This window comes from Lathyrus oleraceus, chromosome 2 (assembly GCF_024323335.1).
Source record: "Lathyrus oleraceus cultivar Zhongwan6 chromosome 2, CAAS_Psat_ZW6_1.0, whole genome shotgun sequence".
Lineage (NCBI taxonomy): Eukaryota > Viridiplantae > Streptophyta > Magnoliopsida > Fabales > Fabaceae > Lathyrus > Lathyrus oleraceus.
Window position 1 is genome coordinate 476,281,037 of NC_066580.1, and position 66,683 is coordinate 476,347,719.

Sequence of the window (66,683 nt, forward strand, 5' to 3'; positions counted from 1 at the left end):
CTACTCGAGGACACCATCAGTCTCGCAGTTCTGAGATCCTCATTGGACAATCTGTTACCCCACACCGAGAATAGAAAGGTGGGTAGGATTGAGTTTCGTGCCCCATGGATTGATACTGAAGGAACTGTGAAATACAACAACATTGAGTTGAAGACTGATAAAGATTTTGTTAGTGCGTGAAACACTTATAGTGAGGAAGCAAGTTAATTTGATGAATATACCACAAGTTAAAATTTGAACCAAAATTAGTTTTGAAAAAGTTTATAGCGCGGAAGCAAGTTTCAAAAATTTCTCAAATAAAAAATCGTCTAAGAACCTACTATCAAAAAAACTCAGATATGCGTAGAAATGTCAATGTAATGATAATAATCCCCAAGTCAATAAACAACAACTAATCATAATTAGTTGAATACAATAGAATATGAAAAGTATATCTCCAATGATCAAAGCACACAAAAACTTAAGTCAAGATATTTGTCAAACATTTAGTGTACGATCAACAGTGTTTGGAACGTTATGTAGTGTTTATTGTTCTTAGAAATCTTATCACAACCAAATGGTTTGTGATCTACACAACAACACAACTTTCAAAACACGTTCAAAATTAGTGCGTGAAACACTTTTAGTGAGGAGAGAAAGAATGAGAATAAAGATTAATATTATTGAATTATGATTGTGTTACAAAACTGAATTACAAAGTATCTATATACATACAACGACTTGACTACTAAGTAACAAATATAAAATACCTTAAACCCTAACTATCTTTGGGCTTAGGTCACACACAACTTGGCTTATATCACAAGAGATTTAAAGGTATGCAGAGAACATATCATTATAGGCAAATAAAGAGGCCGGTCGAATTTGATGCGACAATTAGATTTGTCGTCGATATAATCAAGACATTGAAACGTCCATAATCATCTAATAATGTCTAAGTTTTATTGTTTATTATTGTTTTGTTAAGTTATATAATTGTCTATGTTAAGTTATGTTAATTGTCATGTGTCAAGTTATGTTTAAAACTGTTAAATAGGTCGGCCCGACCCAACCCATCCCGATGGGCCAAAACGTAAAGTAGACCAAAGTGGGTCGACCCAATGACTTAACGGGCTACCAAAAATGAGCTCGACCCAATTTTTAATGAGCCATACGACTCGATGGGGCAGCCCGATCCATATTTCAATATTAAAAATTTAATTTTATAAAAAGGGATGTAATTGACAAAAGCTATATAACATAAGTATAGAGTAATCATAAACTTAGTTAAGTGGTGTTTAAAATATTTATCAAATCAACATTCATATATATATATATATATATATATATATATATATATATATATATATATATATATATATGTGTGTGTGTGTGTGTGAATACCACAAAAATATATATGTAAAAGTAGAGAGTAACTAAATATTATCTCCACTTATCAAATTTTCTCTTTATCTCACAATCATTTCTTGCTCAATCTAGTTTCCCCAAATTCAACTAAAATTATTTTATGATTTTTTAATGGGGCGGCCTAAAATCCACTTGGTCGGCTTGACCTGACACAAGAAAAATATAGGTCCGGTGGGATGGCCCAAAAATACATGGTCATGTTTTTTAAGGTTTTTTTACGACCAGACCTATGCTAAAATATAGGACTTGTGGGCCGGTCTGATGGGTCAGACCCATTTTGACAGCTCTGGTTATGTTAATTGTCAAGTGTTAAGTTATGTTAATCACATAATAATAAAATCGATAAAGTATTATCTAATAAATTGTATGATGTAAATGTCTGAGTCATAATAATAATAATAATATACACAACTCCCACACAGACTATGTGTGCTGCATGTGATGCCAAAGTATAAATCTCACAATCTGATTTTATCAAACCCATGAGGTCATCCATAACGGTTGTTATCATCTGTAGACGATGTCGGTCAGCTACACTAAGTGAAGGTAGTGACACGTGATCAGAAGACCTCTTATCATCTGCATGTTCATCACACCCTACCATTACCACTACACTCCAACAACACATGTAATTAAATAATTTAATTTTAAAGGCACACCAACACCAAATAATTGAATAAAATTCTACATAATTAAATTAAATTAATTAATTGAATTTGGGATGTTACATCGAGCATTAGGCAAGTAACGATTACCGACATATCCTTAACGATCTTACGAGTGACCATTTCCTCATCAGTATAAGTAGAGGTTGCAATCGGGATTGGGGTTTCAAGAGCATCCTCTCGACCTTCGGATCTAATAACAATTCTTAGATTCCTTTCCCAATCAAGGAAGTTATTGTCATTCAACTTATCATTCTCAAGGATTATGCGCAAGTTAAATAGTGAATTATTGTTATTGTTACCAGACATGATATCTACAATAGAAGATATGTAACATTATTACATTTATCAAAACAACTTTTAACAAATTTTAAACGATTTAAAATTAAAAAATCACACACTCAATCCAATTTTAAATTTGTCCATTTTGAACAACTTGTCCATTTTGAACAACTGATTCTAAGACCCTAACAAATATGTTTCTAAGTGGCCTTTGGCCGCTCCTCAAAAACAAGTTGAAATGTAAGCAAACTCCTTTACTAATTACTACTCTTGTAATTCTTGATTAATGAGTGATAACCTTTACTAATCGAATGTTATGATCAAAACTAAAATATAGAATTAAACATCATATTAAAAACCATCATAATTCTAGATCAATTACAAATTTATCATGAGACCAGATTAATTATAAAAAAAATATCTTTAATATGCCTTATTTGAATACTTGATTTTTTTCAATTTTCTTGTATTTTCAATTCAATTAATTTCAATACAAGAATTTTAAATATTTTTCACAAAACATTTTTATACATAAATTCATCAAATTTAACATAAATTATTGAATTTTACAATAAATAAAATCAAATATTTTAAGTGTTGTTTTAAATTGATGATCTTATACGTATAATAAGCATAAAATAAAAACATACACACAAATTCAAGCAACAAAGTTTCATACATATATCTTTAAAATTTTATAATTAACAATTAATCAAAAGTTTTTTTAATACAATATAACAATCATATATATATATATATATATATATATATATATATATATATATATATATAAGAGAGAGAGAGAGAGAGAGAGAGAGAGAGAGAGAGAGAGAGAGAGAGAGAGAGAGAGAGAGAGAGAGAGAGAGAGAGAGAGAGAGAGAGAGAGAGAGAGAGAGAGAGAGAGAGAGAGAGAGAGAGAGAGAGAGAGAGAGAGAGAGAGAGTCGGGATCAAATGACACAAAGATGTCAAACTTAATAACAAGACACATGTGATAACTCTTTACCGCATATTCATATAACAAAATCCACTGTTGGATTGAAATCTATTAACATATAGATCATGTTTAAAAAATTTAATATCAATCGGAAATCATTTCATATATCAACAAGATACATAAAAACTAACGTCTAACAGAACTTCATGAAAATCGTTAACTTTTATCATTCTCTTTAAAATAAGATGATAACTTTAAATCTAATTGTGGATTTTGTTATATAAACTTAAGATGAAGAGTTATCAGATGCATTATGTTACTAAGTTTGACATTTTGGTGACATTTGATCTCGACCCATATATATATATATATATATATATATATATATATATATATATATATATATATATATATATATAACTCTGGTTAATTAAAATCATCATTTTAATCATGCATACTAATTCAAGAATATATTTCTTATTGAATAAAATTATGAACAATTTAGCATCTTATAAATCATATTAACATATATGTAAGAGGCTCTGCTACCGAAATTTCAAGAATCTACTCATTCTTTACATCTAACTCCAAGATTATTATGCATATATCAATATGAACCATATAAAATATAAGAATATATACCTTGATGCTTGAATCCACGAAGGTGTTAGCTTTCAATGGAGATATTTGAGAACGTCAGGCGTCATTCCTCTAGTGTTGGTCCATAAGTAACAACCAGATCACCACGTATGCTACGGAAGAAGGGAACAAGTCTATCTCCTTACTTTTGTGACTAGGGAGAATCGAAAGATAGGAAGAACAAAATGAGGAGACATTCTTCAAAATTAGAATTTATCTTTTCGAATAATGATAATAGAATCGATAATATTTTTGATGTAACCTCTATTTTATATATGGTTAAATAGAGAAGGATTGATTAAGCTCATAATGTTGTATATTATGTGACTTAATCATCAATTTCAAGATCACTTCTTTTTCAATCCATAACATTCAAACCTCCCAATTTCTCTTTCAATCCATAACCTCTAAAGTATTTGGTCTAATATCTTTGTTCAATAAAACATAATTGACTTCTAGCCGAACATTATGATCACCTAATATTATTGAATATTTTATCTTCATAAATTATCTCATTTTTATTTAGATTAACACACCAAATTGAAAGACAAAATCATACCGTTCTTGTCCCTCGTATATGACTCGAGTCGTCTTTGTAAACACTATTAAATTGATTAGTTCCGAAAGGGGTGTGCCAGCTCTGTTAAGGAGAGTACTTCTTAAATGTGAAGTCTATCTTCAAAGAGATATTTACGCAGTGTTGAGGAGAGTACTTCTTAAATATGAAATCTATCTTCAAAGATATTTATGCAATATGCACGAAACTCATAATAAGTTAGTTGTGGATGAGAGATGACACTAACGTGACGTGACTTGTTTACTATTAACGAGCGACTTTTCAAATTCAATTTATTATTCGGAGAAATTCAACATAATTATTTTATATATTTCTTTTTAAATATTATTTTAAAAAAATTATTTCTTTTTAAATGTCATTTCAAAATTTACTTATTTTATCAAAATTATCTCTAATTATTTATCAAAATTATCTTTAATTATTTATTATAGAGAAAAAATAATAATTAAGCGTAAAATAAAAAAAGATAATTATTATTTAAAAAATAAAAACAATTTTTAATTTTTAATTTTTTATAATAATAAAAAAATAACATTTAAAAAGAAAGGCAAAGGAATATATAATTTTTTATATTTTTATTATATTTATTTCTTTAATATTGATTTATCTATAACACATGGCCCCTTAATGTCCAATTTGGACCATACCTTGTCTGTATTAATATTCGTCAGCAAAAATTTATTAAATGATTGTTTGTGTAGAACACTCTATCTTCTGTTTCCTCTTTTCAAATACTTGAACAATCTCGAATCTGCTATGTGCTGTGAGAGACCCATTTATTCGTGATTATAAAACTCAATATCATTTAATAAAAGCTTAGAACCAACAAAATAAAATGATAAAGTATTAAAATTAACTTCTTATGCATAGCAGTTCTATTTTACATCCTTTACTCTCAAATTTTACAAAATCTATGAAAAATACAGATCAATAAAAACTGAAAACATTTTTTTCCAATTTCATTTAAAATATCCTCAACAGTATTTTATTTATAATTTAATGCTATGATATTGACACTGATATTTTTGACAAATTATTGATTGATTGATTCTTAAAAATAAGAATACGTGTCTGTTTCCCACTTCAAAATTTTATATTCATCCAATATTCCACAATGTTCCTCCTCCTGCAGCTTGTAGGCCACAATAGCAGCTAATTAAAGATTTAAAATCTACTAAAACACTCTTTAATCTCGCACAAAAACCGAAAAATAAACCCAAGAAAAAAAATTATGTTCGTATCAAGTTTTTTCATTTTTAAACTTTGATACACATTACATAACCAAATAATAAAAAAAACTCATAACATATATAAAACAAAACAAAACAAAAAAGGGTCAATTTCATAGAGAGGATCCCACAAGCAGAAAACCTCCGAAACCATATTTTACCATATACATAGCTTCCTGCCCAAAAATCACTTTTTTCAGAATCACTTCTCTCTTTGTTCATAACCCTTCTCCGTGGTAAAAGGAAACTAAACTTCAAAGTTAGAACTTAACTTCCACTTTTTTTTTTTTGCAGAACACAGTTCAACTTTTTTTCTTCCTTTTATATAACCCTAATTTCCCTTTTTTAACCCTATTTTGAAATTTGAAACTATAACTTCCAGTTTCAATTTCAATTCAACTTCTAATTATATTAAGCAGCAGCAACCGTCCCTGTGCGAAACGAGTAATCTTGCGCCTTGTTTGGTGAAACCGATTTTCTCTGTTCTTTATTTCTCAACGCCATTGAAGAAGAAAAGTTCCGATTCTTCTCTTTCGCTTCATCTATCTCAATTTGTTCATGTCTACACTCTTCACTACAAAAAGGTGTGTCCCCTCTGCAATCACAAAAAAAACAGATCTAATCAAAATCTAAACAGAAAATCAATTAATCTATTCAATTAGGGTTTCAAATTTACTAATTAGGAAAATTAATCAATTAATTGATAAATTAATTACCTGTACATGAAGATATCTTTGTTGTTTCCGAGAGGCTTCTTGCAAAGGAAACAAGCTTCCAGAAAGTGAGGTTGATGATCTTCGAATCTCGCATCGTAAAATCTACCAGATCTAGGTGAATAAACGTTGTTTCTTAGATCTCTGTTATTATAGAAAGTGGCGTAACCTGAAGTTCTGGAAACGTAACCGTGTTGGTAAGCAGAATGATTATGGTTATGATTATGACCGGAATATCCCGGTTCGATGTCGGCGATTGAAGCCAAGCCATCGTCGTTTTCTTCCAAGAAACAGTGTCGTTGAGAAGAACCAGCCATGGATGGAATTTGCGTTGGGGAAAGAGAAAAAGAAGAGAATAATGTGTTTGGTTTGATGGGAGAGAAAATAGAGAGAAATGGAAATGGAGAGGAAAAAAGAAAGAAGGAATGGGTTTATATAAAGTGGTAGGTGAAAGCTTAATGTATGTGGAATTGAGAGAGAGGCTATAAACAGCGGCAAGTTACAACTTATAAGAATCCGTCCTAGTGAATCCATTGGCTTAAAATTAATTTTTTTAATATTTATTTTTTTAGTTTGTGACTTTTATAGAATTTTATGTATAATTGAAGGGCCACCCACTAAAACTAAATAATTGTGCCACTGGAGATGGAGGAAATTACGCAATTACCATTAATCATTGAAAGTAAACTAAACTAAACTAAACTAAATATTATTGTAGTAGTAATTAATTACGTAAATAAATTACGCAATTACCATTAATCATAAAAATTAATTATTATTTTTAAACTGTGTAAAACTAAACTAAACTAAATATTATTGTAGTAGTAATTAATTACTTTAGTTTAGTTTAGTTTAGTTTTACACAGTTTAAAAATAATAATTAATTTTATTTATTAACTTCAGTTGTAGTAATTGATAGAATAGTTAGAAGAATTAAATTATAATGAATGAAGGTATATTAAATATTATTTTAATATTTTAGAAAGATAAATAATTTAAAACAAAGAAAATGAATGATTTGATAAAAACAATAAGATAAATAACTTAAAACAAAGAAAATCAATGATTAGATAAAAAATAAGATAAATAATTGAAATATAGGGATAACAAATTTTATCTATAAATAAAATAGCAATAATTTTTTAAAAATAGTTTAAAGATTAAATTCAAATTTTGAGATTTACAGATAAAAGATTTAAAAACTTATTTATATCAATTGTGTTTTTCTTTATAAGATAACTTTACAATTAAAAAGTGAAATTAAAAATAAAATAAAAATTAAAAGAGAAATAAAGAGAAAAAGCTAATAATAAAAATTAATACGATGAGTCTTTATGAGTGTTAAAATATTTAATATATTTAAAAGGCAGTGTTAAATGCATTTTAATCTGATATTTAAAAAAGAAAGTTCAAATATTCTTAAAGTTAAGCATTTAATTTTTTTAAAATTCTCAATATTTGAAAAAAAATTAACATGTAATTTTAAAATATATGTATGATAGGATAAATTTGAATGTTAAATGCAAATAATTAAATTTACTTACTTGTTATTATGTTTTGACTTTTGCGATATTGAGTATTAAATTTTATTGTTATTTTTCTTGTTTTTAAAAATTATTTTAAATTATTTTTAATTAAATTTTTTAAATAAAGTTTAAAATTTTATAAAAATAACCTACTCATTAAAATCAATCAAATTAGCTCATTTCTAAGAAATTTAATTTAATTTGGATTTTGTGAATAAAATTATATAAATAGAACAGAAAATTAATTGACTATTTTTTATTAATCGTATTTTCTCTGTATAAACAAATATTATTTTTTAATATGGATAAAATTAATTAATATAAAGTATTTTAGTGAAGTTTAAAGAAAAAATGTATGCTAATTGGAATTGGAAGGGTATGGCATTTTTGTGGTTTGAAGAGAATAAAAAGGACATAAATGGGAAAAAAGGGAGAGATCTGTGAGTTGAACTTTATGAAGTGGTAGGGTCCAGTTTGGAGGAAACAACACATGTTGTTCTCTCTTCCTTGTCCTCTCCACGTCAAAATTGAGTTCGAAACAGAAGCAGTGCGCGTAAGAGTAACGGTAGCACCGCCCATGTCCTACACTACACTTCTAATTCTCAGGAGCTAGTTAATGGGTCCACAGCTACCTGCCCCCACATTCATCAAATCTATGCGCAACTAACCACACCTATCTTACTAAATTAATTTAATCTTTACAATCACCTTTTTACTTCTTTAACTTTGTTTAGGTTAATAAAATTATTATTAAAGATTGTATAAAAAAATAAAAATCTTAGATAAAAAATTCAGTGGGGGATAAAACCAAGAATGAAAAAAAAAATGAGATTTATAAATGTGTATTTATAGGTTGTTAGTGATGTTTATGATATTCTGACTAGGGTTAATTCTGTGTTCGAATAAGTTTTATCTACTATTTATTTGAAAGAAGTTGGAGATCCTCTCTAATTCTAAAAATCAAATATAGACAAAAGTTCATCGGGTTTGAGTTAGAGAGCCAGAAAGTGATTCACCTTAACTTCATAACCTAAAAATGTGACTAAAAGAAAACTTAGTCTCTCTAGAATCGTGGAGGAAACTCATTTCTTTCATGGACTCTCATTAGTCGTTTATGTATGGTCACACGTCATCACCCACTATTGGGCAAGTGAAGGCTACTTCGGGCGGCCCGAACCCAATAGGACGGTCTATCACCTAATTCATACAACTAATGGTCTCGTTGTGAAGCTCGCCCCTCGCTAGCGTGTACAATTTTTACACGTGTGATTTTCATAAGAAAAAAATCAATATCATACAAAACACCACTTATTCATCTTCATTAACCTCCAATTCACCACTAACAACTTAAATCCATCATTATTATCAACAATCTACAATTTAACACAAACTTTCAAACCAATTCAATCACCATTAAACCAACAACAATTCACTACTAGCCTAGTCAAAATTCTGCAACAAATCCATCTTCAAAGTTCAAGTTTCTTCATCTCGAAGAAACTTTGAATTTGAGCAAAAACCTTCCCAACTTGATTCAATATTCGTCTATTTCCTTTGAACCATTGCACAACATCATCACCAACATAATCCCTACCAAAAACCACACACAAAACTCGAATTTGTGCAAATCCATCTTGAGCTTGATTTTGAAAAAGTTGTCGAAAATGTGAAATAATGCTAAATTGAGGAAAATGAAGTTACAAAGAGTCTGAATCTGTAAAATTCTTTGGAAAGTGAGTCTTGTTGGAGCTTGATCAAAATCCAGGCTTATTTGTCGAAAAACTCATTGGTGTTCTTCGTATTCTTGAGATTTTTTCGCGTCGGTAAGCTTTGATTCTTGCTTTTTACTTGTTTTATTTGCATTAACTAACTTATGCACTTGATATGTTTCATATCCATCAATCAATTCAACAAAATTACTTGAAATTTGAATTTTCGAAAAATTGAGTGATGAATGTTCATGAGTGTTCTTGAATACTCAAGAACACAAACTCAGATTTCGCAAATCAACTATGTTTCAAGCAAATAAATACTCTAATTGATTCACAAGATCATTCTAAACATGATTCCATAATTATTTTTTATCTAAAACAAAGTTATGGCCAGATCTATCCACCCAAATGTCATTTTAGAATTCACCTTAATTCAAATTTCAAAAAAAAAAGTTGCCAATTGATGCGTTTTGATTATGGAATCATGTTCGTGACGATTTATAGATCGATTTTGCATTTTTATTTGTCCAAATCCAGGAACATTTTCATTTTTTACATTTTGCCAAAGTTGGTATTATTGCTTTTTTACGTTGTTGGATTTCTCTTATCCTACGTGTGGCCGTAAGGAAGATGAGTAGGCATGGGGCCCACGCGAGTTCCAGCTGCTTCGTGCAACCCGTGATTGCTCACAACACCCTCATTTATTTTCCTTTTGTTTCTTTTTTATTATATTTAGGACCCTAGGCCCATTTGTTTTCTTTTTTTTGTTCCACACCTCATTTTATGCTTGGACCTCCTTTATTGTTATTTTTTTTTTACTATTTTCTCGCATAGTGGGCCTTAAGCTCATTTAAGGTTTTTACTCTCACTCCCCCATTGTATTGATAGTGCATCCTCATTCTTTTCATCATATGCTTTTATTTTTATTGGTTATTTGTTTAGGTGATAATTGTTTTAAAAAAAGAACTTGAAAATAAAATAAAATCAATCACCATTAAAATCAATCTTTTTTAATAAAATCAAACACTTGATCAACATCAAGTGTATTTTCAAAACAAAAAGCATTGCATCACTCCTTCATCAAATTCAAAACCACTTTACCATCAAATCAAAAACTTTTCAAATCAATTTCAAACAAATACAAATCAAACACTTGATATACATCAAGTTTCTCTTCAAGTTTAATCAAAACATTTTAAGACCTTTAATAAAATTTGGATTAAAAAAGGAATGGGAGAATGTACATTCGTTTGTTTCTCGAGTATCAGAGGCTTAGTGTACATTTTGTTTGAGCCGACTACTCGTCTTCCACCTAAAATCAAACACAACCAATCACACTCATTTGTTTTCCCATGTGCAATCAAATCTCAAATCTTTTTACAAATGAGTATTGCTTTACTCATTCGATGCAAAACAAACAAAAACTTCAGCCTCCAAGCGCGAGCAATAAGCAATGTTTAACCGCTCAATGCGATCTAAGCATCACTCTCTAAAAACAATCAACCCACAACCATTTTCTACCTAGAACTACATAGCTTTGAATTCCTCGTCACACCAGAGGATACATAGGAGCAAGGTTCAACATCTTGACAAACACCCTAATAAAAAATCTAATTCCCCCCCCCCCCCCCCCCCCCCCTCATTTATCTTTGTAAATAACACGCAATAATCATAAGAAATGCAAAAGGAAAACTTTAACACTAACACATTTATTCATAAAACTAAATAAATGGTTCCCGTTGAATACAACAGATGTGATAGGTACTAATACCTTTCCCTTGCATAATCGATCCCCGAACCTGAATTTGGTTATGATAACCATGTTTTTGTTCTATAAGGGTTTTATCGATGTTTCCCTTTAAAAATAAAATTTTGGTGGCGACTCTTGTTGATTTTGAGCATTTATATGCTCGTGTATTTTTTACGCCGCGACAAATAATTACTCTTTTTGCACGCATCAGAGGCATTGAGGTTAATTAACACCCTTTGCCTACACGTGTAGGAATGATCATTTCCTACTTGTCCTAGGCTTAACAATTTAGAACTATAGACATTAGACTATTTTTCCTTTACATTGCTTCCAAGTTCTTTACTTCTCAAAACAAATATTCTTCAAACTTTTTCATATTTTCTCATTCAGTTCGATTGTTCCCATCTACATGCATAACCTTCTCTTTTCATTTTCCTTTCCTAAGAATGACTATCATTAGGAATTTAAATGAGTGTGGTAATGTGATAGAGCCCTCGAATAGTAGAGAGTGGGTAGAAATGTACTTGTGTTGCATGAAGATCTTTGAGCGGAAGGATATATCAATTGACTATAGGCTTTTAGAAATAGGTGTTTTGGGAGTTACGAGGGCACTAGTAGTTCTGATAGTGTGTGTGATGGTGATAATGACTTCCTTTTCCTTTATGTTTTCTCATACACTACGAAGCTAATGATGGTGCCTAAATCATTCAAGAAGTGTGAAGTTGAGGACTATAGCATTTTGTATCCTAAGCAAAAGGAAGGTGGGTGCTTTATGTGAAAGCGTGAAATTATCTAGATTTAGGGATGAAGATGGCATTATCCTATAGACTTGCTCCCAAGGTGGGAGGATTCATATGGCGCACCCTGAAGGATCATATGGAAAAAATTTCTACAAGGTGTTTTAGAACCGGGCTCAGACTGACCGGACTAGAATATAAAGGGTAGAGTGGTCTGGTAAGGTCATAAAATCGTAGTTGCAATAAACCTAGTGAAAACCAGTGTGACCCAGTCGGTTCGCTGAATGGTTGATCTTTTTATGTTTATTTTTTAACTCGTCAAAATGGCGTCGTTTTGGGTGAGGAAACAAAAAAATATAAAAAATGAAAGAAAGAAGAAAAAAAGTGTTTCCCCTCCCCCATATTCAAAAATATTTTGAAACCTATTATATTGTATTGTTATAACTTATTGAATTTGTGATATTGTTGACTAACTTTAGAATTTACTTTATTTTACATTTTGATTTCCAAAATATTTAGAATTTGTTATTGTTCTGGACCGACAAAAAGATCTAATTGACCAAGGTCAAATCCATCTCAAATCCACTTTATCGGCCCAATATATAAACATAATTCACATGCTATGAAAAGGTACACAATATATGATCTTCAATTTACTATACTTATCTTGAATCTTGAGCTGACTTAGGCGTTGGAGTACTAACCTTACAGGTCCATCCCCATGCCACTATAAAGAAGATCGAATCCACCTTTCAAGATTAACTATTATCCAACTTTATTCATTTATGGTTCCTTCGTGAAGTTAGAACATCCATTTTTGGCTCCCAAATGGAAAGGTGGCGCCGTCTGTAGGATTGACTTTTGATTTTTATGATTTCCATGATTTCAAATCCAGTTTCTGATTTACCAAGTCATGGCCTCCTTAAACTACCGAATCAAAAACACATTCAGCCTTCGATTATAACAATTTCGGAAAATTTACGTATGCTTTTCAGTATCGTCACTCAAATATCTTTCAGATCTCAAAATCGAGAGCATTCATTAGTAAGCACAAAGATCTATCGCAGTCGACTCGGTCAATCGCCATTTTCACCTCAATTCCTCGCTGTCAAGGTCTCTGATTTCCTCAAGAAATCCATATAATAGTGGAAGAAAGGATTACAAATCCAGATCTAGAGTTACGCATGGGTCTTAAGACAAATTCCATCAAGGTCGGGCCGAAGCCTCATAATCCATCATCGAACATGGCTACACCCACACTTTGCATCGCTGCCCAGATGATTACGGTGTCGACACCAAAAGGATACAACAAGTTCATAGTTAATGGCGCCCGAATACCGTTAGTTCATAGTTAACCTCAGCCTCAGGTGTCGATCAAACATTGGGTCTCATCATAGGGATACCACATATTCACCAAATAAGCACCCAGAATCTACTTGAGGTAGATACATGCATTGATGCATGAAGGAAGTCTGGAAATCTTGACCCAGTCGATCAGGAAGCAACCCGTTGAAGAATTGGATAGAGCATTCTGAAGAGCCCAAAAATCAATGGTCGACATCAAATTATACTCCCCTAAGTAGTTGACCACACAACATATATCAGTCATCAAGTACAAGGAGAGACACCTAGGACATCGTCCGACCAACAAAGACGCATCAAATAACAAAGTACAGTTAACCTAGAGCCTCAATAAAGGGAAACAATTGAAGACCCAAAACATTGTTCTGCCATTTAGAGGTCACCGTCGAGGGTTATCCACCTTAGCGGTTATTTATTTATTTGTAACGAATTCAATTCATTATATATATATATATATATATATATATATATATATATATATATATATATATATATATATATATCCTTTGTTGTGTGCTTCTTTGTCTCTTTCTATTAGAAAGCCTGAAATAGGAGAACAAAGATAAAGCGTATGAATACATTTTCGATACAGACTTAACACACTTCTGCAATTCTGATATGACTATATATATATATATATATATCCTTTGTTGTGTGCTTCTTTGTCTCTTTCTATTAGAAAGCCTGAAATAGGAGAACAAAGATAAAGCGTGTGAATACATTTTCGATACAGACTTAACACACTTCTGCAATTCTGATATGACTTACGCGTATTCCTGCCTATTGAGTCTCCGATACAGGCTTAATGCATCTATGTGATTCTGATACGGCTTATAACATACTGTCAGCATGAATATATATATCTGATACATACTTAATGCATTTATGTAATTCTGATACGGCTTAAGCATATTCCATGCCCAAATGCATATTCGATATAGAATTAACGGATTTATGCAATTATGATACAACTCAAATTCACACCTCGCTTTTGAGGCTTATTAAACACACTTTTAGTGCATACCTCGGATATAGCCAATCCAACGACGTAGGTGGTAGAGCTCAGAGATGTCTTCCTCGATCCGATCCAAGCCTCAAGTTTAATTATTTGATTTAATCGAATTTTTTAAGGTTTTATTCGAATTGTTGGCATGTTAAATTGTGTATGATGTAGTTGTGGGGTAAGTGTCCTTGAAATAGAGGTATATGGAGAGTATGAGTTAGGCCTTGGTGTTTAGAATTATTTAGAGTTTTAATGAATTTTAGAATAATATTGATCTTTATTTTATAATTAAAATAATGAGGAAAATTAGATGTGTTGAAAAAGTGGGGGAAAGGTTGGGAATGAGGAAGGTATGGAGGATAGAATGGGGATTACAATGGTAAGTTTGAGGGTATTATAGGAAGAGTCTATTTTGGAAGAAAAAAGTTATTGGAATAAAATAGAGATTTGATAACCTAAAGAGTCAGAACATGTTTTTTGGGAGTTGGATCAAAAGAGACAAAAAGGAAATAAGAAATGCTTAAGGTTGAAGAACTTTGTGAAATTAAAGGGGTTTTTGGCTAGAAATCAGGTAAGGGGAGATATGTGCTTCTTTAATGGGTGTTAGAACACGTGGGGTAGAAGGAGGGACCCTTAACCTCCTTAGGATTGGGTATTGTAGATCTAAATTCTGATGATGTGTTATCGCTTTTTATTGTATGATGAACTTGGGTGAAATGTATGTATTATATGTGTGTATATGTTGTTAATCATGATATGCTATTGATTGAGGTTTTGAAGGCTTTTAACCTTGATTGTGTTCTTGATGATTTAAAGACGATGATGTGTTGTAACATGATGTTGGCTCTTGAAAACTTTTAGTAAGATAATTAATTTGGAAGCTATAACCATAAAAAAATGAGTTTTATTGATGGGTTTTCGTGGTATGAGTTTTAGGTGCATCTGGGAGTGTTTAGATGGTCAAAAAGCTGATTTTTGGAAATTTTCGCAGTATGTATCGACCTATAAAGGTCATGTGTCAACCTATGAAGGTCATATGTCGACCTATAAATGTCATGTGTCGACCTATGAAGGTCATGAGTCGACACATGCAAGCGACACATGTGTCAGAATGTACAGGCTTTAAAAACGCAATACATGTGCATACCTATAATCGTATGTGTCGATACATGGGCAAAAAAAATCTTCTATGTGTCGACCTATGGATCTTATGTGTCGACACATAGATTACTTTTTCGCTTAGAAAACTTAATTTTTTAGCACGGAACCTTTTCTAACGTATTTCAAAAGGGCTTATAGGATTCCTAAGGCTAAGTTACACTCACAGTAGTCAATTGTCAATCATAGAGAGGTTTACGACTTTGGTTATTTAGTGAACCATTATGATTAATGTGATGATGTACTGTTATTCGTGGGTAACATCATATGAATGAATGCCATGTAATAATGTATGATGAGTTGTTATTGTTTGTTGATATTAATAACATTATAACATGAATTGACAATTGCAGGAAGAATGATGTGATACTTGAATGATGATATGGGTGTAAGGGAATCCTTTATGGTGAAACTTGATGTGTTAATTCCATGTTACTTGAGAGTCATGCATTATGGTGTACGAACATCGGTCCAGTTTTGATGAGCCTCGATCCTATGGCGATGGGTTAAATACGGTAGCTAATTCCTATTATAGGGAATTAATGAAGCGATACCTAGGGTGATGGTAGAGATTTTTGGTGTGCTCCGGTTCTAAGAGGGAATCGATTCTATGGTGGGGATCATGGAGTGAGATGAACTTGAGTGTTCATATTTGGAGCCACATGCATGTTGAGTCGGTGTTGAGTGCATTGCATAAGTGTTGCATTGTGTTACATTGTTGATGATGTCTTATTGGATGAGAATACTTGGTGTGTTAGTGTTGATTGAGCATTGTGTATGTTGATATTGCATAATAATTTACTTTCACTTGTTTTTCACTGTTGATTATTAAAGTGTATTCTCATCCCTTTTGTTTGAATGTTGCCTTTACATGGGCTTCATGAACTACTCAGAAGTGGTTTTGCTACATAAGTGAAAGGTAGCTCTTGGAGTGGATTCCCATAGTTGTTGTTTCTTTTAGTAGTGTATTGCTCTTGTCAATGTAACAATGGGCTGGGAACTATTTGTTTTAACTTCTTTTGCCATTTTTTTCGGCGAGGTTTAAAGTTATTGCATTATGAAGTTTGAAGTTATGAGATTTTATACCTTGAAATGCAATTATAAATTGTTTAATTGATTATGTTGCAATGATACCCTAAGTGAAGGTGAGCAGGCGATGATAGGTTTTGTGTGATGAGTTTTGTAACCCGTGTTACGGAGCATGATTGATTTTGATGTGTGTGACACCCCAGTAGTCGTATTTTTAATTAAATTATGTGTTAAAGTGACGTGCAGGGTTTAGGATGTTACATTAGTGGTATTAGAGTAGGCCGGTATGTCCGCCCAGGTTTTATGATGTAGTCAAGTCTCTTGTATGCCACATGTGTGTTTACATTATCGATGCATTGTTTCTTCTAATGCTTATCTGATGATATGCAGAATGGCTGGAAGAAATAATCGCGATATTCATGATGCTTTAAAGTTAGTCGCTCAGGCACTACATGGCCAACAGAATCAGGCAGGTGATGAGTTATGCGGTTTGGGAAAATTCCAGAGGAATAATCCATTGACATTCAAGGGCATATGTGATCTGAAGGGTGCTCAGGTGTGGCTCAAAGATATCGAGAAGATCTCCCGAGTAATGGCTTGTACTGAAGAACAGAAAGTTGTGTTCGATACTCACATGTTGTCTGAGGAAGCTGAAGACTGGTGGGATAACACTCACAAGACACTAGAAGTTGTTGGTGTTGAGATCACTTGGGCTATGTTTATGGTGTAATTCCTGGAGATGTACTTTCCTGAAGATGTGCATAGCAAGAGGGAGATTGAATTTCTTGAGCTTAAGCAATGGAACATGACGATTGTTGAGTATGCCGCCATGTCTATGGAAACATCACCCATGCAGATAGAGGATCGAGAAGTGAAGCAGTTGCATGATAAGGAAATTGCCTTGGTGAAGGTAGTGAAGGGAGGACTGGCTGGTGGGAACAATACTTAAGATCAGGAGAGTCAAATGAGAGAGTAGCATCTGATTCTATTTCCTTCAGGTAATTTTTTAGGGCGAAAATTATTCTAAGTGAGGGAGAGTTGTAACACCTTGAGTTCAATTATTTTATTTAATCGAATTATTTAAGATTTTATTCAAATTGTTGACATGTTAAATTGTGTATGATATAGTTGTGGGGTAAGTGCCCTTGAAATAGAGGTATATGGAGAGTATGAGTTGGGACTTTATGTTTAGAATCATTAAGAGTTTTAATAAATTTTGGAATAATATTTATCTTTATTTTATAATTAAAGTAATGAGGAAAATTAGATGTGTAGAAGAAGTAGGGTCAAGGTTAGGAAGGTTAGGAATAAGGAAGGTATGGAGAATAGAATGGGGATTACAATGTTAAGATGGGGGTATTATAGGAAGAGTCTATTTTGGAAGGAAAGAAGTCTTGGAACAAAATAGTGATTTGAGAACCTAGAGAGTCAGAAAATGTTTTTTTTGGAAGTTGGATCAAAAGAGGCAAAGAGGAAGAACAAAGGCTTAAGATTTAAAAACTCTATGAAATCAAAGGGGCTTTTGGCTGTAAATCAATTAAGGGGGAGATGTGCTTCTTTAATGGATGTTAGAACATGTGGGGTAGATGGAGGAACCCTTAACCTCCTTAGGATTGGGTATTGTAGATCTAAATTATGATGTTATGTTACCACTTTTGATTGTAAGATGAATTAGGATGAAATTTGTGTATTATATGTGTGAATATATTGTTTTGATGTTGTTAATCATTATATGCTATTGATTGAGGTTTTGAAGGTTTTTAACCTTGATTGTGTTCTTGATGATTTAAAGATGATGATGTTTGATGATGTGTTGTAACATGATGTTGGCTCTTAAAATCTATAAGTAAGATGATGAATTAGGAAGTTATAACCATAAAAAATGAGTTTTTTAAGGATTTTTGTGGTATGACTTTTTGGTACATTTGGGAGTGTTTAGATGGTCAAAAAGCTGATTTTTTGGAAAATTTTGCAGTATGTGTCGACCTATGAAGGTCATGTGTCATCCTATGAAGGTCATGTGTCGATCTATAAATTTCACTTGTCGGCCTATAAATGTCATGTGTTGACCTATGAAGTTCATGAGTCGACACATGCAAGCGACATATGAGTCAGAATGTACAGGCTTTAAAAATGCAGCACATGTTGTGACCTGTAATCATATGTGTCGACACATAGGCAAAAAAAATCTTCTATGTGTCGACCAATGGATCATATGTGTCAACACATAAACTAGTTTTTTACTTAAAAACTTACTTTTACAGCACGAAACCTTTCTAGCGTATTTCAGAAGGGCTTATAGGCTTCCTAAGGCTAAGTTACACTCATAGTAGTCAATTATCAACCGTAGAAAGCTTTACGATGATTTGTCTAGTTATTTAGTGAATCATTATAATGAATATGATGATGTACTGTTATTCATGGGTAACGTGATAAAAATGAATGTCATGTAATAATCTGTGATGAGTTGCTATTGTTTGTTGATGTTAATAACATTACGACATGGATTGATGATTGCATGAAGAATGATGTGATACTTGAATGATGAGATGGGTGTAAGGGAATCCTTTATGGTGAAACTTGATGTGTTAGTTTCATGTTATTTGAGAGTCATGCATCATGGTGTACGGACCTCGATCCAGTTTTGGTGAGCCTCGATCCTATGGTAATGGATCGAGTGTGAGTAGCTAATTCCTATTATGGGGAATTAGTGAATCGTTACCTAGGGTGATGGTAGCGGTTTTTGGTGTGCTCCAGTTCCAAAAGGGAATAGATCCTATGGTGGGAATCATGGAGTAAGATCAACCTGAGTGTTCATATTTGGTACCACATGCATGTCGAGTCGGTGTTGAGTGTATTATAAAAGTGTTGCATTGTGTTGATTGTTGATGATGTGTTATTGGATGAGAATACTTTATGTGTTGGTGTTGATTGAGCATTGTGTATGTTGGTATTATGCAATAACTTACTTTCACTTGTTTTTCACTGTTGATTATTTAAGTGTATCCTCACCCCCTTCTGTTTGAATGTTGCCTTTAGATGAGCATCGTGCAGATACTCAGGAGTAGCTTTGTTGCATAAGTTGAAGGTAAATCTCAGAGTGGCTTCATGTATTTTTTGTTTCTTTTAGTATGGTCTTACTTTGGTCAATGTAACATCGGGTTGTGAATGTTTTGTTTTAACTTCTTTTGTCATTGTGTTTTCAATGAGGTTTAAGTCATGATGATGTGAACACCATGATATTTGTTATTGCATTATGAAGTTTGAAGGTATGAGATTTTATACCTTGCATTGCAATTATGCATTGTTTGATTGATTCTGGTGCAGTGATACCCTAAGTGAAGGTGAGCAGATGATGACATGTGTTGTGTGATGAGTTTTGTAACCCGTGTTACAGAGCATGATTAATTTTGATGTGTGTGACACCCTAGTAGTCGTATTTTTAACTACATTATGCATTAAAATTATGTGTGAGGTTTAGGATTTTACACTTGGGAGGAAAGGATGAGGATTCCACCCTTGGTCGAGGAGTAATCCTCTGTAACATGACTACACATGACGTAGACATCGCTGATCCCAAGCCTCGCCCAGGGAAACACAAGCATTTTTCAAAATGTGATATACCAATCAATACATTGCAACAACAAACGCTTAATACGGCAGACACGTATAGCAACCAAGAATGGTAGATTACATTATTGGGCGCACTAAGTTGCAAAAGCAAGAAAAATATGGAGGCACCCTCACCATATCATTATAATCAAGTTCATTATTTCTTTCATAAAGCAAAACAATAAAGGCTACATGCCCACAACAAGTATCCCACCGTTGCCGATGGACACCAGTAGTCAGTGTTAAACTCAATTAAATAAAATACTTTAAAGGATAGAAAAACTAGCCTCAAAGTTACAATGATATTGATAAAGCAAAAGCCGACACAAAGCTCTAAAGTTAACAATACTACAAACATCAAGGTAAAATATTTTGTTAAAAATAAAAAATTATTACACCCAAGGCACAAAAGTCTGGGTAAGGTTGCAAGAAATAAGTAATATAAGCAAAAGGAAAATCAAGACATAGAATTTGAAGTCAAGACACCGAGATCACCTCCCTAATTCACCCCATAAGCATACTTAAACGGGTTCAGCGCCTCGGCAGAAATCAAAGCATTGGGGCAAAACCTTCTTTCATATTCCACCACTCGCTCGCAAACTTCAAGCATGACTCCTATTGCCTACTGAAAAGAGTCATGAAGCGTCCACCTCAGACCAACCACCTTATCTTTTAGAGCTTTCAAGGCATACATAACATTTGATCACTCTTTCACCTATCAAGCCTTTTTCTCAATGCAATCAGAAGCAACCTTGTTCAGAGTTACGATCCTGATGGTGTCCAGAGTTAGCTTCAGAAGATTGAGAAGATCTTTCAAGTTATGGTTTGCATGGATGAATGGAAAGTGTTGTTTGGGAGGTTGAGTATTGATGCAGTCGCAACTGTAGAGTTGTGTGAAGTAATAAATAGATATTGAACCACATAGACCAATGACTCAAGTACCAAATTTTGTCATATCGGTGTATATCTAGAGAAATCGAAAATATGGATTTTGGGGTAAAACAACTTAGAAGAAAAATCACTATTGAAAACATATTATTTGAATAATCATTTATCTCTAAATTAGGGAAAATAATACTTAGGGTTACGGTTAATACTCTAACACAATTGCACAATCCATGTCATTTATATTACGAGAATTCCGCATAAATTATAGAAAATAGATAAATATGGGCAATACTTGCTTTCTCCAACGCAATGCCCTATCGACGAGAATAATTAGTCTACTTTCGCACGACCGGATTATTCTTTGATGATTCATTTTTTTGCTCATCTATATGTTTTCTCAAATTCGCCCAAGCGCTTTCGCTGTTTTGGACAAGGTTGTTTAAAATTTCGCGCTTCGGTATCGACACATATCCTTTCAGACTACAGTTGATGCCTGAGCAGCACTTACTTTCATAACAAAGTTGGAATGCATGAACTCAGATTATAAACTAAGTTTAAACTAAAATTCTCGCAATCGATCATGATGGATCATACAAGAGGTCATACGATAATCCACATAATCGCTAGTCCCTAATGAACTACTCACTCATGGTGAGGCCAAACGTAATCAAATCGGTGATCAACATCATATTCATATCAAATAGTTAAAATATATGAACAATTGAAGATGAATGAATAAGAAAACCTGAATTATGATTAAGTTTTGATCCACAATTGCTCCCTTGGAGACTTGAGTTACAAAGAAAAAAGAAGACAAATAATACTAGAAACTTTTTGAATAAAAATTGGGAACCTAAAACTCATAACAGACTATGAGTTTTATAGAGAAAAATATAAAGTACACAAAATATTTGGTTAAATGACTATTATTCAGATTTGTAACATATCTAATATTGAATAAGAGCCACAATAAAAGATAATCGGTTTAAATTTGGAAATAAGTCAAATCTTTGTTGCCTCCCTGCTATGGCCCATAACAGCTGTTAGGGGATGCCGTAACAGGTATCTGTTCTTTGTATGGGAGATGAGCAATGGGGGCTCCCATGGTGTATTGTTGCAACGGGTGGCCATAGTAGCTCCTTGGTTTTACTATGGGAAAATTGTTTTCTGTCATTTCGCCTTGTTTTGCTTGTCTTTGAACCTCTTTCTCTTGGATGCTCATTAGGCACTACAAATAGCAATAATGCATAAACCAAAGCATAAAATATGGTAATTGAAAATAAACCGAACAAAATGATATAAAATACTAAGAGAAAATGACTAGAAATAATGATACGAATACCACTTATCAAACTCCCCCAAACTTAGACTGTTGCTTGTCCTCAAGCAACAAAACTTGCATTTATAAGTTTTTGGATCAAGCGGTTAACATCATGATAAAGCATACAAAAGTGAGGTCAAAAGTACTTATACGTGAGTCTATTTTCTGATTAGCTAGGCCTAGTTCTCTTGGTAGTCACTTGACAACAAAGGTATTCACAAGAGCACTAACCGTGGTAGATCCATGGACCTAAGTCTCCCTTTTGGACACCTGTCCAACTATGCTTTGGGATTAAGTCTCTTTTTTCTGATTTTCCCCTCCCCCTTTCATTCGTACAATCAATATTAAGGTAATTTATTTATTTTTGTCTCCGCATACACAAGACTGCTCGAGAATTTTGCTTTAGGCACCTTTTTATTATTATTTTTGTTTATTTCCGATGAATTTACGCACTTTGGTGTTTAGTGGTCCACTTTGGGATGACACTTTGAGGATTCAACCACCGTTAGGTTAAATAATTGGGTGAGGGTTACCCAACTTAGAAAGTGATTTCCTTTTTATTGTCTTTTCATCATTTAGGTGCCCAAGATTATTGTTTCCCAACCAATCATACATGTACACGAGTGTAAATTATGTCTGACTGTCACTTTGAATTAATAAGGGGGTACTTTTCAAAAGCCAAGTACTATGGCACAAATCTACATGTTGGATAATACCTAAGTTTACAAACTTTGCCAATGTTCATAGTCCTAGCCTTTCTTCCCTCAAACACTATACACTTTCATGTTTCCCCACAATTGAAGCTTATCATATAAAAAGTTGTACGGTCCTAGTTTGGGAAAAACTACTACAAAGTGGTCTTATTGAAACAAATAAGCTAGAAATAGCGAAAAACAAGAAAGAAACATGAACATAAAAATGCAAGAAATAAAAATGCAATGAAAGTAAAGAAATACACCCCCAAACTTAAACCAAACATTGTCCTCAATGTTTTAGTGCAAGAAAGTGGGAGTAAACTCACAATAACCTCACTCGGAAGGTGGGAACCACAATATGAGTTGTTGCATAATTGCTTAGACATCATACAAGACCACTCCTTTCATATTTTATTCCACCTTCATTCCATGGATCTTCGATTGGACCCACTCGCACCTATCTTGATTTGCATTTGAAGCACCCGCTTCGTATTGGGTGGGAAATATGGATGGAGGGACAATATCCTCCTCCATTATGGTATCTGTAGGATGGTTAGAATTATTGGGTTCACCCTCTTCCTCTGATGAGTTATCCGAAGATGGGACACCCTCTTGGTAAATCTAATTATTTGAAACATCAATTTTTACCTTTATTGGATTAGGTAATTTAAGAATGAACTTGTTTCGGATCATCACTGTATAGGTGCTTCCGTCCATATAAATCATCCCTTGATGAACCAAGGATTCCATATTAACGTTACTCTTCCCCTCAACAACATCCTAGGCCAAATTGAACTCAAAACTAAGGAACTCGGCAATTTGGGTAATCATACCCCCGCTGAAATGTCTTTGGTGGCTGCTCGAGCAACCTTACCCAGATAATATTCTGTAAAGGCGGCGACATTAAGAATTCCATTAATGGTCATGCAATGCAAGAAAAAGAGGTCCCTTTGGTTAGTCATTCTGGTGCTATCACCTTGTCTGAACAAGGTGTAGACAAGCGCCTTTTGTGCATATCGGAAGCATGAATATTAGATAGTGAAGGCCCTAGCCCCCTACCGCAGTATAAAAGCGGTCGCCAAAAATACAAAACCAAAATCTCTTAGCATCAAACTCCTTAGGGAAATCTCATGACCCATAGATGCACAATTGGAGGATATGCCCTAATTCTTCTACACACAATTGTTGGTTTTGGTTAAATAGACAGAACTTGAGAGTACCGTAGTAGTATCTCGTTCCACCGATATACTTCTTTTTCAACTTAAAGTCCAAGAGTAGTAAGCGTGCTTTCGACTTTAAGGCATTTCCCTTCATATGAAATCAATTAAACCAATTGAGTGAAACATCTTATCAATTTCGACTTTAAGGCCAAGAGTAGTAAGAGTGCTTTCGCATATGTATCTTGATGGAGTGATCTTCCGCTTGATGAGTATGGAGTATCGCTTAACTTGTGAATCATCTTCAAAGACGATGTTCTAAGGGTTGGACGAATGAATGCTTCCTCTCTTGCAAGGCCTTGATGACTCAGCCACTTATTTTCCCTTATCAATTCTCTTAGGTCCCATTGATGGATGAAACTTTGAGAAATTTTTCAGGTGAAGATTTTGGGAAATTTGTGCCCGAAAGTAGAATGGAGATGAAAGATAATTAAGTTTTTGTAAAGGTGGTTTGCTGGTTGGAGGTAGTATGAGGTTAAAGGTGAAGGCTTTGTGTTTTGGTACAATGGAGTTTTTGTGAAGGTTTGGAAGAGGTTTGGAGAATTTGGGGAAGATGAGAGATTCGGAAAGAGAATGAATGATGGTAATGATGGTTAGAAAGTCAGTTTTACTGTTTTAAAGACAGATAATGGGTGATGATTGGCTTAAATGGAGGTGTATGGGGTCGTAACAAAGATTTGAATTTCAAAAATTCAAAAAAAAATTGATCTCCCTATACATGCCCTACTAAGGCCCGTAACACGTGCTACAGTCGCGCGTAGCAGGGCTCTGTTTCCGATATGGAGATGTGGTGTTTTTAGGGTTTTGGACTTGAGGCAGCTACGACTCGTAGAATCTGATATGAGTGTTTGTAGCAACCCTCTATTTTTTTCTATGGTGGGAGTTTCTTTCTTGGGTTTTCTTTCGGGCACGATTCCACGAACAATTTTTCTCAGCTTTTCCAACAATTTGGTACTTGTCTTGCTTTGTTCTTGCAAGCTTTTTATTAACTAAAAAAGAAATAAAACAAAAAGAAACAAACTATTGCAAAAAAAACATGGGTTGCCTCCCACAAAGTGCTTTGTTTAAGGTCGTTCAGCTCGACCACTTACACCCTAAACTCAAAAGGGTGTGTCCTTCAAATTATAATCCTTAGCATGCCCCTTATCCATTTCCGGGACCCAACTAACTCTAAACATCCATGCCATGCATCATTCTTCCTTTTTCTTTCTCTGATGTGGAGGCTCGTACTTTTGGTCCGGTTTTTCACGGACTTTCTCTTTCATTGTCTTATTTTCCTTAGGCTCATTCTTATTTTGCCCTAGACGGGCCCTATGGTTCTTGAGTTCATTACCTTTCATAACAGGCATATGAAGGCCTTGGTTAGAGGAGATAGGATTTCCTCTTAAGTCCTCTTCATAACCCTTAACCTTGGTATCAACCTTCTCAACCTCAGTGTCACCAAGCAAACTCTCTTCCAACTTAACGGTCAAAGGAGGTTTCGATGTGTTCTCTTGAACACAACCCCCTAGTAAATCTACCAAATTACAAGAATCCCTTAAAGAAGGGTTCTTCAACAGTTTTGCTAAAATGAATTCAATTTTATCTTCTCTCACCTTAAAGATCAATTTCCCCCTCTAGACATCTATGATGGCCTCGCCGTAGCTAAGAAAGGTCTGCCTAAAAGTGTCGGGATTTAACAATCTTCATCGGTGTCCATTATAACAAAGTCAACTAGCACATAATACTCTATGACTCTCAGTGGGACATCCTCTAATTTACCTATAGTATACTTAACCAATCTGTCGGCAAGTTGCAAAGACACATTGGTAGGTTTCATGTCCCCCATATCCAACTTCTTACACACAGACAGAGGCATTAAGCCAACACTAGCTCCTAAATCACATAACGTCATTTCAAAGTCCATGGTACCTATATGACAAGGGATAAAGAAACTTCACATATCTTTGAGCTTAGGTATTACCATGTTTTAGATCATGACACTACTATCAATGGTCATAGCCACAATCTCATGGTCCTCTAGCTTTCTTTTATTGGAAAGAATCTCTTTTAAAAACTTTACATAGAAGGGCATTCAAGTTAGTGCTTCGGTGAAAGGCACAATGAGGTGGATCTTTTTTAGAAGTTTCACAATTTTTTTGAATTGGGACTACATTTTGACTTTCACAAGCCTTTATGGGAAATGAATAGCAGGTTTGTAGGGAGGAGGAACAACATAAGGTGCCTCATTCTCAACCTCTTCAACGAACTCCTTTTCGGGTGGTGTTGGCACACTCTCATCAACCTTTCTCTCTCTCTCTCTCTCTCTCTCTCTCTCTCTCTCTCTCTCACACACACACACACACACACACACCAGAACTACTCATTTGCTTACCACTACGGGTTGTCACAACATTCAAATGTACCTTAGGATTTTGTTCGGGTTGCCCCGGAAATAATCCAAGAGGGGCAAAAGAAGTAGATTGTTATTATGCTACTTGGGAGATTTGAGTCTCCAGAATTTTGGTATGAGTCACAACATTATCAACCTTATTTTTCAATTGCCTAAGCGCCTCATTTGCAAGGAGATTTTGATTTCTAAACTCATTGTTTTAACGGGTTTGCGCCAATACAAATTTTTCCATCAAAAGTTCAAGGTTAGATTTCTTAGGCTCGATTGCTGTAGCTTTTTGGAAACCTGGATGTCCCATGGCCTGTTGGGGATTGTTGTTCCTATAAGAGAATTTAGGATGATCACACCACCCAATATTATAAGTTTTGGAGTATGGATTATTCCTCTGGTTATTTTTCACAAAGTTCGTATTTTCTTGGATTAATCCTCCTGTAAGGATCATTTGACAATCTCTATCGGTATGCTCATTAATTCTGCATATCTCACAGTAGAGAGTAGTGGAGGCAGCATAAGCAATAGGGAATGGAATAGCAGGTGTGGAAGATGCGGAGCTTATGATATCTATCTTTTGGTAAAGGCAATCCATCTTAGCGTTCATATGATCAAACACATTAACCTCACAAAGACTATTGGTCTTAGGGGTAGACTTAACGGTAACTTGTCACACGCTTCCCTAGGAGTGGTGGTTTTTAGTCATCTCTTCTATCAAGTTATAGGCTACATATTATGGACTATTCATTAGGGCTCCGCCAGAATCCGCATCTAAGGTAATCCTTCTGGAGTAAAGGAGACCAGTGTAAAAGGTATGGATAATCATCCACTTCTCAAGCCCATGGAAAGGGCATAGTCTTAAAAAAAGCTTTATAATGCTCTCATGCATCAAACAATGATTCCCCACCTTTTTTCCTAATTTTTCTTATCTCATTCCTAACTTCGGCCGCTTTGCTTGGCGGAAAATACCGTGCAAGAAAGACCGCTTTCAACTGGGTCCAGGAAGTAATTGAATTGGCGAGCAAGGATGGGAGCGAAGCCCGTGCACGATCTCTTAAAGAAATGGGGAACAAGCAAAGGAAGATGGTGTTTTAGTCAACACCATTGGCCTTTAACAGTACCATAATTATAAGCAAAAATAGAAAGATGAAGATTCAGATTTTCCGAAGGTAAACCGCAAAATTGGTTTTGTTGCACCAAACCAATCAAGGAAGGTTTTAGTTTAAAATTATTAGCCGTAATCGGCGGGTGCACAATACTACAATGTGGTTCCTCTTAAGTTGGAATTTCATAATCCTTAAGGAGATTAGCATCAACTGGATCATCCATAGCTTGTAATGTAAGAATTTGGCATCTCTCGAGTAAGAAATGCTCGATTTTGTCTACGGGCTCAACTAAGTTACCAACAAATCAAGTTCTTTGCATACAAGAGCGGCGAGAACCACATCATACAAACACAATAAAATAAGTCGAAAAATAAGTTCTAGTATATACGATGATCAAACATAAATTCAATATTAAATGCAGTTGGTCCCCGACAATAGCTCCAAAAGCTTGATGCAACCATAAGTGCACGGATGTGTGAAGTAATAAATAGATATATGATGACTTCTCGGTAAATGTACCATTAATGTATAAGTAATAAAAAGATCAAATCCATAGGGACTAATTCTAACAAGACCAAATGTGTGCAATGTATAAAAACTAGTAAAAAATGGGGGGTTCGAGTTTTAATGCAAAAAGTAAATAAGAGATTAAACAGAATTATGAAAGCATTCAGGTTCTATTTTAGATTCCCCTATTTTTATATTGTTTATGTTTACTGCTTTGTATGAATGATCTTATTGATAGAATAGAATATATTGTTATAATTAGTCATAATTAGTTTTCTATAATTATGTTGTATCATAATTGGATAGTTGACCAAATGTTACACATTGATGTATATATATTTTATTCAGATCAATGAGAAGGACATGATTTCCATTATCTTACATGGTATCAATCCTAACCGATCTCTCTCTAAAAAAAACGCAGAAACACGTTTCTTCTTCTCCCCCATTACAGTCCGCCGCCGTATGCTTCTTCTCCCTCCTTAAAGTCTACCACCGCAATAGGACTACCGTACTCTGTACCGCCGCCGCCGAACACGATAATCACTCTATTCTCTCGCCTTCCACCTCTATTTGCGCCTCCGCCGTCACACCTGCAGCCATGTCTGAATCAAACCATTCAGAACACAGTGACGCCGATACCCATAAATTTGTCGATACCCACAAATCCGCCGATACTAGTGATTCTGGCCAGCCCAAGAACACGACGTTTCGAGGTTCCAAATCGTAGTTTCATCCCGCTCTTGTCATTTCCAATATTAAGAACCACATTCCTATTATTCTTGATATGGAAAAAGATCAATATGGCACCTGGGCCGAGTTTTTCCGCATCCATACTCGCTCAAATCGAATCCTGCATCACATCGTTCCATCTATCGGAAAAGAGCCACCAGTCATTACCAATGCCAACCATGAACAATGGTCCACTCTTGATGCCACCCTTCTTCAGTGGATTTATTCCATTATTTCTAATGATTTGCTGACCACTATTCTAGAACCCAACTCCACTGCAATGGAAGCATGAAATCGCTTGGAAGATATTTTTCAGGACAACCAAAATGCTCGAGTTGTCACTCTTGAGCAAGAGTTTTCTAACACTCGTATGAAGGATTTTCCCAATGTCTCAGCTTATTGTCAGTGTCTTAAAATGCTTTCTAATCAGTTAAGAAATTCCGGCTCCCCTGTCAACAATCATCGTCTGGTCCTTCAGTTGATCTCTGGTCTCCCAGAAGCTTACCCCAGTGTTGCTACTTTGATTCGCCAAAGCAACCCTCTTCCGACATTCTATCAGGCTCGTTCCATGCTCACTTTGGAAGAAGTCGGTATGGCTAAGATGGCAAACACAAGCTCTCATGTTTCTATGCACACCACTCAGCCGAAACCTACTAAAGACACCTCTCTGCGTGGCAACCTCCCCCTCGACAACCGTTCTGGCTCCCGTGACAACCAGGTCGCGGAGGGGGACGCGGTAACTGCAGGGTACCTTAGTGTGGAGCTCCCAGCGCTCGCTCACCTTGGTCCGCTCCTCCTTGGCAAAAGCAACAGCAATACCCAACCTGGCAACCATGAGATTGGACTCCACCACCATGGACTATGCCACCGAGTTCGTATCCCACCTCTCAATGGACACGCCCTGCCGGTCCTCCTAAACAGTCGGGCATTCTAGGACAACGTTCTCAGGTGTATGCAACCTCTACCTCATCTCAGATATCAATAGAGATTGAGACTGCAATGCATACTATGTCACTCCACACTCCTGACAATCAGTGGTACATGGACACGGGCGCAACATCTCACACAACCGTATCACAAGGTAATCTCTCGTCTTATTTTCCAGTAAATAATTCAAATCAGAAAGTCATTGTAGGAAGTGGCCATGGAATTCCAATTCACGGCACCCGACAGACATAAATAACCACATCTCACCAACCACTTCACCTTAACCATGTCCTACATGCCCCGAAAATTATTAAAAACTTAATTTCTGAGAGATGACTCACCACTGATAATAATGTTTCTATTTCCTTTGATCCTTTTGGTCTTACTGTCTCTGATTTTCAGACGGGGATCACCCTTCTTAGATGTGACAGTCATGGAGATCTTTATCCAGTTACCACTCCTCCCAAATTTGTCGGTCTCACATCCAGTCTTTGGCATAGTCGTCTTGGTCATCATGGCGTGTCTGTTTTGAATTCCCTTCGCAAAAATAAGTTCATATATTGTGAACCTTTTAATTCTTCTGTCGTTTGTGACTATTGTGTTTTAGGCAAACAAGTTAAATTGCCATTTTTTGATTCTCAAACTACGACTTTGATGCCTTTTGACATTTTACATAGTGATTTATGGACGTCTCCAATTTTAAGTTCTGTTGGTCATAAATATTATGTCTTATTCTTAGATGATTTTACAAACTTCTTATGGACTTTTACTATTAGCAGAAAATCTCATGTGTTTGAAACGTTCAAGTCACTTACTCAACTCATTCAAACTCAATTTTTGCAAAAAGTCAAAACATTTCAATGTGACAATGGCGGTGAATATAATAATGAACTTTTTCAAAAATATTGCATTGATCATGGTCTAGTTTTTCATTTCTCTTGTCCCCGCACATCCTCACAAAATGGGAAAGCGGAATGCAAAATAAGAACCATTAATAATATGATACGCACTATGCTAGCTCATTCTTCTGTTTCCCCCTCGTTTTGGCATCATGCTCTCCACATGGCAAGTTACCTGTTAAATATTATCCCCTGTAAAACACTTCATCATCATTCATCAACACAACTCATGTATCATCGTGATCCCACCTACACACATCTCAGAGTCTTTGGTTGTCTATGTTATCCATTATTCTCGTCATCTACCATTCATAAGTTACAATCCCGCTCTACTCCGTGTGTCTTCCTGGGTTATCCGCCGAATCATAGAGGTTATAAGTGTTTTGATTTGTCTAATAGAAAATTAATAATTTCGAGGCATGTTATCTTTGATGAAACTCAATTTCCCTTCACAAAGATACACTCCCCTTCACCTCACTCTTATAATTCAAGCGGCCAAGAAAACCTCGGACTTGCTTCTCAGTTTTGGGCGCAGGCATCTCTTGTATTGCTTTGCCCTTTGCAGGATCAACCTCAATACCTCTTTCGCTGACAATAAAGCCCAATAACTTGCCGGAACGGACTCCAAATGTACACTTGTTGGGATTCAGACGAAGCTTGAACTTCCTCAAACGCTGAAAAAGCTTCACCAAGTGCTCTACATGTTCAACTTCCGTTCTCGACTTAGCAATCATATCATCAACATATACCTCAATCTCCTTGTGCATCATATCATGGAACAAGGTAGTCATAGCTCGTTGATACGTGGCTCCGGCGTTCTTCAAACCGAAGGGCATCACTCGATAACAGAATGTTCCCCAAGGTGTGATGAATGTTGTCTTCTCCATATCCTCGGGTGCCATCTTAATCTGATTATATCCGGAAAATCCGTCCATAAATGAGAAGACTTTGAATTTAGTTGTATTGTCTACCAACATATCAATGTGTGGTAGAGAGAAATCATCTTTCGGACTAGCTTTATTTAAATCTCTATAATCCACACACATTCGGACTTTTCCATCTTTCTTGGGCACGGGCACAATATTGGCCACCCATTGAGGATATGTAGAAGTCACCAGAAACGCCGCATCAATTTGCTTCTGATCTTCCTCTTTGATCTTCACTGCCATATCAGGGTGAGTTCTTCTGAGCTTCTGCTTCACAGGCACGCACTCAGGCTTCAAAGGCAGGAAATGTTGCACAATATCTGTATCTAGACCTGGCATGTCTTCATATGACCAAGCAAAGATATCGATATATTCTCGTAGCAATTCGATCAACCCCTTCTTAACAGATTCTTCCAGGAGTGCCCCGATCTTGAACTCTCGCACACAATCCTCAGACCCCAAGTTGACTGTTTCTAGATTCTCAAGGTGCGGCTGAATGATATTCTTTTCATGCTCAAGTGGACGGGTAATCTCGTCAGGAATCTCTTCAACATCATCTTCCTCTGCCTCAAATACAGGGAACTCAAAATTAGGAGATGGCGTTGGATCATTATGTTCAATGGGTTTAGAAATCAACCTGCATAATGATTTTGGATATGAAAAGCTTTTTAGAAATCAAACAAGGCAAATCATTATGCAGATGAAAAGATTGATTTTATTCTCTTTTTTTTTAGGGTTTTATGTGATCACCAATTTCATGCAAAAAGCAAAATAGGGAAAATAATTGGAAAAACAAACATTTAGCATGAATTTATTGAATGAAAATATCATTGCATTTATGTTGCCAACAATGTCATCACTTCTCCTTTTGGCATGGGAGAAGGGTTTTTTAAACAAAGTGATCATTACTTTGACTTGTGGACGACTGTAGGAATATCCAGAGTGACCCAATTGTTGCAGACCCCTCCAGGGATGACAAAATTGTCGGAGTCCTCTGTATCTTCTTCCAAGACAGCAGCAGCTTCTTCCTCCTGACCAGTGTGGACGAAACCTCCACTCTTGAACAACCCTTTCTCATTGAAGACCCCAGAAGAAAAGCCTATGCCAGGGCAGCCCTGGACCATGTTGACAGATTTCCCATGCTCGGGCAATGGGTTCTTCTTAACATTAGGACCTACGTCCTCAAAGCACAAAATGCCACACCTTACAAGGTCTTGAACCTTGATCTTCAACGGATAGCAATTCTCCACATCGTGGTTAGGAGCACCAGAGTGGTATACACAATGCAATTCAGGCTTATACCACCACTGAGGGTTAGCAGGTATAGCTGGCGGGTCTTTCGGAGTAATCAACTTCCTCTCTATCAAAGAGGGATAGAGTTCTGCGTATGTCATCGGAATCAGATCAAAAGTGACATTTTTCCTCTCATAACTCGTGCTGGTTTGATTACTGTTGCGAGGCTGATAGGCCTGCTGTTGAGGACGATGTTGTTGCTGATATTGCTAAGGTGATTGCTGATTGTTGCTATGCTGCTGATACTGCTGATTGTCTCTGAAAACAGGTGCTATATGAGCCACCTGGTGCTGGTTACCGGCAGGACGCACGGTCTTCCTCCTCATAGAGGGTCTTCTAGGTTTCACATGGGAGGTCACAGCATGTGCCTCTCCATCTTTCTTCTTCGCAAACGCCCCATAACGTTTGGTAGAAGAGCCTTCATCCTTGGTTAGACGTCCTTCTCTAACCCCTTCCTCTAGACGCATCCCCATGTTCACCATCTCGGTGAAGTCAGAAGGAGCGCTAACAATCATCCGCTCATAATAGAATGAACTCAAGGTCTTCAGAAAGATCTTGGTCATTTCTTTCTCTTCCAGCGGAGGCACGATCTGTGTTGCCAACTCTCGCCACCTAAGGGCGTACTCTTTAAATGTTTCCTTGTCCTTCTGGGACATGGCCCTCAATTGATCCCTATCGGGAGCCATATCCACATTATACTTGTATTGGTTGACGAAGGCCTCGCCAAGGTCATTGAAGGATCGGATGTTCGCACTGTCCAGCCCCATATACCAACGCAGAGCGACACCGGACAGACTGTCCTGAAAGTAATGGATGAGCAACTAGTCATTATCAGTCTGAGTTGACATCTTCCTGGCATACATGACCAGGTGGCTGAGAGGACAGGTATTCCCCTTGTATTTTTCAAAGTCAGGGACCTTGAATTTCACAGGAATCTTCACATTGGGAACCAAGCACAGATCGGCATCAGACTTGCCAAACAGATCCTTTCCTCTAAGAGTCTTCAATTCCTTGCGCAACTCAAGAAATTGGTCATTCATAGCGTCCATCTTCTCATGAACATCTGGGCCCTCAGATGGCTCAGAATGATAGATGGTGTCGTCTACCCTAGGCACGGTATGCACGACAGGAGGAGGAACAGCAAGGACCGGGCTAGATGCCGGCATAGAAGCAAAAGTTGGAGCAGGGCCCTCAGGCATGAAATTGGGAGGCATCCCCCACGGAAACCCGGCTGGCATAGCTGTCGGAACAAAGTGTGCACTGGCTGCAGGCACAGTTGAGGAAACAATCTCAGAAATGACTGTCCTCTGGGGAGGAGTTGAAGGTGTTGGAGAAGACTGACTATGGGCAGCTAGGAACGAATCCATCAAAGCACTCAGTCTGGCGACTTCCTCCTTGAGTTCACGGTTCTCTTGCTCTAGATGATCCATCAATCTTGAAGAGTTGGCTCTGGTGTAGTACCGGTGAGTCAACTTGTCTTCAAAATAAATGAAGAGCACAGAGTTAGACCACAGGATCAGAAGCCGGGAACAAAACCTGCTTATGCATATGATGCATGCAATTCTTGTGCACATGATTTGTTTTTATTTCAAAGGAACTCTAGGGTTTTATTTGCAAATTTTGGAAATATTAACTGTTTATCACATATGGAAATATTTCATCAAATATATCAGGGAAAAGAAGTACAACATTGTCAATCGTATACAAGAGAAAAGGAAAATAATCATCCTATGGATCCCTAGGTACAACATCTGATGCTTTGGACACAGGAAGATAGGTTGCACGAAACCTCTTTACCTCCCTCTCATAAGCTGCCTCCATATCTGCTTTTTCCTTGGTGAGTCGATCATACCTCCTCTTCCAAAACTTGGAAGACTGAGGAAGTAGAGAAGTCCATGTATCATTAGGATCATCAATGACCTGATGCTCGAGGAACTCAATCAAAGCATCTTTCTCCTTAATCTGCTGAAGCGACTCTTCCCTTTCACGGATCCAGGCACGTGATAGGTCTTCGTCTCTCAACTCATCTACTCCTTGATTAGGGAGGGTTGAAGGCCCAGCCACAATCAAAGGTGTAGGTCTCGGATATTCGTAAGGCATAAGATACTCAGATGCTCTTTTCCTTACCCAAGCAGTGTAAGGCTCCAAAGCAATGCAATTCTTAGGACCCAACTCCTTCCTTCCTTTCTTATGAACCTTGCGCCAAGCGCGAACCATTCTGCCCTTCAAGCCTTGGGGATCTTTACCCTCCTGAAAGAACACACCCTCTAACAGAATGTTATTAGGTTTATTCTTTAGGGGGAACCCAAGCTGACGACGTGCTAAAATAGGGTTGTAGTTAATCCCACCACATGTACCAAGAAGAGGTACATTGGAGAATTCACCACAAGAGTCGATAATCTGCACATCATCATATACACGGTTATACCAAGAGATATCATCACTAGTGAGAGAGATAAGTCTCGTGGACCACCGTAGACATCCCTTGTTCTCCCTGAAAGCGACCGTCTAAGGTAAGTGAGAAATAAACCACTTATACAACAGAGGCAAACAACACACAATGGCACCACCACCCTTTGCATTCCTCATATGCAAAGAGAAATAGGTACCACCCAACAGAGTCGGAACGGGATTAAGAGCAGAGAAGATCCTAATAGCGTTCACATCCACAAACTTGTCGATGTTGGGGAAGAATACCAACCCATAGATGAGAAGTACAAATATGGCCTCAAAGGCGTCCTCACTCATGGCCTTCACATAAACAGTAGCTTGAGCAATGAGGAACTCAGAAGGGAGACCTTGAATTCCACCTTTGGTAGTCATAACCAATCAGAGATTCATCTATGTGCAACATGTCAGCTATCTCTTGAGAAGTAGGAATACGCTCCAAGCCACTTAACGGCAACTGATCCAGAATAGGTATACCCAGAAGATAGGCATACTCCTCAAGGGTAGGCAAAAGCTGAAAGTCCGGAAACATGAAGCAACGGTACAGAGGATCATAAAACTGCACCAATACGCTCATCAACCCTTCATCCACCTGAGTAGTCAGAAGAGGAAAAAGCTTCCCAAAACGAGCCTTAAAACCTAAAGGATCTAATACATAGGATGTCAGATTCCTTAACTCTCTCAAATATGGCTGTCTGAAGCTGTACTTCTTTGTTTTTCCATGTCTGAAAATTTTGCAAATAAACCCCTTAAGTTCCTTGAAAATTTTCTTTTATTATTGATGATATGGATGCAGATGAATGCATGAATGCATCAATCACACTCAAGGATCAAGCAAAGCACACCAAACAAAGGTCATGGGATGGATTATATTATCCTTAATATCAATCATCCATTTTGGTGGATTATGGTTTACACCTTATCAACACCCAAGTTCCATTGATATTAAGGATGTATGAACGGATCAACCATGAATCAAGGGTTTGTTGCGAGTCACGAGTATGGAGTCTCGGTTAAGAACCACCCAAAGGGAGTGTACTAGGGTTTAAACCTGCCAAACATGTTCTACAAGAGGTTCCCATAGTCATCATCCCATCTTTCGGATATTATCGGAGAAACGACTACTCGTATTCCAAAAATATCCTCAAGAGAGACTCTTATGAGTGTAGTATCGCGTAACAATCGTATCATATCTTACATTTGAACGACTTCTGCACTACATCCTAAAAATAGGCCAAGATGGGCTTGGTAAACTAAGGTCCTTGGCTTCTAAGGTCTATATTGGAAAGAGTAATGTCTAACCACAACTTACTTGTGTGACATTATTGATCCCAACATGACCTCCACCAAGTGAATGGACTCGCAAGTCAACTTGCTAAGGAATAACTCCACACAAGTCGACGAGACTATGTCATTCTCCTATCCTAAGTGCACTCGAGTCCGGGTATAGAACTCATCTCACAAAGATCACCAAGCACACAAGCAATTAATATATCAAGCAATTCAATCATTACATACAATACAGTAATCCCAAATTGCACAAAAATATGTCACAAACAATATAATACAACAAAAGGTGAAAAGTTAGCAAAACCCACTAGGGAGATTTTAGATGTCCCCAGCAGAGTCGCCACTTTTTTGTAGCGGTGTATTCGTTACCATTGAAGATATTGACTAAATCCAAGGTAAATCATACAAAGTCGAGTCGCCACCGCACTTCTATTTATCCAAAGGAATGGTTAGAAAGTGAACAAAAACCTAAAAGTTTTACAAACAAAACTAGTAAAAGAAACAGAGATCTGGGTAAGGGGGTTGGTTATGCAATGGGAAGGTGTTAGGCACCCAAAACATCCTAGGTACTCCTAGGGAGCCCTTTTCACACTTGTGAAGGTTGTTTGTTTTGTGAACATTTTTATTTGTGCAAACATGATTGAAGAGATGAGAAAAGAATATACAAGTTTATTTACATTTTGTGTTTGGATGGATAAACCCATTGCCTACGTACCCTCTTATAAAAAGATTAGGATCAAAACCTCGTAGTTCGGGTAAAAAATCTCAAAACAAATGAGTGGATTGATTGGTCCAAAAGCCTTAAGGTCTTTTGTTATCAAAGGGAGAAAACTCAACCTAAAACCACAAATCCACCATGAGAGGATAGCTTCAACATGCTAGTGAGGGGTTAACCCTATAATAAGCATGGAAGACTCATTGTCCACCACTAAGGATAAAGGTGAGTATTACATCTACCACAAAGATAACTCAAACCTAATAGCTAAAGGTTATGAAAAAATTTGATTAAGAAGTGGACATGAAACCACAAAAGAAATTTGAATGGGTTATATTTACCAATTTAGAAGTATATACAAAAATGGTCAAAGTTGACTTAAAGATTCAATTCAAAATGAGTATTATGAAAAGAAAGTTTGAAAATCAAAAGCATAAGGCTTAGGTTTCTAATGTTGAAAACAAAGTCAAATGTTTGCACAAAAAGGTTTTTGGCTTGGGTTAGGGTGGAGAAGAAAGGTTAAGTCCTAAAGAGAACAAAAAGGTGGGAGGAGTGAAATGAAATCACACTAGGAGTTCCTCTCTTGAGATCCTATAGATTATCCAAGTGGTTCCCATCCTTTGGAATAAGCAAGCACAAAGCATAAGCAATCACACAAGTCTCATAAGAGATCCTCAATGTATCTTGTAACTTCCATTGGGAACGAACATGGTAATGATCTTCAGAATAGCTCAAAAGGAAAACTCCTAAGTCAAGAGCACACACATCAAAAGTTCACAAGTAAACAAACAATCACACACTATATACATACAAGAGGCTCAAACAAATGGGTGGGCTTTAGTCAAGAGGGGTCATGTCAACCTCGACAAACAAGCCAAACTGTAATGGGTAATCTGTAGCTCTTAACCACTAACATTGAAAGTTAGGGTGAAGCTGATCAAAGATGGAAAATGAGGATGAGACCTCATGCTCTTAACCCTGGCCAGGGTGAGCTCATGACAAAGAAATCGTGGGGATCCAGAAAGTGAGATCCTATTCCACTTGACAGACTCTGGATAAAGATCTTGGGTACATGTTCAGAAGCATCAACACGAAGTGCGAGCATAGAGAACGACTCACTGAATAACGGGGGATTGGCTACTAATCCCTTTTATCCGTCAATTGCCTCAACTCTTGGAGGTCTTATCAAGTATCACATGCCTCATCTTGGAGGTCTTTGGCACAATTGTAAACAAACACAAACAGATCCTCTTAAGGAGGACTTGCCAGCAAAATGCCTGCCAAAAAGGTGGCAGGACTTCCAGACTACATGAAGTAAGGAGATAACTACCTAAGTGGTGTATCAACCATAATCCAAAGCTCAAGCAAGAGCTAAAAGGAAGCAACTAAGGTACATGTACAAAAGCTAAACAGTTAATACTTTAGTTATAAAACCAACAGACAAACAGTGAATCCTTCCAACAGTTACACAATCCAATGAACAATGCCCAAGCATTCAAATGAACTCATGAGCTCAAGCAAATCACTTAAAATCCTACAAAACAAACAAAAGTTAGAACTCAAAGCATTTGTATCTCACAAAGTGAGAACAAATTAACCATCAATGCTAAATGTCCAAACCTGAAACACAAAGCACAGTTAGTTTATGCACAAAACACTAGTACAAAGACTAAGTTAAAAACCAAACCAAATGATCAAAATTGAACTCAATCTTCCACATAATGCACATTCAAACATGTCACAAAATATCCTCAAAAGGACCAGCATCAGATCAAAAAGCAAATATCTCAAATGGCCTATGCTATACAATGATCACAAAATGTGCACAAAGTGAACTTCCAATTTAGAAAATTCAAATCAAAACAGAAACGCATGCAAAGACTTTGATATTTTATGTGCAAGTTTCTCATGTCATGAACAAGCAATATGCAAAAGATCAAATCCAGAAAGATTCAAATGATAGGTGAACAAAAATGCAACAATTCAATGTCAAAAATGTGACACAAATTGTCACACTCATCTTCATGTGTCAAAAATGATGAAAGCATATGAGAAAAAATCCAAACCAGTGATCAAAAATTCACATCATATATGAATATCATGCACACAAAAAATGGGATCAATTGGCTCAACAATGAAGATTTCACAATGCATTGAACACAACATATCAAATTAACACAACTTGGATTCAAAAATTCACACATCACAAACCAGACATCAACAATTTATGAAATTAATACCATAAAAAACTAGACATTTATACAAAACTAGGAAAAAAATTGGAGTTCATTTGGATCATTTTTCTATTTTTTATGAATTTTCTAAAATGAACATAATAAATGGAATATGCATGGAAAATGGAGGGAAATAAAACAATTCAAATCAAATCAGAAAATGTCACAACCACACGATCTCAGCGCGCGCCAAGATCAAAGGCTCTCATTCAAACAAGCAAAACGATGCGTTTCATTAATCTACATCAGCATGCACAATCAGCAAGTCAAGACACGCATGGCATGGTCAAAGCATTCCTAACCAATCAATCTCACACGCCAGCGTACACATGGAGCACACGTAGGATAAACCCTAAAATAACCAGACACCGGAGCTACAGTCTCCGGTCGTCTTCCCCGATCACTCACGCGGCGACGCCGCCGAGCAAAATTCCAGAAATGGACAAGGCTTATATCAATCGAATCCTCTTTCAATGTAGGTTCCAAATATCAACTCAATTTCATCTAATTCCTCATGGATTCTTCAGATCGAAGCAAAACATATTTGAGATCAAAACTTTCAGTTCATTATACAACCTCAATACTTAACCATTTTCAATTCTAAGCATATGCACAAGCTCTACACAACAGGATCTACACATCTATGACCTTAAAACAGCAAAAAGAGATGATGAATTTCAACTCACCTGAAATTGAAGCTTCCTAAAATCGTGCTCTCAAGCGCTCATATGCTCCAGATCTACTCTACTTTACTTCCTTTGAAGCTCCAAGCAAGAATCAACAGTTGAAAACTCTTTGATCCTCTTCAATGTTCAAAACCGATCCACATGAAGATGCTCTTGAATCTGCACGAAATCTTGATGAATTGCTTCCAGTAATGGATGGATCTTGCTCAGTGGATCATGATGATCAAGAATCTGCAAGAATTTTTGGTGTTTGTGTGAAGAAATTGAAAAATCGAAGAGAGAGAAAAATGGAGGGAGTTTTGAATTTTCAGATCTCAAATGCTTCCTCTTCTTCAGTTATGATTAGGGTTTGGTATTTATATGCCCTGCTAATGATGCTGCTAATCACACTTTGCATTGGTTAATCAAGATTAAGGAGATATGAAGTGATTTGTAAAAATGGAAATGAAGCTACCAAGGCCATGATGCACGTGCAAGTCCTCATGCAAGGCTTGGAATTCACTTAAAACCATCCAATGGTCATGATGGATTTGGTATTTTGCTTGTATCATAAGCCAAATATGGATTGTGGAAATTTTCTTTAATTTGAACACATGTGAAATAATGAGCATACACACTTTTCCCATGCATGGCAAAGGCTATTTTGAGATGTCTTGATCAAGAGAAACATTTTGCAAAAAGAATGGACCAAATTGGAGCTTTGTATCAAAAGTTAGGCCATTTTGAATTTCCATGCACACCTTGTGATCAAATGACCATAACTCGTCAACCATTCATCATATGGACATGAATTAGGACTTTTTGAAAAGGGGAGACAAAGATCTACAACTTTCATGTTCACCAAAAATCCATTTGAAACTTCTTTGACATTGACAAGTCAAGTTGAATGTGGACCAAAAACTTGCCAAATTTGGAAACTTTGAATTATAGGTCATTTTCCATTTTTAGTAACTTTTGCCATGACCTTTGAATCTTCAAGATGGAAGTTTAGAATGAAGAATAGACCTCATTTGAACATGATTGAGGTGTTTCAACTCATTTCCCCATCTCATAGCCTTCAGTTGACTGCATAGTTGACTTTTTGGTCCTCAGATGACCTTGAAATGTCTTGATGAACTTGAGCCTTTACCACTTGATGAAATGGCTTCAAAATGAGACCCTAGCTCATGTAAGCTCCTTATAATGATCATGTGGTCCTCATCTCAAGAAAAATACCTCATCTCATGCACAAAGGATCTTCTTGAAGCTCTTGACCTGCTGATTGCTTGAGCTACAACAAAAGATGTAAATGACATATTTTTGTGCTTTTGGTTAGTAGACAAAAATGAGAAAAGCAATGATATACAATTCAAGCATGCCTGGTGATCTCAAACCACTCAAAAGGAGGTCCCACCCAACGAGAAAGGGAGCCAAGATGCTTAATTATCCTTGAGGCTATGCAATGCTATGCTATGATGCCATGAGGGATCTTAGGGACAAAATTGGGGTCTTACAATGCCCGATCTTAAACTCCTGGCACAGTTCTGCCATCATCTTGTTATTGAGATTAGAACCATTTTCAGTGATGATTCTTTCGGGAACCCCATATCTGCAAATGATGTCTCTTTTCAGGAACCTGGCCACGACCTGTTTCGTCACGTTTGCATAAGACGCCACTTCCACCCACTTGGTGAAGTAATCAATAGCCACTAATATGAACCGGTGCCCGTTCGAAGCCGTAGGCTCGATATTTACGATCATATCAATGCCCCACATAGCAAACGGCCATGGAGACGACATCAAACTCAACGGATTTGGAGGCACGTGCACCTTGTCAGCATAAATCTGGCATTTATGACATTTCCGCACGAAGTTGAAACACTGAGCCTCCATTGTCATCCAGTAATATCCAGCCCTTAGCAACTTTTTCACCATCGCATTCCCGCTGGCGTGGGTACCAAACGATCCCTCGTGCACCTCTTTCATCAATTGGCTTGCTTCTTTGTCATCGACACATCTGAGCAAAACCCAATCAAAATTCCTCTTGTACAAAACCCCATCTTTATTCAGATAGAACGCCATGGCCAACCTCCTCAGAGTCTTTCGGTCCTTCTTAGACGCTCCCTCGGGATACTCTTGGGTCTCCAGATACCGCTTGATGTCATAATACCACGACTTTTTATCATCGGGCACTGTTTCGACAACAAACACATAAGCCGGTCTATCCAGCCGTCCCACCTCAACACTAGGAACTTGATTCCACCACTACACTTTAATCAAAGCGTCCAGAGTAGCCAAGGCATCTGCTAAAGGATTTTCGTCCCTCGGCACATGGTGTAATTCCACCTTGGTGAAGAACGTCAACAATCTCCTCGTATAATCCCGGTATGGAATTAAGTGGGATTGATGCGTATACCATTTCCCGTTAACCTGGTTCACAACCAAAGCTGAATCTCCATAAATAACAAGGTTCTTGATTTGCAAATCAATCCCCTCTTCGACACCCAATATACAAGCTTCGTATTCAGCCACATTGTTGGTGCATTCAAATGTTAGTCGGGAAGCAAAAGGAATGTGGGATCCCTTCGGCGTAATCAAAACAGCACCAACTCTGCTACCATTCACGTTATCAGCCCCATCAAACATCAGAATCCATTCGGACTCAGGGTCAGGCCCCTCCTCCGGGATAGGTTCCTCACAATCTTTCGATTTGAGAAACATGATGTCCTCATCAGGGAACTCAAATTTCATCGGTTGATAATCCTCCATGGGTTGTTGGGCGAGGTAATCAGACAATACACTCCCCTTTATTGCTTTTTGCGAAGTGTACTGGATATCGTATTCAGTCAAAATCATTTGCCATCTCGCAACCCGTCCGGTCAATGCTGGCTTCTCAAATATATACTTGATTGGATCCATCCTGGAAATCAACAAAGTGGTATGAACCAGCATATACTGTCTCAGTCAGCGAGCAGCCCATGCCAAAGCGCAGCAAGTTTTCTCAAGCAGTGAATATCTTGTTTCACAGTCGGTAAACTTTTTGCTAAGGTAGTAAATTGCATGCTCTTTTCAACCAGACTCGTCATGCTGCCCCAGTACACACCCCATAGACCCCTCAAGGACTGTCAAGTACAGGATTAACGGTCGCCCCTCCACAGGAGGCATCAGAATCGGAGGCTCCTGCAAATATTCTTTTATTTTTTCAAATGTCGCTTGGCAATCATCATTCCACCTGACCGTTTGATCTTTTCTCAACAACTTGAATATGGGTTCGCACGTGGTTGTTAGATTAGATATGAACCGTGAAATGTAGTTCAATCTACCTAAGAAACCACGAACCTCTTTTTCTGTTCTTGGTTCAGGCATTTCTTGTATCGCTTTTACTTTAGCAGGATCAACCTCGATTCCCCTTTCACTTACAATAAACCCCAACAACTTGCCGGACCGCACTCCAAAAGTGCACTTGTTCGGATTCAACCTCAATTTGAATTGTCTCAACCAGTCAAACAACTTGGCCAAGTCTACCAAATGCCCCTCTTCTTTTTGTGACTTTGCTATCATGTCATCAACGTAGCATTCGATCTCATGATGAATCATATCATGAAACAAGGTCACCATAGCTCTTTGATACGTGGCACCGGCATTCTTGAGACCAAACGGCATCACCTTATAACAAAAAATGCCCCACGGTGTAATGAACGTTGTTTTCTCCATATCATATGGCGACATTTTAATTTGATTATAGCCAGAAAAGCCATCCATGAAGGAAAACACTGAGAATTAAGCTGTATTATCTACCAACACATCGATGTGAGGTAACGGGAAATCATCTTTCGGGCTAGCTCTGTTCAAATCCCGGTAGTCCACACACATCCTCACCTTTCCATCCTTCTTCGGTACTGGCACAATGTTCGCGACCCAAGACGGATAATTAGTGACAGCTAGGAAACCAGCATCCAACTGCTTTTGTACCTCCTCTTTGATTTTCATGGCCATCTCAGGTCGGGTTCTACGCAACTTCTGCTTTACTGGAGGACAATCTTCTCTTAATGGCAACTTGTGTACAACTATATTGGTATCCAACCCTGGCAATCTTGATAAGACCAGGCAAAGAGCGGCCCCAATTTTTACTTCCTTTCTGACCTCCTCGGTTCCCAGATTAACAATCTCAACTCGCTCCTCGTGCGGTTGAATCACCTTCTCCTCTTGTTTCGACAACCTGGCTAACTCTTCCGGCAGTTCACAATCTTCTTCGCCTTCTTCTTCGGCATGATAGATCGGATTGTCGAAGTCATATAGGGGTGTAACAGGATTGTCATCAATGAGATCCGGAGAATAATCGCATTTGCATGAATGTTGATTCATGCGTTGCTTTAGAGCCAAAACGAGACAAATTAAAAGAAAGGAAAATGAAAATAAACATTGCCATTTTATTATGTTCTTTATTTAAACTGCAAAAATAAATGAAAAACAGAGAACGCCGCTTTTAATGCAAAAAACAATCCGTTTATTAATGATGCAAATAATGCAAAATGAAACACATGAGGTGGCCCTTACAATGGACCATTACGTTTTGGGCAAAACATATGGCTTTCATGCAAACAGAATTAACAAACAGAAATATTACTCTTCACGCAGAGTGACAGTGATGATCTTTTCAGCCTTCCAGTTCTGGATCTCCATTCCTGGTATGCACGGTTTTATCCACGAGTCAAGCTCGCAGTCACTGTCAGTCTCTTCACCCACGACACAGATACGACCTGGATCTAGCATTCTAGCACTGGTGAACGTGAACGATTGGCGACGACCTTTATTCTATCCAGACGAGCCTTGGCCTGACTGATACCCAATCCCAAACTTATCCTCCTTCACTGCAACATCTAACACTCTTCCCCAACCTGGGGCCTCTCCACTTTTCATTACCTCCACAGCCTGTTTGTAAGAAGCAATGGACGACTTCTTCTCTCTTTCGGCAAAAATGGCATTCTCCACCTTCTCCAGGAGTGCTTTCTGCCCCAGGGCGAACCCTTGCATGGCGTTGATCAACTCACTCATCTTCTCTTCCAGCTCGAGAATGTCAGCGTTGGATGAATCCATCAGTCTGGGTTTGTTGCGTCTGGTAAAGTATCTGTGCGGATGAGTTATGTGCCGAGGGATGACTCTGCGTGCGCGAGCAATGATTCTCTGTAACAATCAAGCACGTTAGAAACCGACACCTGCAAAACAGATGACAAGTTATTATGATTCATGCATGAATGCAATGTCTATCTGTATGAGGAACATTCTTTCCTTCGATCCTGGCTTCGTTGAGACAGATAATAATTCGACAACAACATTCTGACATCAATCATCTGGCTTTGCCGTACCGAACAGAAAGTTGTGAGGATGTCTCTCAACCAGGATCTCAATCAAGAATGTACCCTGCATATGGATAAACATGAGTTAGATGCGGCTAAATGCAAAATGGGAATGATGCAGATGCATGAATGCAATTCATAGTGTCATCCTCCAAGACATCTGAACACCAACTGTACTAGATCCCGGTCTCAGAATTGATCACAACCATCCAAGGGACTAAGTAACCATAAATCCAACTCAGGGAATCCGAAATAAACGGAACCGGAGGATACATCACCATCATCACTGGAAAGTCACTAAACGGATAGCAACAATATCATCTGAACAAGTAACCCCGAATCTGACCCGGGGGATCCGAAATAAACGGAACCCACCAATAAAAACCACGGACAGAACTCCGGCGTGTCAGAAATAAATATCCATAAATCCAACTCATAAATAGAACCCAGATCACGAACCGAACCAAAGTCACCATCAAAGAGTCACCAACAGAACCTGTACCTGTATGAACCAAACCCCTCCCCTCACAGGTGAATTCTAATAAGGTCATCCTAAGGCGGATAATCGGTCTCGACAATTGGACGAGATACTCAACGGGTTTTCCCTTTCGGGTGTGCCATGCAGCTCTCATAAGATCATCTAAACCAAAGATCCGGGAAAGAACGGTCATCGAAGTCAACAACTCAAAAGAGATAACCCAACCATGGTGGAAACTCCACAAGGAAGAGCTCTCTCAAAAGAGCCTCGTCCGACTGTGGTATGTCATGTCGCAACAACATGTTGATCCAACATGTGAGGAAACATGAGACCACGCTAGTCCTAGGTGTATACTCGGGCTTTGGGTTTTAGCCCCACTCAGAACACCCACCCCCAAATCAGAGGAACCACACCTGTCCAGAATCCAGCGCAGTGATAACATGATGCATGCAAACATATATGCAAATATACATATAATCACAGTATAATAATCACAAATGCAATAACTAAAGCAGTAAGAAACAACCCAAACTACCCTAAAAACTACGCTAGAGAGCGCTAGGATTGACTCGCTTAGGGAAGATGGACCAGTAAGAGGTCAACTTCAGTCCCCAGCAGAGTCGCTAGCTGTCACAACGCGAAAAACAACCGGCGGAAAAAATACAGAGCCGCCACTGACGCTATTCATCCTATGACGGAAAGGGAGCGCAGGACTAACCTAAGAAAGGGAAAGGAACGGTCTTACGACCAGAGATTACAAGGTACGGGAGTCGGTTACGCAAGGGGAAGGTGTTAACACCCCTCACGTCCGCCGTACTCGACGGGATCCACGCTCAAAAGATAGCTCAAAGGAAAGGAAAAGGGTTGCTTCTAATAAACTGCTCAAAGAAACTACACAAGCTGGATTGATAAACAGGTGGGGGGAGAGAAAGAAGACGGAGGAAGTGGACTCAGCAGGATGTCGCATCCTGGGCCTACGTAGTTTGTCAGAAACAAACATCAGAGTCAACGTAGTTCGGGGAAAGGGGACATGCTCGCTAAGACATCGCATCTTATGCCTATGTATCTTCTTTATCCAGAGAAGAATTAGAGCACTCGTAGCTCGGCTAACGCACGCTGAAACAAGACACCAAAAAGGGACGCTGAGACGTCAAAAGAAACACCCAAAAGGAAACAGAATGCCAATACATGGACTTACACCCGACTCCAAACAATAACAAACAGGAAACAGAATGCCAATACCTGGACTTACACCCGACTCCTAACAATAACAAACAAAAGGAAACAGAATGCCAATACATGGACTTACATCCGACTCCTAACAATAACAAACAGGAAACAGAATGCCAATACATGGACTTACTCCGACTCCCAACAATAACAAACAGGAAACAAATTGCCAATACCTGGACTTACACTCGACTCCTAACAATAACAAAAAAAAGGAAACAGAATGCCAATACCTGGACTTACATCCGACTCCCAACAATAGCAAACGCTAACCAGCGTACACCAAAGAAAAAGGTTATCAGAACGAACCCCAACAGAGTAACCAAATACCCAGAATAACTTCCCGATATGTATAACCAGTCACCACAAATGAACCTGGAAGATGAACCCTAATATGAACCCCGAGTAATAACGACCATCACAAATGAACCCCAATATGAACCCCAAGTGAATAACAATCATCACAAATGAACCCCGAAGATGAACCCCAATATGGATAACAATCATCACAAATGAACCCCGAAGATGAACCCCGAAAGGATAACAGGTAACCAAAGTGAACCCCAACTAGTGAACCCCAATAGGAATAACAATTATCATAAATGAACCCCAATATGAACCCCAAAGATGAACCCCAAATGACTAATAATCGTCACAAATGAACCCCAAAGGTGAACCCCAATATGAACCCCGAATGAATAACAAAATAAATCCCCCAAGGTATGAACATACCACACACGCTCACGCTAGACAAACAAGTACTCACACAAAACAAAGAAAAGGGTGAACAAACAGAGACTCAAAGAAAAAAGGTGGTGGTGCCCAGAGAGATTGCTCATAACCTCCTGCCTACGTATCTCATCTGGTATGAGAATCAGGGCAACGTAGTTCCCCTTACCAGGGATAAAACACTCTCCTAACCAGAGACCGGGGAAGCAACAAACTAATAGGGAGACTGAAACTCGAGCCTAATAGTTATCATGCAATCAATATCCCTAAGTTGAGGTCTCTAAGGGGAATTTGACTCACACAGGAAGCGAGTCAACTCAAGTCTAAACTCTACATACGTTTAACTTCCTCAGAAGATAATCGTACGACTCCTACAGAAAAGGAGATGAGAAGAGGAAAGCAAATAACCACACCAACACAAGTGAACAAGCATCACACACTATATCCATACAAAAGGCCTCAACAATGGGTGGGCTTTAGTCAAGAGGGGTCATATCAACCTCGACAAACAAGCCAAACTATAAGGGGTAATCTGTAGCTCTTAACCACTAACATTGAACGTCAGGGTGAAGCTGATCAAAATGGTAAATAAGGATGAGACCTCATGCTCTTAACCCTGGCCAGGGTGAGCTCATGACACAGAAAGCGTGGGGATCCAGAAAGTGGGATCCTTTTTCACTTGACAGACTCTGGACAAAAGATCTGGGGCACATGTTCTGAAGCATCAACACGTAGTGCGAGCATAAAGAACGACACACTGAATAACAGGGGATTGGCTACTAATCCCTTTTATCCGTCAATTGCCTCTTCTCTTGGAGGTCTTATCAAATAACACATGCCTCTTCTTGGAGGTCTTTGGGCACAATTTTAAACAAACACAAATAGAGCCTCTGAAGGAGGACTTGCCAGCAAAATGCCTGCCAAAAAGGTGACAGGACCTCAGACTACATGGAGTAAGAAGCTAACTACCTGAGTGGTGTGTCAACCATAATCCAATGCTCAAGCAAGTAAGCAACTAAGGTACCTGTACAAAGACTAAACAGTTAGTACTTCAGTCATAAAACCAGAAAACAAGCAGTGAAACCCTCTAATAGTTACACAATTCAATGCATAAGTGCCCTAGCACTCAAACAAGCTCATGAGCTCACCGCATCAATTAAAACACTACAAAACAAAAATAAGTCAGAACTCAATGTATTTTGTATCTCACAAGGTGAGAACAAACCCAATCATCAAAGATGAGTATCGAAACCTGAAACACAAGACAAAGTTAGTTTATGTACATCCAATCAACACAACAAAGCATAAACAAAGGCCAAATTCAAAACCTAACCAAATGACCAATCCAGGACCCATCCTCTTGCACATTACCCCTTCAAGCACTCCCTAAAATGTCCTCAGAAGGACCAGTATCAACTCAATAACCAAGTGCCTCAATTGGCCTATGCCATGTAATGACCAAAAATATGCACAAAAGGAACTTCCAACTTAGAAAATTCACATCAAATCAGAAATGCATGCAATGACTTTGGGATTTTTTATACAAGTTCCTTATGCCATGAATGTTCAACATGCAAAATATTAAGTCCAAAATGATGCAAATGCCATGTGAACAAAAATGCACCAATTCAATGTCAAAAATGTGACACAAATTGTCACATTTTTTCTCTATGTGTCAAAAATGATGATAACATGTGAGAAAAAAATCCAAAACAGTGACCAAAAATTCATGTCATGTATGAATGTCATGTATGCAAAAGATTGGATCAAAAAGCTCAAAAATGAGGATTTCACAATGCATTGAATGCACTAGGTCGCTTTAGCACAACATTGATTCAAAAATCTCCACATAAAAATCCAGACATAAAAAATTCTTGAATTCAGAGCCATAAAAAAGTAGACATCAATACAAAACTGTGAAAAAAAATTGGGACTCATTTGGACAATTTTTGTATTTTTAATGAATTAAACAAACTGCCCAAAATAAATGAAATATCAAATGGAAAAATGGAGGGAAATGAAATTATTCAAATCAAATCAGAAAAATCAGGAACCACACGATCTGGCGCGCTTTGGAATCAACGGCTCACATTTGAACTAATGAAACGCAGCGTTTCATTAATCCAGTCACACGCACAATCAGCATTCCAAGCACGTGTGGCCCTGGTCAAAGCATTCTCATCCAACCGTTCTGCCACGCGCTGAGCCACATAGATCCAACTCAGCCGAACCCTAAGCACACGCAGACGCCGGAGCTCCGCTCCGGTCGTCTTCTCCGATGAACACACGGTGGCTCCAACGGCGGCGCCACCATGAATTTTTTCCAGAATTTCACGAGACCTATACCATTCTACTCGCCTCTCCACGCTGATTCCAAATATCAACTTAGTTTATCCTAAATCTCCCTAGGTTTGGCAAATCGAAGAGAAGAAATTTCTAGATCCAAACTTCCAGTCAACCTAACATCCTCAATACTCACTCAAACTCAATTCTAATCATATGTACATGATCTACACATCAAGATCTACAAGTCTATAACTTAAAAACAGCAAAAGGAGAGAATGAAAATTGAGTCACCTTGAAATGGAGATCTCTGAATTCGCGTCCTCACGAGCTCAGTTGCTCCAGATCTTCTCCTTTGAACTTCCTTTGAAGCTTTATGCAAAAAGAAACGGTTGAAACCTCTTGAACATGCCTCAATTTCCAAATCCGATTGCCATGAGAATGCGCATGAACTGCTCGATTTCTTGATGAATTGCACCAAACAATGGATGATTCTTGATCAGTGAAGCATGAGGATCAAGAATATGTAATAATATTTGAGGCTTGTGTGGAGAAAAATCAAATTCGAAGAGAGAGAAATTTTGGAGAGACTCTTGAATTCTAGATCTGAAATGGTTGTTATGGCAGTTATGATTAGGGTTTCACTATTTATATTCCTTGCTAATAACACTGCTAACATATTAGCCATGCACTAATCATGATTAGTGAGATACCATGCCAATTGCAAAAATTCAAATTAAGCTCCCATGGCCATAATACACGTGATCATCTCCATGCTAGGGCATTAATCCACTCAAGAACAACCAATGGTCATGATTTGAAGGTTATTTAGCTTGCATCTTAAGCCAATAATGAATGGTGAAGATTTGCTCCATTTTGAACATGTGTGAAACAATGAACATACACGCCTCTCTCATGCATGGAAAGGGCTCAATTTTACTCCAATATGGTCCATGAAGAATGCTGAAGTGAAGCCTTGCCTTGGTTCTTTGTGAATTATGATTTGTAGCATGATATCATCCTTAGAACAAATGTGAAATAATGTGACTTTCGACCATGATTCCTCTGCACAATTAAGTCAAATAATGTCATTTTGAGATGCCTTGAACATGAGAATCACTTTGCAAAAAGAATGAACCAATTTGAAGCATTGTATCAAAAGTTATGCCATTTTGAATTTCCATGCACACTTTGTGATCAAATGACCATAACTCCTCACCCATTCATCATATGGACATGAATTAGGAATTTTTGGAAAGGGGAGACAACGATCTACAACCTTCATGTTCTCCAAAAATCCATTTGAAACTTCTTTAATATTGAAAAGTCAAGTTGAAAGTGGACCAAAAACTTGCCAAATTTGGAAACTTTGAATTATAGGTCATTTTCCATTTTTAGTAACTTTTGCCATGACCTTTGAATCTTCAAGATGGATGTTTATAATGATTAATAGACCCCATTTGAACATGATTGAGGTGTCTCAACTCATTTCCCCCACCTCATAGCCCTCAGTTGACTGCACAGTTGGCTTTTGGTCCTCAGATGACCTTGAAAAGTCTTGATCAATTCGAGCCTCTACCACTTGGTGAAATTGATTCGAAATGAAATCCTAGCTCATGCAAGCTCCTTATAATAATAATGTGATCCTCATACCAAGAAAATACCTCATCTCTTTGAGAAACCCTAGCTGGAAGAACTGCATTGATTAGGGTTGACCAGAGGTCACAACCCTAATCCAAATGAACTTGAAGATGAACTCTGAAACCCTTGATGATGATAGAACCATGATGATGGTGATATAACTTTATAGATAGGATGATGCTCAAGACCTTTGAAGAATCAAAGGAAACCCTAATTGAAACCCATACCCTCATATGGTTGATGATCAATTCATAGAGACCCTCAGGCTTGAATCTCCTAACTTCTCCATCTTTTGAAAAGACCTTGGAGGATGATCTTATTATTTTCATATGAGATGCAAAATGCAATGCCTAATGCCCTAAAACATGAAATTCAATGCCCCAAACTAGTCTCAAGAAGAGGAGGGCAAATTTTGAGGTGTTACACAGGGGCTGACAAAGCAAAGGTTATGAGGTTACAAACTTACAAGTGGAAACTTGAATTGATTCAAATGGAGGAAAAGGAGACAATCAACGATTTTGTGACGAGAATCACTCGCTTGGTGAACCAAGTGAAGGCATGTGGAGAAACCATTATAGAGCAGTATGTTGTTCCTAAGATCTTGCGTTCTTTAACGCCAAGATTTGATAACATAGTTAAGGCAATTGAGGATTCGGCGGATCTTGCGACAATGAGCAAAGTGGGGTTGTAAAGTATCTTGAGGCTCTAGAGCAAAGGATGGAAGGCAGGAACAAAGATAAGACAAAGGCGGGGATAGCTTTGTAAGTTCGTTTCAATGAGAAGGACAATAGATCGAAAGGAAAATGGCCCTTGAAGAACAAAGGGAATTTTTAGAATTTGGATGGAAAGGAGTCTCAAAATTCAAATAATTCGATGAGTCAAAGGGGTGAGAGAAGCTACAACAAACATTATGGTCATGGCAACTTTAGAGGCGAAAGATTTGACAAGAGTAAGGAGCAATGCTACAAGTGTCAACAGTTTGGTCATTTTGTGAAAGAATGCAATGCAAACAAGGAGAAATCTCAATGGGATGAAGCCAAGGTTTTAAGGAAAGTGTTTGATGAAGAGAATACACTCTTGGTCTTGATCACAAAAGTAAATTATAGCGATTTACAGTTGCGGGACAGCAGATGCAGCAACTCAAAGAATGTAGAAAAAAAATGGGCTACGGCCGATTAAATGATACGGTTGAACAGTTGCGTGAAAAAGAAGACATGATGAGTATGAATGGATTTAAATGCATTAATAAGTGGTATTTGGACTCGGGATGTTAACCTCATATGACGGGAAGAAAGGACTCAGGTTGTTCAATCGTGCCATGAAGAACAAAATAAAGTTTGCGGATGACACCACTCTAATGGTCGACGATATCGGTGATGTTTTGATCATGAGAGTGGATGGTGGAAACTCCTTGATCAAAGATGTATTGTTTATTCCGGGAATTAAATGTGACCTTTTAAGCAATGTCGAATTGCTTGAGAAGGGGTACAAAGTTCATATGGAAAACAAGGGTTACATGTTTTGGATGCAAATGGAGTTTTGGTCCTTAAAGCGCCTATGGATGCTAATAGAACCTTAAATGTTGAGCTGAAGGTTATGGAGCATAGATGTCTTGCTACTGCAACAGGTAGAAAGGAGTGGATATGGAACTATCTTCTTGGGCATCTCAATTCAGAGATCTCAAGAATTTGCAAAAGAACGGTATGGTAACGAGGTTGTCATCTATCAACATACCAACTGAAATGTGTGAAGAATGTGTGCAAGCTAAGCAACATAAAGGAAAACTCAGCAATGATGCATACTGGAGAGCCAAGAATCACCTTGAGGTGGTCTATTCGGATGTTTGTGGACATATGAAAGTAGATTCCATTCTTGGCAATAAATATTTTGTCACTTTTATCGATGATTGTAGTAGGAAGCTATGGACATACCTAATCAAGAGAAAGGATGAGGTATTCAAATTGTTCAAGAAGTTCAAGTCCATGGTGGAGAGGCAAAGTAGTCACAATCTCAAAGTGCTCAAAATGGATGGTGGGAGTGACCAGTCTCCAATTCAACTTGTTTTCTGACACTCATTCGCCACCTTTTCACGAATTCGATAACACATTAGTCTACTTGTTTTATCGTTCTGTTTAGTAAATTAGATGTTTTGCATTGTATTTCAAGTTGTTGATTATATTTGGTTTGCATCATTATACTCAATTTTATGTCTCTTTGTGGTAGTTTTACTGGTTTCAGGTGTAAGCAAGAATATCAGAGGGATAACCAAGCGAATCAGACATTCTGGGCCTGTTAGAGGAGGAAATTGGGCAATAAGGTAGTCCTGACACGGTCACCCATGTTGGCCAACATCGCCCGTGTCAGGAGAGGAAAGCCAGGAGAAGAAAACAGGGAGCTGACACGGGTGCCCGTGTCAGCCTCCCTGGAGGGGCGTGTCAAGACCACTTTACCAGACAACCAACACGGTCTATTGTGTTTCCTGACACGACCAGTGTTGGCTTGGACACCTCATTTTTTAATTTTTGTTGCATTTTGGCACGGCTGATCCCGGAGGGCATTTTGGACTTTTGCTACATCAAATTAGTGACCAGGAACTATTTAGGGGATTTTTGAATATGGAGAAATGGACTTTTCACGATTACATATTAGAGACGATAAAGATTGAGCGGATGCAATTGAAGATCAACGGAATTCCCATCCTTTTGTAATATCTCGTTTTTATTTTGTATCTTATTTGAATAATATGAAAGGCTAAACCCCCCAATGCCAATGGGGTGTCCCTGGATTGATCATGTAATGAGTCTGAAGTTATAATTTCCTTAATATATGATGTTGGTTGTTAATTTCACTGTGCAATATGTGTAATGCTTTCTTTATCAGAAAAATCAAGATTGATGTATGGTTAACAATTAACAGGATTGCAATTTTTAAGGTTTTTATACAGTGAAACCATAATAGATATCACCTAGGACTAGGGATACCCTATGGTTACCGGTTTATTCTTGTTAAATTGTAAATGCTTAGTTTCATCATAATCACCTAAGGACTTAGAGGTTAGATTGAATGACCAAAGGTTTCTCTCTGAGGTCTTAGGGGGAAACAATCTTAAGATCTACTAATTGAAACAATTTTCATTATTAAGGAGATATACACTCAAGGGTCATTACAAGAGATGTTCATACACCATCCTTGTCATATTATTATAAACTGTGAAAAGAGTTATTTTCTTTTACTTTCTCTTACATTGACTTTTTACAAAACCCCAACTATTATTTTTGTTCAATTGAGTAACAATTCACACGTATATTGCTACACAATCTCGAGATCGATCTTTGGGAAATATCCCTATCATTACTACATCGGCAAAATAGTACACTTGCTATTTTCCCGATCAAGTTTTTGGCGCTGTTGCCAGGGATTGCCAAATATAAGTTTAAATTATCTCAATTGAAATTTTGTTGCTCTGCAACTAAAATTTATTTACCGTTATTTTAATAATTTATTTCGATTATATCAACTAATTTGTGTCTGATATTTGTATGCGAGGTAAGGCCTCAGCTGATTTTCCTTTTGATGCAGAAATCGAGAGAACGTTGCGGGCAACACTCAGACAAGCTCGACTGACTAGATTGGAATCAAATGAAGAACAACTTTCCATTCATTCAGGTTCAGATTCAGGTTCCGAGAGAGAGATCGAAACTATGGTTGATGCTCCACCGCCACCAGAAAGACTGTTGGGTAACTACGGAGGTGCAAATGCCCCAACCGGAAGATTAACTATTGTCAACCAACCAGTGAACATGGCTAACTTCCAATTGCATACGAGTACTATTAATCAGCTTGAAAGGAATCATTTTACTGGAAAAGTAAATAAAGATGCAAACAAGCTATTGCAGAGGTTTCTGACCATGAGCAACACTCTAAAAATTGACGGTCACACCGAAGAATCTAAGAAATTGAGAATGTTCTCGTTCACCTTGGCGGAAGAAGCCGAAGAATGGTTTTATTCTCTACCTGCCGATAGCATCACATCTTGGGAAGAAATGGAAAAAGCCTTCCTGAATGAGTATTTTCCAGCGTCGGTATTTCTGCGGAAGAGGTATGAAATTCTGAATTTTAAGCAGAAGGACGGGGAAACTTTGGGAGACGCTTACAAGAGATTCAAGAGAGTCTTGGTCGCCTGCCCAACTCATAATATGGAAACCATCGAACAGATGCATATGTTTGTGAATGGTCTCAAAATAAAGACCAATCAGTTGATTGATACCGCAGTCAGTGGCTCCACCAATTTTTCAATAGCCACCGGTATCAAGAAGATCATTGAAGCTATTATTGCTAATGAGCACTTGGGGTTGTACGATAGATGCCAAAGCAAACCAGAAGGGGTTATAGATTTAAAGCTGGAAACTAATAAAATCCATATTGAAGATACTATAGCTGCTGAAGTTGAGAAGAAGCTGAAGGCGATGAATATAGGTACCCAACAGGTGGCACAGGTCTAACCGGCTCCTACCGTCTGTGGTGAAATTTGTAATGGTCCACACCAAACTGTATATTGTTTTGAAACTCCTCAACAAGTGGAGGAAATCAAATTTTTGAAGAAGAATAATCCTTATTCCAACACGTACAATCCGGGTTGGAAGAATCATCCCAACTTCTCATGGAAAGACCAAAAAGGAACCGCTCCTCAACACAGTCAATACCAAACTCAATATCAGCAACAACAGCAACAACAAACCCCTAAGAAAGCAGATTGGGAGATTGCCATTGAAAGAATGGCAGTGCATCATGTTAAATTTCAAGAAGAAACCGAGAACTATCATAAAAACACCATAACATCCATAAAAAATCTTGAAGTCTAAATGGGTCAAATCGCTCAACAATTAGCATCGAGTTCTCAGGCACAAGGTTCTCTACCTAGTGCAACTATAACAAATCCTATAGAGCATAATAATGTGAGCATTGTGACAACAAGGAGTGGTAAATCTGATGAAGTAGTCGATGAGGTGGATGAAGAGGAAGATCAGTTGATCAAAGTGGATCTTGAGATCAAAGAAAATGAAGTTGTGAGGGAAGAAGTGATACCACCGAAACCAGTAGTGAACGAAACAATCATTGAGCCTAAGCCGATTGTTAAGCTGCCATTTCCCACCAGAAATACGAAAAAGGGACAACATGAGAAAAACTTTGAAAAGTTCCTAGAGTTGTTCAAGAAGCTTGAGATTAACATTATGCTGTTGGAGGCACCTGAACAAATTCCTACTTATGCCAAGTTCATGAAGGACATCATTTCGAAGAGGCGTACCGCCGACACCAACCCGATTATTCTAACTGAAACTTGTAGTGCTATTTTGCAGGGTATGAAGATTCCGATAAAGAAGAAAGATCGAGGAGCTGTCACCATCCCTTGTACTATTGGAGATAGGTCATTCAACAAAGCTCTTATTGATCTAGGAGCTAGTGCGAGTCTCATACCATATCCATTTACAAGAAGCTTGGCATAGGGGTTATGCAAGATACCAGGATGACACTCCAATTCGCCGATCATTCGGTCAAGAAACCGTATGGTATTGTTAAAGATGTTCATGTGAAAATTGACAAGTTTGTATTTCCGGTTGATTTTGTAATTCTAGAAATGCCGGAAGATGAAGAGATCCATCTCATTCTTGATAGACCCTTTTTAGAGACGGGAATGTGCATGATCAACATAGAAGACGAGACCATGACGTTGAAGGTTTATGATGAGGAATTGAAAATCGATGTTTCAAACACCATGAGGGACAAGGATGATATTTGTACCAGTCACACTATAGAGGTTCTGGATCAGGTGATGACATATGATAGTCCTTTAAATGCACCACAGTCACCTTTGGAAAGAGTGTTGAGTTTGTCCATTTCCAACAATGATAAAGAAGTTGACAACGGGGACTTCCAAGTGCTAGCCTTGCTGGATACACAACCCCTGTGGAAAGGATCTCGACCACACCGGTGGGAAGATTTACGCCTACCTCACTCTAGTGAGGAGGATAAAGAGCCAAAGAAGGGAATGAAGTTGAAACAACTTCCGGAGAATCTCAAAGATGTATTTCTAGATTCTGAAGGAAAATGTACTGCTATTATAAACTCGAGCCTAAAGAATATCAAAGAAGAGAAGCCCATCCAAGCCCTAAAAAATTACAAAAACATTATTGGATAGGCAATTGAGGATTTGAAAGGTATTAGCCCTACTGTATGCATGCATAAAATTCTCGTGGAAGAAGACCACACACCGCTGGTCTAACCGCAGAGAAGACTCGATCCAGCAAGGAAAGAGGTAGTTCGGAAAGAGGTGGTGAAATTGTGGGACGCATGTCCTATATATCCTATTCCTGACAGTACCGGGCTACAAAGAAAAGAGTTTCTCGAGGGACAACTAGTGCTCTTATTCAAATCCAGATTAAAGCCACCAAGAAAGTTGAAATCCAGGTGGCCAGGTCCGTTTTTGGTTCACAGAGTGTTTCCCCATGGAGCTATAGAACTTAAAAATTCAAGTAATGAGGATACATTTAAGGTGAATAGACAAAGATTGAAACACTACTACAAGGGGCAGGAAAGTGGTTTGATCGATAATGTTCGTCTCAGAGGATAAGAGAGACGACCGTCGAGCCTTGCGATGTTAAACGCAACACTTCGTACAAGGCAACCCATGCGGTTTTATTCTAATTATTTCAGTGTTTGGTGTGTTTCCAATTTTATTTGTAGGTTCGTAGGTAAATCACATAGTGCAGAAGAAAAGGTTTGAGTCAAACTCATAGAAGACAATTGGATAACAGAGAACGGGAAAACAGAGAAAAATCAAGCTTTTTTGAAAAAAAACAGGGCCCTGACAGGGGTGCCCGTGTCACCTGACACAGCTCGTGTCAGGCAAGGAGCTAAGGAAGAGGAGTTTTCCAGTAGGCTGACACGGCCGCCCGTGTCAGCTGACACGACCCGTGTCAGCTCTACTGTAGGGGGAGCCAAAAAACAGTGGCCTAACACGGTCGTCAGTGTCAGGCCCAACGGTCATATTTTTTCAAATTTTGGATTTTGTGATTTGATGGACCCCACCCGGATTTTCCACCACTTAAACTCATTCTACCCTAAATTCACCAATTAAATCTGATTTTCTCACATTCTCTCTCCCATTTTTACCACATCTTTCTCCTTCCTCCATTTTTCTTCAACTTTCTCCATAACCTCACCACCAAAAAGCTCACAACTTTGCCACTTTACTCCGTCCAAATCGCTGACGCCTTTCACAAAAGTTGCTCTACTCTCCTTACTCTACAAGGCTACGGTAATAGTTTTTCCTTTTTCCATACTTTATTTTTGGGTCATATATTTGTGTGATAGGAATTAGTCATGTCGCTGAAACGAGTTTATAAAGGGAAGCAAACTGAAGCTGAATCATCCAGACCTCTGAAACAGACCATCCGTCATCCGAATTCGCATGATATAATCTTCGATAACCCAGAGCACGAACGAAGGTACTCTTCTCACGTTAAGCGGAAGATAACACCGACAAGGTACCTATACTTTGATACTCTATTTCAATTGGGCATGTCGGAAGAATTAGATAGGATGTTCCATGTCCTCGGCATGCTTGAATTTGTGCATTGTGAAACGCCTACCTATGAGCGCATCACTTTAGAATTCTTGAGCACCATTGAGTTCAAGTTAAAAAAAGGTTGAACAGGTACAACGATGTACTTTGGAGGAACGATGACTTTCAGGTTATACAATGTCGACCACGAGTTGAAAGTGGAGCAACTGTGTGAAATTCTCCGCCTACCCCTATATGGCCCCGAAGCCGTACCAGATAGTTTTGATGCTAAGACTTTCTGGTTGGCAATCACGGGACGATCAGATTATGTTGCTAAAGGGGCGAAAGCATCTGGCATTCAGAACCCTTGTTTCAGGTATGCCCAAAAGGTGTTGGCTTTCACGCTTTTTGGTAGGGGTGATAGCACAGGTGTGGCTATCCAGAGGGAGCTCTTCTTTTTGTTTACCATGGAAGATCGAGTTGCTGTGAGCGTTGCAACATTTGCAGCGGATTACCTAGGTCGAGTGGGAAGAGCAGCCCAAGGGGGAATTTTCATAAGGGGCGTAATCACACAGATTACCCACCATTTCTGATATGATCGTTTTGCACTTAATGAGACGTCGGTGGCGGGTTAGCATAAATTGTACATGAACACATTGGTTCAACAAGGTATGATATCACAAATTTTTGATTATTATGCTTTAATGAGTTCTGGTCAGTTTATTATGGCTTTTCCTGACCCTGCACGAATTAGCATTTCCAACACGGCCAATTGGCTATATGAGAGTGTTGTCCAAGATGATATGGACAAGCACAATGCTGACCCATTTGTTGCAGGTGACCCACAAGAGGAAGAGGTGCAGGAACATGAGCAGTTTGTTGCTCCTCCAGAGGACACCACGTACCCAGGTACCGGGTCGTCATATATGACACCAGACCAATGGTCATACATGCAGACAGAAATCGGCGATCTTCGAGCGGAGCAAACACGCCAAGGCCTAGAGCAAGCCCGTCAAGGGACTCTTATGAAGGAGAAGCACGCGATGATGCAACAGCTGATGTTGCAATTTTCGCCACCACGGTGAACCTTTGTGAGTCCCTCTATATCTTGGATTAAACATTGCAGACAATGTTTGGTTCAAGTGTGTGTGTGTGGGGGGGGGGGGGTTATTATTTGTTATTTTTGGTCTTAGTCTTTTCAACATTTTATAATGTGTATTTAAAATAATTAGTTGTGTGGTATTCTGTGTGTTACAGATAGAGGACATTCATACCGGATGAATAATGAGGCTTGGAGTGATTGGATGAAAGACACACTCCTCTACTTGCTCTTCTGGAAACCCCCGAAAGTTGATGCTGCTGATCTGAAAAATCGGACGTGACTCTATGTCACTGGATTTTTCAGGAATACTCTATAACCGAAGCAAAGACGAAGCTACATCGCACTAAGAGGTGTCTTGGAAGCCTGCAAGCTATACCAAACATGGTGAGAACTACAAAAAGCCAAACACTTGTCATCATGAGAGCTTTCCAGGTATGTCTCTGTCTCTCTGGGTTTGCATAAGAGATACTGGAATTTCATAACACACATGTACACACTGAGGCAATTTTTTATTTAAACCCTGAGCCTTTCCAGCCAACCCACCATTATTACCCTTCGTTCACCCAATTTGAGCCATATTCTCTTTTGTTTGTTATTTAACCATTGTAAATAACCGTAAGCTCATACACTACCACAATGTGCTTAGATAAGTGTTGTTTACCCCGGATCTGTGGAAAATCCTAAGTTTGGGGTTTCATCAAAATTTTGGGACACCGATGAAAAGTAGATAAGTGGAGAAAAATGAGAAAAGTAAGAAACTTCAAAGAAAAAAAAGAGAAATGAAAAAAAATCATGAGAAGTATCATGAAGCACTTATCTAGAAGAATTGAGGTTGGCAAAAAGGATGCTCAAAAGAGCAATAAAAAGAAAAAAATAAGAGTCAATGAATCCCAACAAGAACGGTGCCCAAAAGAAATACCCCCTGATTAAAAGATTGAACACGGTTATGAGGGTAGCAACACGAACTATGAGCCCGAACCCCTAGTATTTCCCTTTAGTTTTGTTAAGTCTCCCCACCTTACACCTTAGCCCCGCTACAACCCAAAAGCCATCAAATAGTGTGTGTGTTGTGTGTTTTTTGTTATGAAGGTATCTGTGATTCAAACCTAAGAGTTTACTTTGCATGCTCTGTTCTATTGAGTGCAAACACTTTGATCCTGAAGGATTTGGTGAGAGTGTGAAAAACTACATGCCAAAAGATGCGTCAATGTGAAAATGTAGCGGAAGTCGAAAGTTGGGAAAGAGGAAAATAGTGAATGAAAAGTGAACAAGGAATCGTGAAAGATCACAGTAGCATTGTGGATACATAATTTGGGGATGACGGTCCTGATGTCTCAAGCATCACTTGAGGACAAGTAATGAGATAAGTTTGGAGTTGTGATCAGTCTCCAATTCTACTTGTTTTCTGACACTCATTCGGCACCTTTTCACGAAGTCGGTAACACATTAGTCTACTTGTTTTATCGTTCTGTTTAGTAAATTAGATGTTTTGCATTGTATTTCAAGTTGTTGATTATATTTGGTTTGCATCATTATACTCCATTTATGTCTCTTTGTGGTAGTTTTACTAGTTTCAGGTGTAAGCAAGAATACCAGAGGGATAGTCAAGCGAATCGGATGTTCCGGGCCCGTCGGAAGAGGAAATTGGGCAACACAGTAGTCCTGACATGGCCAGCCGTGTTGCCCAACATGGCCCATGTCAGGAGAGGAAAGCCTGGAGAAGAAAACAGGGAGCTGACACAGGTGCTCGTGTCAGCTGACACGACCCGTGTCAGCCTCCCTGGAGGGGTGTATCAAGACCACTTTACCAGACATCCAACACAGCCTGTCGTGTTGCCTGACACGACCAGTGTTGGCTTGGACACCTCATTTTCCAATTTTTGCTGTATTTTGGCACGGCTGATCCCGGAGGGCATTTTGGACTTTTGCTACATAAAATTAGTGATCAGGAACTATTTAGGGGATTTTTGATTATAGAGAAAGTGACTTTTCATGATTATAAATTAGAGACGATAAAGATTGAAGCGGTCAAAGACGATGAAGAACGAAGATCCTTCAAGAGCGGATGCAATTGAAGATCAACGGAATTCTCATCCTTTTGTAATGTCTTGTTTTTATTTTGTATCTTATTTGAATAATATGAGAGGCTAAACCCCCCAATACCAGGGGGGTGTCCCTGGATTGATCGTGTAATGACTCTGAAGTTATAATTTCCTTAATATATGATGTTGGTTGTTAATTTCACTGTGCAATATGCGTAATGCTTTCTTTATCAGAAAAATCAAGATTGATGTATGGTTAACAATTAGCAGGATTGCAATTGTTAAAGTTTTTATACAGTGAAACCATAATAGATATCACATAGGACTAGGGATACCCTATGGTTACCAGTTTATTCTTGTTAAATTGTAAATACTTGGTTTCATCATAATCACCTAAGGACTTAAAGGTTAGATTGAATGACCAAAGGTTTCCCTATGAGGTCTTAGGGGGAAATAATCTTAAGATCTGGTAATTGAAATAATTTTCATTATTAAGGAGATATTCATTCAAGGGTCATTACAAGAGATGGTCATACACCATCCTTGACATATTTATTATAAACTGTGAAAAGAGTTATTTTGTTTTACTTTCTCTTACATTGACTTTTTACAAAACCCCAACTATTAGTTTTGTTCAATTGAGTAACAATTCACACGTATATTGCTGCGAAATCCTCGAGATCAATCTTTGGGAAACATCCTTATCATTACTACATCGGCAAAATAGTACACTTGCTATTTTCCCAATCAGGAAACGAATATGTCTTAAATGATTTTGGGAAGTTTTGTGATCAAGAAGGCATTATACGTGAGGCAGTACCACCCTATACACCACAACAAAATGGTGTAGCCGAAAGGAAGAATCGTTCTATTATGAACATGGTGAGAAATATGTTGAAGGCGAAGAACTTGCCGAAGGAGCTATGGGGAGAAGCAGTATCTACAACTGCCTATTTATTGAATTGGTTCCCTACTAAGAAGCTGGAAAATGTAACACCAAAGGAAGCATGGTCGGGGTTCAATCCAAATCTGAACCATTTGAAAGTTTTTGGTTCCATTGCATACCGACATGATCCAGTTCAACTTAGAAAGAAGTTGGATGACAAGGGGGAGGTGATGATTCTTGTTCGATATCACTCTACCGGTGGTTAAAAATTGTTTGATGTTGTTAATAGGAGGATCATAATTAGTCGGATATGGTGATCGATGAAATGAAGTAGTTGAAATAAGGCGTAACCGATTGCCAGCAGGCTGTAACCAGTTACCAGTAGGCTGTAACCGGTTACCAGAATTCTGTAACCGGTTATAGGTTTAAAACTTTGGATTCTGAGGTTGTAGGAAGTACATAGCAGCATGTCGTCGAAGCTCGTGATGAAGGAAATGGTAAGAGGTCAACAAGGCAAAGGGGTTTACCTTAAAGACTCCAAGATTGCGAGTTGTTTCCTAACAATAAGGTCAATGATGATGGTGATTTCGTCCAATTTACACTTATGGTCGAATCTGAACCCGTTAATGCGGAGGAGGCTTTAAGTGTTCCAAAGTGGATCTGTGCTATGAAAGAGGAGTTGGAATCCATTGAGAAAAACAATACTTGGGAGATATTTGATTTACCAAAAAGGAAGAAGGTAATTGGTGTGAAATGGGTGTTCAAAATAAAGGCAAATCCTAAGGGTGAGATAATCAAGCATAAGGCTAGATTAGTGGCTAAATAATTTTTACAAAGAAAATGTATAAACTTTAAGGAGGTATTTTCACTGGTTGCTATGATTGAAACCATTAGGCTTGTTGTTGGTATTGCTCATAACCATAGTTGGCCTATTTACCAAATGGATATCAAATCCGCATTTTTGAATGGACCACTTGAGGAGGAGGTGTATGTAGGACAACCCCCTGCTTTTGTTGTGAAAGACCAAGAGCTGAAATTCTACAAGTTGAAGAAAAGGCTATATGGTTTGAAGCAAGCTCCAAGAGCTTGGAATAGAAGAATTGATGATTTCCTAAATGACATTGGCTTCAATAAATGTGTATAATAGCATGGAGTATATGTGAATACAGATGCTAGTGAATGAGTAATCATTCTTTGTCTACATGTGGATGATGTATTGATCACAGGCAAAAATGGTGAGTGCATTTCAAAGTTCAGGAGTGAACTTATGCATGAATTTGAGATGACAATATTTGGTCTCATGACTTTTTTCCTTGGCATTGAGTTCCACAAGTCCAAAATTGGGTTGCTCATGCGTCAAAGGAGATATGCTCTTGAGATATTGAAAAAGTGTGAAATTGAGCATTGTAATGCTGTCATTTCTCCAACTGAACCAAGGTTGAAATTGTCTAAGAATGAAGAAGATATTGATCCAAATCGATCTAGGAGGTTTATTGGATCTTTGCGTTACTTGTGCAATACGTGACCAAACTTAGCGTTTAGTGTCGGTATTGTGAGTAGATTCATATAGAGAGACCAAAGGTGTCTCATATGGTAGCACTCAAGAGGATCATGTGTTATTTCAATTGTTCTGTTGGCTGCAGAATACTTTTTCCCCACAGCGGACACATGTAGAAAATGCAATTTGCTCGGTTTTACCGATTCTAACTGATGCTAAGATAAAGATGACCAAAAGTCTACAATTGGATACATCTTTATGTTTGGTGCAACACCAACCTCTTGGTGTTCAAAGATGGAATAAGTAGTTGCACTCTTATCTTTTAAGGCTGAGTATATTGTCGCTTCGTTATGCGCGTGCCAAGCCGTATGGATTATGAGTCTATTGGAGGAGTTGGGCAACAGTGAGGGTGAGATTGTCACACTCTTAGTTGGCAATGTTTTCGTGATTAATATTGCTAAAACCCAATTTCACATGGAAGGAAAAAGTACATCGAGATGATGTTCCACTATTTTAGGGAACTGGTTGGTGAATGGAGGTTACGATTGAAATACTGCATAAACGAGGATCAAGTTGTTGATTTATTGACAAAGGGAGTCACAAAAGATGTTTTCAAGAGGTTGAAGATGAGCATATGGATGGTAGACTTGCAACACTTGAATTAAGGTGGTGTGTTGAAGTCCGAGTGATAATTCAAATGCAAATATGCAGTTCAGTAGCAAAGAATTCTGGTTTTTGAATGTGTAACTGGTTACCCACTTTGGCGTAACCAATTACGAGCCCGAGTTTTTTGATTTTCTGCTATTATACTTGGTCAAATTCAATTCCAATCATTGTGTAATATCTATATAAATGTGTAGGATGCACTCTCACCCTAGCTAATGAAATTACCCTCTCTCTCTCTCTCTCAATTTACTCATTCCAAATTGCACCAATCTTGTGTTTTGTTTGTTCTATATAATTCTCTCTCTCTCTCTCTCTCTCTCTCTCTCTCTCTCTCTCTCTCTCTCTCACACACACACACACACACACACACACACACACTTTCCAAATTTCACCAATCTTGTGTTTTGTTTGTTCTGTGTGTGTGTGTGCGTGCGTGCGTGCGTGCGCGTGTGCGTGCGTTCGTGTGTGTGTGCGTGTGTGCGTGTGTGTGTGTGTGTGTGTGTGTGCGCGTGCGTGCGTGTGTGCGTGTGTGTGTGTGCGCGCTAGGAAATGTTATGTTAATTGTTATACATTGAGAAGCTCTTGCTTGTGCTTATATGCACTAGGAAAAAAACACAATTACAACACA

General features: G+C 37.8%; 2 protein-coding genes across 2 annotated transcripts; one reads left to right on the forward strand and one right to left on the reverse strand.

The window, feature by feature from the left end:
* Positions 1-5,577: 5,577 nt before the first annotated feature.
* On the reverse strand, positions 5,578-6,965 carry LOC127120559 (FCS-Like Zinc finger 2). The gene is made up of 2 exons (XM_051051029.1): positions 6,451-6,965; positions 5,578-6,329 (listed from the first exon to the last, which is right to left on the reverse strand). Exons 1-2 carry the CDS (start codon positions 6,762-6,764, stop codon positions 6,146-6,148), a joined length of 498 nt encoding a protein of 165 aa, XP_050906986.1. The 5' UTR covers positions 6,765-6,965; the 3' UTR covers positions 5,578-6,145.
* Positions 6,966-29,555: 22,590 nt separating this feature from the next.
* Positions 29,556-30,119, forward strand: LOC127123823 (uncharacterized). Its single transcript, XM_051053998.1, has one exon. The coding sequence runs from the start codon at positions 29,556-29,558 to the stop codon at positions 30,117-30,119; it is 564 nt and encodes a 187-aa protein (XP_050909955.1).
* The last annotated feature ends 36,564 nt before the right edge of the window (positions 30,120-66,683 follow it).

Coding starts and splice junctions, on each gene's coding strand:
- LOC127123823 (XM_051053998.1), top strand. CDS start 29,556: ATGAAGGATTTTCCCAATGTCTCAGCTTATTGTCAGTGTCTTAAAATG.
- LOC127120559 (XM_051051029.1), bottom strand. CDS start 6,764: ATGGCTGGTTCTTCTCAACGACACTGTTTCTTGGAAGAAAACGACGAT. Junction 6,330..6,450: donor AAAGATATCTTCATGTACAG/GTAATTAATTTA, acceptor TTGTGATTGCAG/AGGGGACACACCTTTTTGTA.